The following is a 67,393-nucleotide window of genomic DNA, read 5'->3' as shown; positions in this document are numbered from 1 at the left end:
CCCCCCGGCCGGTCCCCGTCCTCCGCCGCCGGACCTCGTCCCCCTCTCTGAGTAGCGCAGCCTTTCCCGTTCTCGGGCGGATGGATGAGGCAGGGGAGAGGCAGCTCCGCGCAGCCCTGGGCAGCAGAGCTGCCCCGCTGTAGGGCGAGACCCCGCCCGCCCCGGCTGCACCTCCGACAGCCGCGGCATGGGCGCGGGGCCGCTTTCCCCTGGCAGGAGCCACAGGCCTCCCCTGCGGATTTACAAACCCAAAAGTAGTTATATGCACAAATACGTGAAGTTGTGCCTTACATTGAAGACTAATGAAGCTTTGTCCTCGTGCCGTACAACGTAACGCTGTGGAGGCAGTGATAGCCTGAACTTTCGGGCATAAACAAGGCCTTTGAGTGGTTGTCCCAGAAAGTCCAGCACTACTGTTAATTGAAAGAAACAAAAGCTTACAGTATGAGACCCTGAAGCAACTTCCAGCAACGTCTGGTATTTCATTATTCTTAAAAAACAACATGGGGGCCAGCAATCTGATTTGGGCATGTAAGCACTTTCAGGAAATAAAAGGAGTGTTCTCAAAAGTACTACTTTCCATCCTATTTATTCTTCCTAGAAAATCTATAGGAAAGCAAAGTTTCAAAATACAGTTTGGAAAGGAAACAGTATTTACAGGTCAACTTTAAAAGTATCTTAGAGTATTCTAGAATAGAGAATACTGATCTGCTCTTGACTGGTAATGCTAGTACAAGTTACTGAAAACAGTGATGGCTTGAGCTTCTGCACACAGCAAATGTAACAGAATATGTGGGCTCCACACTCGCAAAATCTGGTGTGGGCAGTATGACTAGCTGTGTGCAATTAGCAACCTAGTTGCTACTTGCAAGTTAACTAAGTCAATCCATCTGGTTTACAGAATTCAACATATACTATTTTCTCCACAACAATTAAAGCTTACATTTAAAGAAAACTGGAGTCCCTATTTAGTTCTGAGATTTGTCCAAAATTAGGAACTTGCTCACTCCAAGGAACCACTTTTACAATGTTTTGGTAGCACTTTCAGACTGTGGCACTAAGATCCATCACTTTCCTGGCTGTTTGTTTTTCTGGTGTAATGCAATCTAATTGAAATGGATGTAGCATTATATTTCCAGCTACAAAGGGTGGGTGAAGGTGTAAATGGCAACATTCTATCTCTGGTCTTTGCAGAAGATATTAATTTATTTTCTATAAAACTATTCTTGTTACTAATATCAGTAATCTGATACTGATATTTCATGGAAAGTATAAGCATTATTTCTTAGTATATGTGTAAAATTTCTAAGTGCTTCTTTCCTGCCTTATGAAGTATGAAAAGTGTGTAGTTACTTAATACTCTGTACATGAGTTATGGGCTTCTCTGGCTTGCCTCCTCCCTGTTTCAAAACACATTTTGTCATACATTTGTCTCACTCCAGGGAACAGTGACATTCCAAGTATTCTTCCATCTTAAAAGATATTTGATACCCTAATGAATGCAGAATGTCACAAGTTTGTTAATGCCACAAGTTTGGTTTTAAATGTCTTATAAAACCTCAAGACTTTTTAATATTTCTGAGTACTTTTAGAACAGTAGGTAATGGAAACATAGAATCATAGAATGGTTTAGATTGAAAAGGACCTTCAACTTCATTCAGTTTCCCTTCTCCCCGCCATGAGCAGGGACACCTTCCACTAGACCAGGTTTTACGCAGAGAGCCCCATCCAACCTGTCCTTGAACGCTTCCAAGGATGGTCCATCCACAACTTCTCTGGGCTATGTGTTCCAGTGTCTCACCACCCTCACAGTAAAAAATTTCTTCCTAATATCTTACCTAAACCTGCCATCCTTCAGCTTAAAGCCATTCCCTATTATCCTATCTCTATATCTACATGGTAAAAAGTCCCTCTCTGATTTTCTTGTAGGCCTCTTTAGGGACTGGAAGGTCTCCCTAGAGCCTGCTGTTCTCCAGGCTGAAGAATGCCAACATTCTCAGCCTGTCTTCATAGAAGAGCCCGCTCATGTTCCGGTCCCCTGATAGTATTAAATACTTAATGGTTAAAAACTATACATTGAAACTTGCTGAAAACATTCAAATTATGGAGTTACACTTGTACACATCTGAGAAAGTGCAAATACAGTTGTCTCCATTTTGCAGATATACACTCATTTGTTTGTTTGTTTGTTTGTTTTCTTCTTTGTTTTGTCCAGAAAAGATTACAGATGCAATCATACAGTGCTGAAGGCTACCAGAAATTAATGCAGGTCTGGTGTCCTTGTTACTTTAGAGTTTTGCTTTTTATAGGGTGAAATAGAGTATTTATTAACCCCTTCACTATCCCTTTAGAAAGCTAACCTGAGGTAAAATTTGATAAGCCACTAAACTTACCAAAACAAATCAACCAAAGTTGGAATTTTGGAGGAGGGTCTGCATGAAAATGATTTTTTATTTTTTTTTAAAAAATATAAGAGTACCTTCTATACACAACATTCCTGAGATAGTAGTCTATGATACTAGTGAAAGACTTTAACAGCATCTCCTTGTGTATTTCTGACATTTTTTTTTTCCTTTACTCTTTACAAAGTAAGGAGAGTTTTGGAGAACTTGGATTCAGAACACATCTCTATAAAATAGACTCCAGAATATACTGGGTTTATCTATCCTCAGATTTTAATACATCTTGTCTGGCATGCTTGAACAATGTACATTTGATGTGTTAATTGTATCTTACCTTTTCAGTAATTGTTTCTCTGATGTAGCTACACAAACAGGAGTGGCAGTGAGCTCTGCTAGCCTTTAATTGTAAAGTCTGAGTGACAGTACTTTTGCTTAATTTATACTTCTGGAGAACTCTTGTGGTCCTCAACAGGCAGTAAACCAGTACAATTGCAAATTAATGGCTTTCATAGCCCATAAAATTACTGTACAATACTATCTATTTGCATTTCTGTCTTTGATTTCTCTAACATTTTACTAAAGCCTTGTGTTAAATTATAATCCCTGAATGTTGCAGAATAGTTTAAAAACTTCTGTAGAAAAGTGAAAGTAAAGTGTAATAATCCAACTTCCTTAACAGTAATGCAGTGGTAAATGATGAGGCTGAAACCAAATCTTTCTTCCATTGATAGACTCCAATGCAAGCTGATTTCACCTGAGAAAAGGCATGCAAAACTAGTCAATGTGGTTTCTGTTTGAAATGAGCAAAGTTTTATAGTACAAGTCTTAAATGCAACTGGTTAGGTTGATTGCTTATTCAGCCCTAATTTCCAAATGGGGGGGTGGGGGAGGGGTAAAAAAAGTACCTAATGAGAGTAGAGGGAAAATTTCCTTGGTAATTGTTGTTTGGTTTTTTTTTAAAGGAGATTTATTATTACAGAACTCATGCAGAGTAAGAAAAATTTTGGACAGTTTCTTTGGACCATATTCAAAAAAGCATTTAGGCACCTGAATTGTGGTTTAGATAAAACATAAATTTTACCTTCAAGAGCACAAGCCACAAAACCCTGTAGATGTAGTCACCCAAGTCTGCCAGTGAATGTACTCAGTGTCCGTAGGCACTGGCAACAGGAGCTTGGTGTCTTCATTTCAGTAAAAAAATTACTGCTTGGCTTATGCCTGGTTTGGTTGGGGTCCAGGTGGTGGGTAATATGCCACCTAAGATCCATGGAAGGGTGAATCAGGGAAATGTGATTAAAGGTGTATCCAGTACAGAAAAGATCTGAGATCCATGGAAGGGTGAATCAGGGAAATGTGATTAAAGGTGTATCCAGTACAGAAAAGATCTGAAATCAGTACAGAGTACAAAAGTTACAGTGAGGACAAAAGCACGGAGAAACATGGTAGTAGTGATCACCAGGAATTAGAGTGTCATGATTGGAGAACTCAGAACCTAGAACAAGCTGTGTTCTGTGCCCTCCTAAACTCAAACCAATCTCTTTCCAAATCAGGCTGTGCCCAGTTAGTGCTGTCTGAGCTGGGACCGGGATTATCCTTTCTGTGCCAGCTCTCTGCAGCTTTGCAGAGGCACACTGAAGTAGTGCAGCAGAGTAGTGCTGGACAACTCAGCAGCCAGGGAACACGAGCTAGAACAGCTGGGAAGTCTTAGTTTCTGGTCCTGCTTCCCAAGAGTGTTCAGACATTTTAATCAATGGTTTTTCAGTGCACAATATTTGCTTCTGTTCCAGGGCAATAAACACTCCCTATAACAACTGAATGTCTGCACTTTTGGCATTTGGTCAGAGTCTTCTCATATTGCTCTCTCAGATTCCATGGTTGTTAAGTTCTGAAAGCAGAATGAGTATAGTTATGTATAAGTTTGACTTATATACATGCTTGTGTCTGAAAATTATACCTTAAACATATATTGTCCTTACAAAGTATCTTATTTATATGGTAAATAAGGAATAAGGGTTTGTCCCTATATTTTTATGTGGGTTTTTTGATGTTACACTTAGAGTACAATCCTACTTTAGCCACTATTTGCTGTATATAATTAAAAGTCTCCAGTTTCATAATGGTTAAGGAATTTGGGTATAGCACCATCCCATTATTTACTCCTATTTTTTTCTTTCTTTCTTTTTTCTTTCTGTCAGAGGTATGTATATGTTGCTTCTTATTTAAGGTGTGAGATATGGTTCTGCTATTATGTATACAACATCTGGCACAATCATGTTCAAGTTTGTAAAATAAGGCTTTTTTTATTTAAGTAGTAGTGTAAGTAACACATAACAGTAATCACCTTGGGTGCACTTAATTTAACTCGATTCATCACAAAAATTTTGTGTCTGCATTAAAAATAGTAGAAAAACAGTATTGTGGAGAAATTCATATGAAAAATTGCAGACCTGACTCTAGTTAGTATAAATCAATAAAATTGCTTGCCTCTGGATTTAGACAATATTAGTTTCTTTGTCTACAAATTTGGAATGACAAGGAGATTCTTCTTCCTACACCTTTTTCCAAGACTAAAATTTGTTAATTCAAAAGTTTTAAATTTTTTAGGAATTAATTAATTATTGAGGGGTTAAAACTCATTGTTTTTCATCTACAGTTCCAAAGATTTTTTTTTGTGTACAAATGTCTCTCAAAATGTATTCATGAATACAGTTATTTCTATACTTCGATATTGTCAGCTTTTCAGATGTTAGTCATTATTGAGACATTAGTGAATTGACAATCAATTTATTGCTTTTTTCTTGTAGGTCTAGAGGTTTGTGTGTCAAATCCTAAAAAGCTATGAAAATGACTTGTCAAAGGGTAGTTGTTTCTGTGCTATCTCAGCAGCTCAGAGTTAGACTTACTTTGTGGGGGGGAATTTGCAAACCAATATATCTAATTTTGTATTGTAATGAGATTGTGTTACAATTTATTTTAAGTCTGGTGCTGCATGGTCTTCTCTAAAATCAGATATCTTAGATTTTATGTCAACATATTGTAATGTATTTGAAAGACAGCTAAAATATAATTATCTTTCAATCAAATGCTGTTTTCCCACTGACAATAGCATGAAATGTATTAATGTAAATTTACTTCTGTATTGAAATTGTAGTAGATAAATGTTGAGCTGCTGTTGGAAGTCTCTTGCTGTGTACTGGGTTACTTTTTTGAAATATGCCTGTCCTCCTGGCTTGGAAGCAGGGCTGAGGTTAAACACAAATATCGTGTAAGCTGAATGTGGCTTAGGTGCCTGAGATGAGTACAGAGACATGTAATGGAGAACAAGGGACTCCAGTCCCAGTGGAGGTGATAAGTCAGAGAAGAGTGCGGGAGCACAGCAGCTTACCTTGGGGTGGAGAATGGAAGAGAACAGGGTTGTTTAGAAGGCGTGAAGTATAGGGAAGGCATTTAAATAAGGGAAGGCAGTAGTTTGGTTTATTCTGTTCATATTCTAGTGGCAATATTTTGTATTTTTCCTCACCAATAGATTTTCAATGAGTTTTGAAAAAAAAAAAATATATAAATCAGAGTATGGCAAGTTATTTTATCCTCAATTCCCATGGAAGGAAGATGCATGTTTACCAAGTCTGTGCAATTACCCTTAAATCTCCAGAATAACTTTTTTGAGTTCACAGGCCAACTTCAAACATGTCTAGTAAATCTGATAAATTCTTTTTCCTTTAGAAAATAGATGGCAGAGTATAGTAGAAAGCTTCTGTAAATGTTCCCTGGAAGGCCTGCAGACAAAGGAAAAGCTACGTAATTAAATTGCACACTATTAACCGCTGGAGAATGGAGAGCAGGGAAAGAGTAAACAATAAACCAGCCAGCCCTTATAAATGCCTATCATAAGAGAAGGCTTCAGTTGGAGTTTGCATTCTTAGGCACCAGAGTCAATCAACCATGCAAAACAAATCTTTAAGAGACCAAGCTTCATTAGTTCCAGTGCTCACTGAGTGATGTGACTTAATTGCAGCACTACCTAAAGCAGTGCTATGCAGCCCATAGTCTGTGGGTAATTGATGGTCAATAAAAATCAAAAATAAGCTCAAAAAGCAAGTCAAAACCAGACATTCCTGCACAGCCATATTCTCTCATATATATAAGCAGAAGGGGAGAATGAAAATTACCTTTATTTTTACTTGTCTCTAAAAGAAGGCCATTGTGAGTACTTTGGCACAGTAAGCACAAGATGGCTTTTGAATTTGTTTTGCTTCCAGAGGTTAAGTGCTCCTTCAGTTGAAAAGGTTGAGAAATGTAGTGGTCTATAGATTACAGTCAGAGAAACAAAGTCTTGGTTGCTGTAAGAAACCCTATGCCTTTTTTCCCTTATTGCCCTGTTCCAGAGTTTGAGCTGCAAATTGTTTATGTCTTTTGCTGAACCTTCTCTGAGCATTAATCAGAAAAACTAAGAAACCGAAATCTTCAAATTCATATCTTGTGAGACTTAGCCATAAGACATAGCCATCTTTCTCTTAACATTACAGTGGTTCATATAATGCTCATGCTTATTTAAGAGCTGAGAGCTCTCTCTCCCTTTGATATAGACTATGTGCTTATTGAATTTCTGTGGAGAACTCTTGCCGTGACTTTCTTTTATTCTAAGGAAAAACAAAGATCCTGAACTCAGCTTTCTCCTGACCTACCTCTCTGATCTTTCTTGGGTTCTTACCTGCAGGTCTTTTTTGTTTCTCAAGCCCTAGTACTCCTTTTGTTTCTGAAAATCCCCGCTTCTTTTCCTCAAGCCCTGAAAGTTTTTTGTCTCAGAAAATCGTCTCTTCTTTTTCTCAGCTGGACATAAGAATTAGACTACAGTACTACATGTATATTAGTAATAAAATAGACTTCTAAATCCATGCATATGTTTTGACAGCTTGGGAAAGTCCTTTTTTTGCCAAGTATTTACAGTACAGTATTGTTTGTTTCTTTATGAATAATCCCAATGTTTAATGCAGTTAAATGCATTTCAATTTTAGGACAATGCACCTCCTTGGTAGAACATGGCAATCTTGGTAAGCTATTCCTTCCACGTCTGTTTAAACTGGCAATGGGAATAAACTTGGAAATGTTTCTCTTTGTCACTTTTGATTTCCTTATTCTCTTGTAATGCAGCTATGACACATTGTATTAAAACAGATCATTATTAAAATTTCACTGGCAGTTTTTGCATGTTGTGTATTTTAAAATTACACTTAAAATTTATACTTATGTAAATGTAATTTGCTATTTAAGATCTTTTAGGCATAGATGGGAGTAATACTATTTTTAAACTGTTGTTTTTAAAACTTCATTTTTCTTATGACTTATACAGGAGAGTTTAAACCAATTAAATATTAATACAGAACATTTCAGTCTTTACTGTAGAAATCAGTGTACTGCTGCCCTTTAAAAGCCTTTAAAAATGCATTGCACTTTTTCTTCTACACCCTGCACATTCAGCTTAACATGTAAAATCTTTAGCACAAATCTGATGGAGTGATAAAAGACAAGTTTGAAGTACAGCTGCTTTTGTGCTCTTTTCTTTCTTCTGCCTTCAATTAGATGACATCTGTTGATTTGGTGGGCCAGTTTGTGACATGGTCACTGAAATATTGGCAATATCACAAGTAATGCAATTAATTCTGTATTTCCTGCTCAGCTGCTTGAGGTGTAGCAGAGGGAAATGAGCTTCTGCCATGAATAAAAAGCCCATGAATTTTAGTTCAGAAAGAACAGGGTTTTCCATAGTGATTTCTCTGTCTGATGTAAGACTTTGAAGAGGAGGCTTAGTTCTGAATTTCCACGTGCAGGTCAAGGTATGTTGAAGATATATGTGGGAGATATGCTCAGATAGACCATTTGTGTTTTTAAAGGATGAGTCCTATCTTGCACATCTCTCTCTGTGAACTGTAGGACTCTCCTTTAGCTTTCTACCAAGTACTGAATGAATTACAGAACTGACTGTGCACAAAGCACCTCCCTTACGAATATGGCTTCAGTATTCTGAAAATACTATTTTCAGAAAATAGTACTACATATCAGTTTTCTTACTTTCAGTGGACTGTAGGTGAGAGAAAAATAAAAGTGGAGTTGAAAAGAGAAAGGTAATGGAAGATGGATTTTTTTTGAATGACAGAAATCAGAATATTAATGTATTATAAACTGTTATTATTATAACCACTATTGTTATCATTGTCATTATTATTCCTGGTGACAATTTAGCTGTTCCTGAGGGAAAAACAATATGTAACACACAACAATGGAGTATACACCAACATAGTTCTTTTCCAGGTGTGTTATTTTCCTCTCTAGAATTTAAAGAAAATACTGATTTGGTATTCAGGAAGAAATTATTAACTAGATGGAATAGTATTTGCATGGAATTTTTTTAATTTAAAAACAGTTTTACCTTCAAAACATAAAAATTCTGGGACCCCAAAAACATGAGTCATTTTCATCCCTGTTTAAAAGAATAATTACCAGGAAAAAAGGTATATTGACTGATGCAATTCTTTTCACACAGTTGATTATTCTATTTAATAACAGCAGCACAATATTTAATATTCAGCACAATATTAAAAAATGGGTTTCCAGCAATATCCAGTGAAGTTTCTGGATGCTTACTTTAAGTAAAATAACAGTTTATTTGAAAGTGCTAAAACATTTTAACTTGTTCTGAATATTTATAATGTTATAAAAATGCAAGTTAGCAAGTTCCCTAATGATAAAGCTTTTATTATGAATTAAATTAAAACTACATTTAAGAGGAGAGAGTCCACTTGCCTTTCTCAAATAAAAGTGTTTTATTTTTTCTCCTCTTTCCCAAGATGTAGCACACTATGTTAAGGAGTATGCTGGTCTTGTCATATTGAGAAAAGTCACAGACCAATTTTTTCTGATTTTTCTTGGTATACAATTTTATTTTCTTATTTTATGAAAGAAAATGCAAATAAAATTAGTTAACAAAAAGCTAAAAAAAGTGGAACCCAATGAAATGGGAGGGATAAAATATTAATGCAGTAACAAAGTGAGAACTCAAATGAGTTTAGATACGTAATTTTTTTAATGGTAAATCACCTTGAATCTGATTAATTTTATACACTCCTGAGGGTTTGAAATCAGACACTGTTTGAAAGAGAAGTGGTAAAAAAAAACCAGAAGTGTATATATTTCTACATAAATAATATTCCTTTTGAGGCAGAGATAATTCAGAAATTATTCTGAAATAGTTCACTTATACCAAACAATTGTTTGGGCTTTCTGCAAAGATATGGCAATCTATCCTTGTTCCATTACATTACCCTCTGGGTAGCAGCTGAATTGGATATTTTTCATAAAAAAAAAAATGCATAAGAGTGATCCACATACTTAGCCTTTGCTGTTTCCAAGGTATTGCTTTTATTTTTCAGCAGCTGCGCCTGCTGCACTGTCAGTGGCCAAACAGCAAACACAAGGCTTGGACAAGAGCTAAGAACTTGTAATTGCATTTTCAGTCAATCTGAATTCCATTCTAATGGGAATGAGAAGGCATTTTCTTTCAAAAAGCAAAGCTTGAGCATACAGGTCCAGCATACATTTTATATACATGTTCATATATATATATATATATATATATATATATATTATATATAGATTCTAAAGTTTCACTGTCATTTTTAATATACTGAAATACCTGCAAACAAATAATTGGTAACAAAACTGAGTGGCAGCCAATGTGATTTTTTTTTTTTTTTTTAATTGCATTAAACATGCAACAAGACAAAGCTGGACAGGCTTCAATCAGAAGACTCAAGTCAAATGATCTTTGTGAAGAAGCTAAATTTTTTAATAATTAGATAGTGGAATTGACTCTTTGTCCCATGATGGTCAGTTATTAAAATCTCTTCTGACCTTTAGGATTGTCGGTATTTTGATTGTGAAAAGACTGTTTTCCTTTACTGCTGTCCTGAAATGTCTACTTGAGTTTAATATATTGTTTTTCTGTATGGTTAAATGCAAAATCTGCCATATAAATTTCTAACGTTGTTGTTTTTCTCTCATGATTGAAAACAAAACAAAACAAAACAAAACAAACCACCAACTTCTGAATCACTGTTAGGAGATTGTAGTACAAGTGCAAAGTGGATCAGGCAAAGTCAGTGTGTAGGGAATTTTCCTGCTGAGTTCAGTCCTTCACATATTGAGGAAAAGAATTGACTTAAACCTGGCCAGTAAACTGACTGTTTCTCTGATGTATGTATTCCATTCACGATGGCATGAAATGTCAACAATTTTAAGAAGATTTCTATAAGTAATCTTGTGTAGCATGTGCAGCAACAGTGTCTTGGGTTGTTTTTTCAACACTTTTTTAACCAAAAAATTAGTTTCTTACATTTTTTTCTCTTTCTGTGCTTTTGCCAGAGTACCTTTTCTCACTAATGCAGTTCCTTCTGACAAGGTAGTATAATTCCTGAGTATCTAGCTCTCAAAACCCAGCAAGGCTTTCAAAAGCCAGAAAGATTAATTAAGTTTAAATACATCAAGTATTACATCTTCCATAAGTTTCATACATTTCTAAGTTTACTTTTACCTAGTGCTCTCTTTGAGACAGAAGGGGCACAAATTAGGATAAATTTAATTTTCCATTGCTTTTCCACTTACAGCTTGGAAACAGGTCATTAACTTCATGTGGCTTGCAGCCTGAAAGAAAGTGGGAACACATTATTGTATTAGTGTGGCAAAAAACAACCCCAATGTATTTGTTCTTATTGATAATGATAACTCATGTCTTTGTGTAGGCCATGGATATCTGAATATCTTATGTAGGCAGGAGGTAAACAGTCTTTGCTATTGCTTTAAGAAGACAAATAATGTTTCACGTTTTGATTCATAACTTAAATTTCATCTTGACAGAAAATTGTATTTGCCACGGAACAAGGTATTTTCCAGCTTAGCAATAACTTTATTGATGTCTTGACTCATTTCTGAGATAAAAACCCTTCACTGTTATTTTTTTATCTTAAGACCATGCCTGACTGTGCCAAGCAAGAGTGCAACTGTATCCTGCACCATGAACGTAAATATGTACACATGACCATTTCAAACTGTCAAAACTTCTATTAAGTTGGTGGATCCTATTAACAGGGAACTGACAGATTATTTTTCCTGAATTTTGTTATTATTTATGTTAGGATTCATAAACTACTGTGTTAGAGATAGAGAGTCATTGGTCTGAGTGAGAGCATCATTTTTCTTAGCCAAGAACAAACTGCACCCAAACACATTTGGACAAAATATGACTTGGTCTGCACTATTCCTTATGTTGTAAAAATCATCCTATTGCGGTTAGCATTACCCTTGTATATGGTAGCAGATTCCTCCTGAAAACCAGCTTATTTTTTACTCAAATTCAGACACTTTACTTGAGATAAATACAGTATTGTCTTCAAGCAATACTACTACAGACACTTTAGAACTGATGTCACAGTACCATTAGATTAGGAAATATTAATTTTTCAGGTTTATGACAGGTTTTGGTATTGGTCTATATATTTCTGAATTTCTAATTCTGTAGAGACAGACGTTCTAACTGTTTTTTCTTTCAGTGGAAATAGATCGTTGTCCCCATTCTGGTTGCTGTGGGACTTTGCCAAAATATGTCAATTATTTGTTCTTTCTCTAACTTCAAATACTGTCTGAGTAATGATTTGACCTTGTTTACCAGCATCCTTGAGTAGGTGATAGAACTCTTTAGGGAGAATTAAAGTTCCAAAAGCTTTTATTTATTTTTCCTTCTGCTTATTTGTGTACATTGTAAGTGCACAAACTGAAATGTTTTGAGAGAGTTTTTAATAATCATCATTCTCATTAATGTGCCTGGTGCTGTGCCCAAAACTAATCTTAATTGGTGCACTTCAGAAGATGTGTACTAATTGGAAAGAGTCCAGAGCAAACAAACAGATTTTATCAGACATCTAGAAAATGTGATCTACAAGGAGAGGCTCAGCTTGTTTAGGTAGTTGAGCACAACGAGAGAAAAAACAGAGTCTGTTCATGGTAGTTATCTTTGATGATAATTTGACCTGCTCTCAGTGGGGGGTTGGACTATGCATTACTGGTAAGATTTGTTGAGAAACAAGTCTTTTAAAAAGAACCTTATGATGGAAATGCTGAGCTAAGACCTGGGAAATGTGCACTCAGTTCTTGCCTCTTCCCAAAGTGGCCTTGGGAAATCTCTCTGGTCTTTGATCCACCAGCACTAATGTGTTAATATTTTTCCACTCTGTTTTGTTTATAGGGCTTAAACCAATTAGGACTTTGGCACTGAAAATATAACTCTGTCATGCTTGCAGCATCTGAATCTAAAATTGCTCCAAACAAGCCTTGTTCTGCCTCTGACTCTTCAAAATATCTGACCTCACCTGTCATTTCACTTTAATATTTTCCAATTGGCTTGCAGGATTTCTGCCTGTCTTTTGCCTAGTATTGTCTCAGTCCGAACAAGTTAGTGAATAAGTTGCTTAAACTCACTTAAAAGCAGGAACTGGTGCAACTTCAAGTTGTTTCCTGTCATGCAGAGTCACTGTGTACATTTGCAAAAAAGTCTAGAGACCTAAACTGCGTTGGTATCAAGGCTCACTTTCATCTGGTTTCCAATGTCTGAGGTTTGCAAGTTCATGCCTCAAAGTTATGCTGGTTAGAGCATTTCATTGAGCTTGGGTTGTTCATCAGACAGCCGAAACCATTTCAGCTCTTTTGCTGTTGGCTATAGATAAATAAGTGGTTCTGGCAGCACAGACCAATCCCAAGATCTCCCTGCTGAGGGATTTAATTGATAAGTTAATGCAATTGTTGGCATCTACACCTGGGAGCAGCCTTCTGTTCCAGAATTGGATAGCCCACTTATGCTCCTGAGAGGTATAGTAGCTGTGCTCTGAGCCTAGCTTTTGCTGTTGATCAGTGATATGTCTCTTTGCTCAGATGAGTGCAGGATACATTTTGATTTGTTTAAGCTGTCCAGACAGTGCCTATTAATGTATTGGCACCCTGTGAAGTGTACCTGACAGTTTTTAGCTCTTAGTTTGTGTGCTCTGATAGTGGGTGAAGGGACTCATTATCTTGATTATGACCTATAGGCATTGTGATACAAATTAAAACATACCTACATACTTGCTTATCTCAACTATTTTGTAAGTGAAACAGAAGAGTAGAACGTATTTCAAAGTGTCTGCATTCCAATTGCTAGCACTTCATTTGAATACAAGTGAGTATTGTTTGGTAAATAAGTTTTGTCAGCAGCATTTCAGAGGCTCATTTTTTATGAGGAACTGGATTATAGCTTTTATTCCCTAAGAGCTCAAAGCAAAATAGGAGGAAAAAATCTTGCAATAGCGTAAACCTGAAAGAAGGTGGAGATCTGGATTGACTTTGTCCCCTATCATTCTGCTCAGACAGTTCATTCCCCATATTACCAATCTCAACATTTGAACAAAAGCAGCAGCCAGCTAAAGCTAATCTAGCCATGATTAAGGTAATGCTGATTAAGATTGTACATGTATCGATCCTGTACCTTTGTGGTTGCCACCACGACTTTAAACTCCTGTTCCCACCCTTTCCAGAGTGTACAGCCATAGTTAAAACTAATTGGAGTAAACTCTTCAGCGTTAGGGGTTTTGCTCAAAAACACTTTGGGATATTAAACTAAATCTGTGTATTTCACACTGAAAAAATGAGGCAGCTGCATGGTTCTGAGCTGCCATTAAAAAAAGACCTCTGTTACTTTTCATAAAATGGCAATTCACTGCCTGTACTGCCATAGAAAATAGATCGCCAGGTGATGTGTGCTGTGTAAGTCCCCTGTAGGAACAAATAATAAATGGAACTGGTGGAATAAATTATTCTATTCTTTGGGTGATATTTAAGAGCAATACAGAATTTCTCTTAGCAGTGATTTTCTTTTGGAGCTGAAAGTCCTGAGATTAATGCTGTATGTAGTCCTTATGAAGTTAGCAGACATATAAATATCCCACCCCTAAAAATGCATATGCCATCCATAAAGTAGCTCAGTGGATATAAAATACAGCAACTTGCATCCTAAGCCATAAGAAATAATTTTCTAGTTTCTTGATTTCCTGTTCCCTCTCCTGTTTTTCCTGCCAGGTCTCAAATCTACAAGAGAGTTAAGGGCTGTAGAGTTTACCGTATGTGAACTGTGGAGATTTTTAATAAATGGCTATGATCTGGTTTAGTAACTTCTTTTTTTTTTTTTTTTTAGTTAATTCCGAGAAATATGGCACTGCCCACTTTGAGAATAAGACTGCACATCTAGATGGAATGTTTGTTCAAGGTCTGGCCCACACTTCTCGAAGCCTTGTGCAATGAAACACTTGATTTGCAAGACACTCAGATAAAACAGCATGTAGGGCACATGGGATTAGAATGACTAGGAGTGATTGGAAAGGCTGGCATTTTGATTTGTGACTTAATACTTTTGGCAAGGGTTTGTTTTAATGCAAGACTTGGCTTGTGCTTTGGTGAGGGTAAAATCCTGAGAGATGAAATTACAAACTCTATCATTTGTCATGATTCAATAGCAAGGACTGATCTAAAAGCCATAAAAGAAAAAAGCTACAGCGCTATGATGGCATTCAGAGTGACAGTCTTGCTGCCATGGTGGAGGCTGTAAACTGTTACTGCAGGTTTTAAGAGAAAAATACTAAAGCTCACAACTTTAAATGACAGATTCTTTGCTTTGGAATGACAGAAATAAGACTTTGATATGGAAGTCGTGACATTATTTTAGGCAGTCAGTTTTAGTGGCACTTTAAAAGCAGTGGCTTTCCCTGGTTTCAGTGGCTTTCCTCACTTGGTTTCTGCATGCTTATTTGAACAAAATGAGGAGTGTACATGCAGCTGAATCCCATATTCTAAATTAAATAGGTCTGTTTAATTTTTCAGATGATCAAAACTGTGGATCTGAACTGAAGTGCACCCACTCAGAAGCTCTCTGTCGTAGACCATGAACACCAAAGAGGCAAGTGATGATAATAATGTTTGCAAAACTTCTCAGCTCTTGTTCTCCTCTTTGTCTCCTGCCAATGAGGAGTCATCAACATGAATTCATCTAAAGGTTCTAAGAAAGTGTTATTTTTTTCAGTCAGCTGCTCAGTCTGCTGTGACCTGTGCTGGGCACAGTGACCGTGCTGGTTACTACCTGGCACAATATTGGTCACAGCATCCTGGCTGCTGCAGGACGCTGGGCAGCACAATGCCACACTGAGCAGTTTGAAGGACAGATTCAGGTTTTTCATATAACCTTGTGCTAGTGCACAAATGCAGCAATTTACTCACCCAGAGGCTCTAACACTAGTCCCACTGAATTCAGTTGGAGCATTGTCATTTATTCCCATAGGACTATTACCTACAGTAGCTTCTGCTGTATGTAGTTGTATGCTTTTGTTAAGTCCTTTGTTTTATTTTGAAACATAGAACAATTTTATATATATTTTTGTATGTTTTGCAACATTTTGTTTAGACTAATTTGGATTTTTTTTTCAGTTTTTGTACATCCATGGAAGTCCTAATATTTGCTATAAATAAACTTCATTTGTTTTATTTTGTCTTCTTTGGCTTCTGCACATTTCCAACAGTGTTAGTACTCCCTCTTCATGTAACATATGATAGACAAAGCACTCTGAATTTGACTTTGTAACAGTTATGATGGTTCTATCCTGTCTTTTGGTAATATATATATACATATACTTCATGAAGCCATTTCTGTCAAAGGTCTGGTTGAAGGGGAAGATTTTTAAGAGCATGATTTCAGCCTTTTGAATTTTTTAATTTCCTTACTGAGGGCAGAGAATATGTGACCTCCATTTTTTTGTTTCTTGGTTTGTCTAGATAAGGGACAGCTTTTATCCTCAAATTCTGCCATTCTCAACTTGTTTGGGCTTTTTGGATAATAGAGTTTGTTTACAACGCTGGTATGGGGTTCAATTGAATTTGGCTGAAGCATTGTTGTAGATATATAAGAATGATGACCCTAAATTCATAGGTCTGATTGGCTTGTAATTATTTGAGTGCTTTCATTTACCTCTTGTGCTGTGTGGTTTAAATCAGTTTAGATGAAAATGTAAAAATAGTTTGCTGTATTTGGCTTTAATGTATTTATTACAGATCTTTCAAATATTTTAATTGTTTTTCACATTTTTGATGATAAAAACAGGTGTTGTGAAGGAACAACTTTTAAATTGTTCTAGACTGATTCATGCAATGATTTCTCTCTCAGTTTCCAGCAGGTATGTGACTCAGTAGAAAATTCTGTAGTTGATGCACATATGTAAGTGTGTGTGTGTGTGGGTACATGCACAGTTATACAGCAAAGCAGAAGTTTCAGAAAGCAACGTGACACAAAGAAAAAAGAGTATATACATTTTCAATATAATATTAATTACATAAGAATGTGAACTTTTTCTGGATTGGAAAAAAAAACCCAGCTATTATCTTATCAAGGACCTTGAAAGTTCTACCTGTTCCTTTTCAGTCAGTCTGATCTGCTGTTACATGTTACAAGCAGCAAGTTAAAACATGTAATTAACTTCAAGAGAATACATTTTTCTTAAGTAATGCTTAAAATAATTGTGGAATATGGATTCCAAATAGTCAAATATTTCTCACAGTGTGTCATCAATATAAATTTTTTTCCCTTTAAGAGCTTTGTCTTTTTATTTCTCGAAACACTTTTTTTTTTTTCTTTGTAATTTGGGAGACATTCCAACATATTGAATGACTTTCTGTTTGTTTGAGAAGACGTTTTGTATTATGTAAACTGTTTTAACTGCCTGGCAGATATTATTTCCATTTATCACTTATTTTTTCTATTATTTATATTGCATTATTTCTCCACATTCCTCAGTAAATCAATATAGCTGTCCAGCAAACCAATGGATTTTGTCTTATTTCTTGTTTAAACTGTTATGATAATATTCATCATAACAGCTTTATAAATCTGATGCAAATCCAAACACTGGCCAGCTATCTCTGGATTGTTTTTGGTGTTTCCTGAAAGTCATGCTGGAATTGACAGAACCAGAACAAGAGATTCAACTATTGCCAGCTGACTGAGTCTAGAGAAAGTCTTATGACCACATGCTGATATGATTCATCCTATAAATCTTCAGTACTTAACAAATGCACCTAGCGCAGTAATTCATGCAGGACAGAGGGACTGGGCATGGGAGCGCTTCCAACACCGCAGCCCGGCCCATCCACAATTCAGCTGCCCAGCTGTTTGTGAGCAGATGGCAAGCACATCAAGCCTGAGCTGCAGCTCAGGCAAAGATGGGAAAGAAAGATTCACATCTCTCAAAGCCCACCAGGAACTCATTCCTGGTCCTGCTCTCCATCTCTCATCAAAGATGCAGCCCAAGGGGCATAGTCATCATAATCATACTGAACAAATTTCTCTGGGTGGGCTTAGACCTTAAAGAGTGTGAACACAAGTTCTTTTTGAGAGGTGAAAGGGAGAATATGAAAAGTGGCTGCTTCTTGTTCCCCTATGTTATTGGTTGACATTACTATCAAGAAGTTAATGATGCCCTTGGTAGTGATTCTGTGATAGGAATTTCCACTATAAGGTCATGTTAGAGATGATATATAGCCTTTATATCCCCTTTATATTGGGTTCCTTCCAACTCAGAAAACTCTATTATTCTATTTTATATATCTAGATTTATAGATTTATAGATCTATAGATTTCTATTTGTATATACACCAGCATGAAGACTATTTTACTAACAAGGGAGAAATGTAAATTGTATTATTTATTGAAAAAGATAGATTTTGAAGAGTTAAAAGTCCTAGTTTGCTTGTCCTTGAATTGAATATTATTGAGGTCTATTACATCCTGTCCTCATTTGGCAAATATCTACACATTTGTTTTGAAAAAAGCATTAATCAAAACTGATGCTGTCCTTTCCATAATCTAAAGACTAGTTCTGCTGACAACACAGTCGTGAAAGCTGCAATTCCTGCTCACTTCTTTCTGATCCAACAGTATCCAGACTGTAGCAACAGCAGCTGCATATCTTCCCTGGCACAGAATGATTTAGGGTGGAGAGCAGATTCTTTCCCCTTCAAATCACTTCAGAAAATTCTTGGCAGAAAGTCAGCTCATTTGTTTTGTTTGAGTAAGGAGGCCTGATTTATCAGTACAGAAGAAGTATTCATGCACTGTGCTGAATTGTATGAATTTGTATGAAACTGTATGAATATGTATGAAGTTTCTGTGTCCCGGACTAGCTTGACTTTGCTATTCTTCTGCTCCCAGCATTTTTTAAAATGTAATTATAGAATTTCATGTAATTTTAATGCAAATATAGAAAATTGTACAAATTTGTGGCAATGTTTTCTATTGATTTCTCCATTGAAGTTAATGTAATAGTTTGTGATATAGTTTGTGATATAGGAAAGCATTGATCACAGATTAGACTGTAATTAGATTCTCTTTTTTTTGTTTCTTTTTATTTTTTCTGAGTTGCTAGATCTACTAAATACTGTACCTTGATATAGAAATAAGACTTGTATTCTGATCTAATACACTTACTAACTTTTAGTCAATTTTTTTAAATTCCTACTAAATTAATTCTTAATTAAATTATGAAAATAATTTTAAAGCAATAATATAAGGTTTTCTAGATTTCACAATAAAGCCAAGTATTAAAATCACCTCAATTCATTAAATAAGATGTTCTGGGATTTGGTCCTTTGGCATTATTTGTAGTTCAAGACGTGTGGTTTTATAAAAAAACTACAAAGTTTCTTACTTTTTCTGTATGAATGCATGTGCAAATTTACATATTATAGCGACAGCTTTATTATCTCTCAGTTTTTAAAATGTTGCCTGAATGTTTTCCATAATTCTGAGGTGTTGACATCAGATATGGGGTTTTTTTGTCTACTCAGCAGGAAATGGATTGCATTTCTGTATCATATTTACTGGAGCAACAGACAGCTGAAGAGTGAGATTTGCTGTTGTGCAGCCTGAAACTGAGAAGTCATGCAGAAAATCAAGGTATGACCTGTTTGAAAGATAAAAGGGCAAATTCTTTGAACAGAGTAGGAAGGCAGAATGTTGATAAAGCTTTCAAAATCCTCCCTTTTTCTTTGGCAGAATTAATCTTGTCCTGCTACAATCTGGCTTCAACTGTTCCCTCTATTTTTAGTTACTGATCCTAGCCAGGTCCTCAAATAGCTCAGAGCTGGTGTTGTTTGTGTCTGATGTAAAACTGATACAGACTTTGTTGGCATTTTCATTCATGTTTCATAATCTTCCCTAGTCCATACATAAAGACAATCCTTTGGTGTGCTGGGAGGGGATGTTTTTATCATTGTGGACTAGATCAGACCCCCATTGTTTGATACTTAGGGTGCTCCTCATTTGACCATAAAGGAGGAAACAAAAACATTTTAGTGGCACTGAAGTTACTTATTTACATTTAGCTGCAGAGAGAAGTCATGTTTAAGTTCTGGAAACTTCCCCTTCAGATTTGTTAAGGGAAATCTCAGAGTTTCTCTTATTTGTTCATTAAATCCTTCATGCAATCTGTATGCCATGAGAAAGACCCTGTGAGATCGAAGTAGTGGTTTAATTGGCCCTTTGAGAAAAACATTAATTAAAAAAACTCCAAACATTAAAGAGCTTTTCAAATGTCATTGATACAAATCTTGGTTCCACAAAAGAGAAAGACTATATATGTAAGACCTTGCAGGAGGTTTTTATTGATCAATTAAATTAAAATAGGCACGGTGGGGGACAAATCTACCAACAATTTTGTGACTAAACCCATTAGTATTTCCTTATGAAATACTCATGTCTCTAATTTTATTACTTTTTTCCTACACTGATGTATGTAAGGATGATCATTAATACAATTTAAAACACCTGATAAGAGTTAATTTTTGAAACAAGATTTTTCTTCTTTTCTATGAAATGATGCATCTTTTCAAGCATTATAGATTCTCAGATTTAGAAAATTGGAATGTAGTTGTTAATTTTGGTTCTGTGTCTCTGAGAAATGCATTCAGCAATCCATACAATATTCCTGCATTCTTGCTCCTTTAACTTCACATAGGCATAAAATACTCCAAAATGAAACTGGTTGTTGAATGCAAGCACATTCAGCTTTACCTGTAGAAAGGATGAAACAAGTGTTAAGATTAAATATCAAGGAAGGTGAATGGGATTTTTATATGGTAGCTTTTATGTTCAAGATTTCTTGAAGCTTTGCAAACATGATTATATTTAGCCATCTCTTGAGTATCAATGTAATTGAAATGTCATTTGTGGATTAATTTTGGTAATAGACTACAGCAATATTACAGGAAATAAAAGACAATGGTGAAATACCTTCTGTAGTAGATTACTCAGAAGAAATTTCATTAAGTGGTGTTTATGAGATGGCTTTTGGATAGGCTATCAGGATTGATAGTTCTGTAAAGAGTCTTCAGAAGAATGTTAAAGGATTAATTTTAAAAGGTAAACTTAAAAAGCTAAATTTTAAAAGGATTAACTTAAAAAGGTAAATCCTTCTATTTTGATTCAGCCAAATGTTGACAGCCATAGAAAATCCATGTTCTTGAATAGAAAGCAGTACAGTAGAATCAAAAGCCTAATATCTCATTCTTTTGTTTATTTTTATTCTGTGTAACATTCATTTTTGTATTTTAAGGTTAGAAGTTTTACCTCATGCTCAAAAAATGCATCTTCCAGTGTCTTCTCTCCAGTGCCACTCCCTACACCTTCAAACACAGCCTTGTATTCCTAAAAGCACAGAAAACCACTCCATGGAAATAAGGTACTTTTGCATTCTGTGCAGCACAGGCACCTTACATTAATCTATAAATTAATCTTCGTTAAGTAATCTTTCTGCATAGAAGACCTCCTGCATAGATTACAATTCTACATAAATCAAAAATTAAAAGCATGTAGTCAGCAAAAGAAAGAAAAATCACATTTTTTCTTGTAGTTCTTATCATCATTTCCAATAATTTAAAGTAATTTACTGAAGGCACTAAAAGAGACTTATTGTAGAATGACATGTAACCTTTCTCTCCTTTGGACAGAGAGCACTGACCTTCTTGTACAAATAGTATCCATCAGAGCCAGAGCTCTAAATGGAGCCAAAACGTTGAACTCTGATCATCACATGGCTGCTCCTTTTATTTCCTGGAGTCAGCTGGATTTGCTTTACCTGCATTAATATTGTATCCAAATCCATTAGTCTGATTTGTCATCCTGGAATATCCTGTGCAGATACACTTGACTTGATTTCTTAGGTGTTACGTTTCTGTGTAATTTCCTTCTCTGTGTTTTTGGTTTGTTTTTTCCTTGAAGGAGGAGCGTAGTAGAGGTCTACCACAATTGTTCCAAAATTCATCTAAATAACCCACCATCTCATGAATAGTCTTGTTCCATACCTCACTGACATGGTAAGTCATTATTAAAATGCTCTGCTACATAGGAGCAGATGTACAGCTCCACCACCTTTGTGGGTTTTCTTATGGAAAAAGTAATAGACCAGACATTTTTTGTGTACCTACTTAGAGGTAGATTAAATATTATAGTTAGACAGAGTACAACAGTTAATTCATAGACCAAGTGTTGCAGATTAACTAATGCTTAATGACAGCACTATTTGCATCAATATTAACATTTTCATCTACTTCATTGAATCATTAGTGATTTAGGGAAAACTTTTCAGAAGGGAAATCTTGTGGTATACTGGCAATAAAACAGGTTTAACTAATCTGTGACATGAATTGTTAGCTCAGTTTAAAAGTGTTGTATGGCTATGCTCCAAAATCTTGGAGGCAGCAGCAATGACGTGAAATTCAGTTTGGGAAGAGTTAATGGAGTAGGAAGAGTTTTATTTACTAGGTTGTGATTTGGTCTTACTTAAACATCGTTGTAAGAGGAACTTTGTACTGCACTAATATAATAACGTCTTATTTTAATCTTATCTCTTCATATCAAAAGTCTTTGATCCCATGCACATTTTTGTGAGAACTTCAGTACCTCGGCTGATTTTTTTTCTCTCTCAAAAATTCTTTTAACTTATGTGTATGCTCTTGAAAATTTCGCTGATGTCAGGAGATGTTAATTAAGTATTTGTATTTTGGCTTTTTTTTTTTTTTTGTTAATAAATTAGTTTACATACTGCATAATATTCTGCAACACACTTCACTTGCTCGTAGTCGTCTGCATTGGCCAACAGGTGCAAGCCCTCTGGATACAGTTTTCCACAGGTTGGATACAGCTTCTCTCGGTCATCTTTACTCAGCTCAGTGCCAAATGAATTAATGGTGATGATAAAGGCACGCCTGTCTGCCTCAAACTTAATATGCAAAACAAAGAATAAAGAGGTGTTATTAGACATCTCATTCTAAATTAAGGTGGGCATATTTGGTGGTTTTTTAGTAAGTCAGACTGTGGAAATATAATTTTTTTTTTAAAATGTCGACTTGAGAGCACTGGAAATGTACTTTACTTTTAAAACTGTAAATTCTTCTTTGCAAATATGCGTTAAACTTTAACTAGGAAATCAAACAAGATTTTGCAACCACAGCTTTTACTCTGTGATTTTTTTTCTAAAAGTATAATTTCTGCTGCTTCCTCATTTCCCTGCTTAGTTACCCAGATGTTGACAAGAAAAAATATCCTCACACCCTCACGTGTAAGATTATGAAATAATGATCTTATAAATAAAACTAAAAAAGGAAAGTACCAAGAATCAACACTACTGCTTGTAACTCAAAGTGGTGTTGATAGCAAAGGTTGAATGAAAATCCTAAAAAACAGTAGTTTCTCAATGCACATATTTAAAATTATGATTTGATAAGGAGAAGGGGGCTGTTTACTTGCCAAGTTTTAAGTGCTTCAAATAACAGCTAATTTTCAATATGTAGAATCAAAGGCTATATTTCTTCTGTCAGGTTTAGATGCCTGTAATATCTATATTTTCACTTCAGCAGCAGACTGAAAGGCAATCCAGTGTCAAGTTCTTGGGTTCTTATTTTGTACAAGGCAAAACTTCACTTACTATTCTTACAGTACAAATTAAAAATGCAGTAGCAAATAAAACCAATATTTTCTTCTGCCTTGAGATCTAAATTGACTATGGTTTTAATTCTTTCCTTTATTCCTTACTTTCATGTTTTAAGAACAGCAGAGCCCTTGCTAATTGCAGGGATTACACAGGGAAAATCTTCCCAAGTGAATTATACATAGTATATGCATGTTTTAGGGAGCTTACAAAATTTCTTATGCTGTGAATATTTGAGCTAGTTTAAGCAGAGAGGTGCTCTTTCCATTTGAATAACAAGACTGCATTTGCAGCAAAAATCTGCCACTTTAGCCATAAACACTTTTGTGTTTATGCACAATACCAGGAACTCGCTACCCACTGGCACTGACTTTGAAGTAAGGAAAGGGAGTAAACAGTAAAGGAGCAATGAGAAGAAAATAAGGGTGTTTGAAAATATTTCTAGCTAATGAATAACGGGGCCAAATTTCACCTCCCTTATTAATAAAAATTGGCCTATTAGACCTGAAACCATTTTATGACAAATTCTTTCTTTTTTTGACTTGGTAAAGTCATGTAGAATCTAGCTGTTAGATGTGTCATATTTTGTTGGTAGAAAACATTAGAGGCAGTTGCAACTAATGGTAGCAGGTGTGGGTTCTGCTTCTGGTGGCTTCCTATTTGAGAAAATTTGCAGGACAATTACCATTCATACAGACCTCTCAATTCATCAAATTATTGGCACATGAGGTTCTCTAGAGAGAGTAAGGCCATGAGGCAATTCCTTGGTGACAGCCCATCTGATTGCTGCAGGTAGAGGAGATGTCAGACCATTTCCTTAATGCATGTTTCCATGGGGGAGACTGCTGGTTCAGAATTTAGCATGGGGCCATGCCAACAGCTCAAGTTGCAGTGCAGGGCAGTCCTGCAGTCTCTTGCCAGATTCAGGGCTAAACATGCAGTGTTTGTTGTCCATGGTGGAAAAGAGATCATCAGTACTCTTGCTGTTTGGCACCACGCATGGTGGTCGAGGAGCTGGGGAGCTAAATACCTCAGCCTCATTCTGTAGGGTCAGGTTGGTAGGTTTTGTAGTAAGATTGCAAAATAAATAGCAAGTATTGTTTTGAACAATTAAATTTGTGGGGGTTTTTTGTTTCTTTTTTTTTTTTTTGGGAATCCAACCATTAGCAGTCTGTTCTATGTGTCTCTTCAGGTTAATACAATGTTATAGAAAAGGAAATCTTCTATAGAAAAGTTTATCCTCCTGCCCGATTGACATTACATAGGGATTTTAAAGAAGCTTATCATAGGCTAAATTGTTACCACTGATATAAGGGGAGTTTTACAACATGCTTAAACTAACATTAGTAACTAATCTGCTCTGAGCATGAATTTCTATTTAAAAATGAACTTTCTGAAAACTCTGAATCAACTATGGAAAATGTCTTTATCTCTGCCAGCCAATCTCTTGATTTTTATTTTTAAGGAAAGTCAAAATACTTAATTTCTATTCAATTTAACTTGATTAGGAGCATTTTGTTTAGAGCATAAATTGAAACACTGTGACCTGCTTAATTAAAATAGGAAATTGCAATCTCTTTTAGGACATTGTTTTGTAAAATGTAATTCAGACACATTCTTTCCTCAGGGATGAACTCCCAGTGTTATTATCTCATTTCCAAATGCAAACTTTTAGTATGATGTCATCAGACCTCAGTGAATTTTTTTTGGTTTCCAGGGTGTAGAATTGCTTATCCAGAAAAAAAAAAAAGACTCCTGGAAGCAAGTGGGTGGTCTGGCTGTCAGCCTCTGCAAAGAATTGTGATAGACTAAGTGAGAAAAAAAGAAAAGGAGACCTGAATGCTGAGAATTCAATTTTAGAAATTTCTGCATTTTTTATTAAAATAACAGAGACAAAAATATCATTTGTTAGATGCATGTATGCTTTGTTGGGAGGACATTAGGAACTTTGTATGCCATGGAAAAAATATTAAACTTTTCTGAGCTGAGACAAAAATATAGCACAGAATGTTCTACTTTTTATATGACACTACTTCCAAAGGTCACTCAACTCTAACCCTCAACCACTGATTTTAATAGGAGAATGAACAAACTTAACAGTGCCATGAAGCTTGAAGATTATTGATCAGTAAATAGATACAGTAGTGCCAGGCTTTAGCTATCCCAAACTCAGTAATCAACATTTTTGATTTGTTGTAGGTTTTTCCTGCATAATGTAGAGAAACATGAAAGGGCAAGAGTTTGAGATTAGTGAACCATTTATTCTGTTCTGCTCTCTGCTACTGAAAAATATTAACTGAGACTGGCTCCTCCCTAGTAATGGTCTAGCTGCTTCTCTAGTCAAAAGGTAAAAGTCACCCTTGAATTCACTATTCATTACATTTTAGAAAAACAGAGGAGAAGCAAACGTTTGATAGATACCTATGCAAATGGAGGGAGATTGAACAGGATAAACAAAGTGAGATAATGATGACAACATTGTGGAGTACTTTAATGTATAAAGACTGAATGTTTCTTACCTCAAGAATAGGTCTCATGATTTCTGCTGTAGTACCACCTTGTTTTTCACAAAACTTATAAAATGCCTCAAGGTAAGACTACATGAAAGGAAAAAAATATTTTAAATGCTGCTAAAGACCTGGACCAGGATTCCACATAGCCATGAACCTAATTTTTAAATGCTTCCATTAACTTTGTTAATTCCAACTATGAATTTAAATTTGTGTTTAATTACTTAGTTCAAATGAAAGTTGAAATATTCAAATGCAAATGTCTTGTTATTACAATTTGCAATCAAATGTTTTCAGAAATTGTAATAAGACAAATATTTTGTTTTACTTGCTCTCTAAAGAAGGAACTTTTTGAGCTCCATTGAGCTTCCACTGCATAATAAGCAGATGGCTGAAGGAAACTCTTCATTTATAGTGTGTGGAGGAGGGGATTTGGGCATATGCCACGGCTGTTGGGCCAGCAGGATGAGGATACACAAACTAATCCCTGCTGCTCTGCCCTAAACCCTGGATTAGGACAGAGCAGCAGACAAAGCTTCTGTAATACTGGTCTGCAGAGCCCTCTGGTCTATTAAGGATCCTGGCATCTGCACCCATTTCAAAACACCTGTGCAGGAAGGACACAAAATATCTCAGAGATGCTGTTCTCCCTGCCTCTCAATCTCCCAAAATACTGGAGTAGAGAACATTTATGTTAAAATGCATTTGCTACAACTTCACACAATCTTGTTAGGAGCTGTCATTAACTATGCAATTAAGTGAATTTTAAGTAGAGACATCTCACGGGGGATCTACTGCATAGAATTATGCATTAGGTTCTGTATAGTGCTATCTGATAGTAGAGCAGAAGCAATTGATCACATTGACAGCTGAAGTAAAGGAGAAATTATCTATTAATAATTTAATAGTGTTTGCAGAATGATCCCCATAATACTTAGATGAGAAAGAAGAAAAAAACTAATTTGATAAATGTTAATATTTGGTCATCCACATAGGATATAAAATCAAATATGTATCTTACCAAATTAGTAAAAGTGTCTAGTATAGTAGTACTGTGAAAGAATTAAAATACATGAAAAAATTACATAAGCATAATTGATGTTGTATTGAATGAGAGAATTAGTAAAAGTTTTAAGAATTAAAAATCAGCTTTGGAATTTATAAATATAATTTGTAAGACAAACAGAATTTTATTTCCTTTTCCCCTAGTGCAATCAGATCACTGTAAAAATACTTCCTGCAATCTGGGGAAGCCATTGTTAAAGGAAGATGATTAGGATTTTGAAGAGAATGTGCCAGGAGCTACTGTTAAGGGTTTGGAGTATGTATACTCTTTAAAGAGACCATTCTAGGAGTAATGACCTCGGTGCTAAGATTTGTAAAGTACTTTGAAAATGCAAGGCACATGTTAGATGCATATCCTTGCAGCACTGTGCTGTAACAATGATAAAAAATATTTTAAAAGGAAGAAAATTATACAAAATCCTTAAGCAAAAATCATGTTAGCTAAACTCAAAACCATTAGACCCTATAAAATCTCATCTTCCTTATATAAATAAAGATAAATGTTAGCCAAAAGCTTGCCTGGGCTCACTCAGGAGCTAAGAGTTCTCTGGCATTTGGTGGATAACTGAGTTATTCATAAACAAATCTGGATCTGGATATTAGCCTGACATCTAGAGCATTTTCATTAATGAGATATTCAATTAGTATTTGGATGCAGACCTAAAATTTGAAAACTCCCCTAACAGTGGAGTAGAAATGAAAGTAGCTGGGTTTCATTCCTGGGCTTGAAATCAACCAGATGACCTCAGACAGCTTGTTTTATCTCACCATACTTCTGTTTCCCCATCCATAAAACAGGGTTAATGATACTGACCTGCTTTGCTGAGACACTTGATAAACCCCAAATATTATCATTTTGTTGCAAAAACTTGCCTTGTACAGTTTGTTGCGCATTATTTCAATGTTCATCTCATCCAGGTCGTTTTCAGACAGGCAGTCTTGAAAAAAAGCAGCTGAAAGCAGAGTTTATAATATAGCAGTATAAATCTGTGTGCTGATAATATGCATCTCCTGTCTATTGCTCACCAGTGTGTGAACAAGGATCCGGGGGTTCTGTTGTACAAGAAAGGGTGATATAATAGAGAGGAAGAAAAATCCTCTTGCTTTTCCCCTTATCCTCCTATCCCCTGCTTTTTAATGAGAATCTGCAGTGAGGGGAATCAATCAGTGCTGCAGCCAGAGTCCATGTCTCCAGAGAGAATCAGAGGGGAATGCTAATGAAAGCCCTAATCTTCTCTGAAGTATACAGTTTGGTTATTATGGAGATTTTCTAGTGAGGGACACGAAAAATAATTTTTGTCTGAAATCATGCAGCTATTCTGAAATTGTCAAGGAGAATCCTCCTTCCTATTTTCCCTTTTTCTCTTTGTGTATGTAGTGTGGGAAAGGCAACAGGTTGCAGCTGATAAAGGGCACATGCTTTGACCTTGACCATCTGTGCTTATGGGTCCTCTGCCGAACTGACTAAAGAGCAAGCTTCGGAGCAGGGAGGCAGTGGATGAATTTCACTTGTGCAGCTGGACCATTTAAAACATGATATTCATAACCAACGTGTGCCTCTCACTGTCCCTGAGCTATCCCAGTGATGCAGAGCAGTACTTAAGTGACTGTTTTCCCAAGCAGTGGCAATGGAAGATGGTGTTTACAGAGAGGATGTGAGCCTGGCCATGTTTTGTGGCCTTGTCCCTTCTTACTTTTCCAGCATCCATATTTTTGAATGGAGAATATCAGAAAGTAGAGCCCTGAGAGTTCCCTTCAGTATCTCCTTATAGATTTATTGCTCACAAATTTGTCCTGTGACTTTAAATAATTGATTCTGCTCTCTTCTTTTACAAACTAATTTAGAAGGAAAAAAAAAAAAAAAAAAATCCAGAAATTTACTACAAGCTGTGTGAAAACAGTGGTTTAGTTTACCTTTTAAAATTAGTTTTCTGCTGGGATTTGTTCTTCTGAAGGATTTGGTGAGCAGCAGTTCATCACTCACTGTGAACAACCACTGCTCTCAGGAATCTGTAAACAGTGTCCATATCTCTCATCAGCTTCGTCCACTCCAGACTGCATCGTGGACTTTTTATTCTGTCTACACATGGCAGCACTGTTCATTTTAGCTGTCCTGCTGTGTCCCTTCTCTGATTCCACTGAACAGTGTGCCAGTGGCCAGGCACTGTTGGGAGTGTGCTGCAGGGTGGGCTCTGGGAGGGAGAGGCAGGACTGTGCTGTGCTGGACACAGCCAGCTCCAGCGGGGACCCACCACAGGGCACAGCCAAGCCCCTCAGTTGAACAGGTATGGCTGAAGGGGTGTACCTGAAAACCAAATTGCCACTTTTTACAGGGCATGTAACGCTAGGACAAGGGGTAATGGATTTAAACTGAAAGGGGGAAGTTTAGATTAGATATCAGGAAGAAATTCTTTACTGTGAGGGTGGTGAAGCACTCAAACAGGTTGCCCAGAGAAGTTGTGGATGCCCCGTCCCTGGAATTCTCCAAGGCTTGGTTGGATGGGGCTCTAAGCAACCTGGTCTAGTGAGAGGTGTCCTTGCCCATGGCAGAAGGGCTGGAACTAGATGATCTTTTAGCTCTCTTTCTACTCAAACCATTCTATGATTCTATGGTTCTAAACTCCCCCTGCTCCTTGTGACACATCCTGCCTGTCTGGAGGGATGCAGTGTGACCTGGGAGGGTAGCAGGGGGGCAAAGAAGAGGAGCCTGGCATGAAGGAGCAGAAAAGGCTGGAGGAAAAATATTTTCCCCAAGTGTCTAAATGTTTCATTGTTTTCTGTTTGTTTTTTTTATATCTGGATCAGTAATTAATTATGTCCTACATATATTAATCAGTAATAAATCAAGTTAATTTCCCTACAGATTTAGTCTGGTTTTGCCTGCAATGGTACTTTGTGGGTGACCTCAGCCGCAAGCTCCTTTTTCCACCTTTTTCTCCTCCTCATTGTGCTGAGAGTAAGGGTGAGCATGTGGCTGGGTGAGAATTTTTTTCCTGTCTGGGGCCAATGTACCAGACCTCCTTGAGAAGCAGAACCCAAAGCCTCTCACAGCACTGAAAATGAGAGCACATAATTGTTTCATATACGTTCAAATCCACCCAGTTCCATCTTATTCTCAGTGCCCTTCACAGCTGATTAGGTTTTGTTTGTGTTGGCTGCTGCATCACATTGAGCAGAGTTTCATCTTAATTTCATAATGTGACATTCCCATACTTTACTCTGCTTTGCTCTTAGATTTAGTTCTTCAAAATAGGATTTTTCTTTATATTTGAACCATGCCCAAATCTCAAGAGGGAATCTATGTTCTACCACAACATCTAATATTTATTAGTAGCTGTCTCCTTGATCCTTAGTGAAGATATATTTTTAATAAAATGTAGGTGTTGAAATAAAAATATAGCTTTTTTAAATCAGTAACTACTTTGAATATAAAAGATATACATTGCACTTCTTTTCTCTGTGTCAGCTACCCAAGGTGGATGTAGAAGTTATAAATAAATGTTAATAGACTATTTCCTGAACACCACTTGAGAAGTGCTTCATCCACTAGTCAAGATTTGTATTATCAAAACACAGCACATCCAGTGGGAAACATCCTGTTCTAAGGAATACAGGATTAGTAGTTTAAAAAAAAAAAAGAAATAATTTAGTATTTTTACCTAATGGTGTGTCAACCAAAATTGCATTGAAGAGTTCAGTGGGGTTTGAGGCAATGCTGACTGCTTCCATTTGCTCAAAACTCCCCAGTGGATGGCACTTGGGAACAAGTTCAGCTATGGCTCGCTGATGTAATGTGCCAGTTATTAAAAGAATGACATTGTCAATCATATAGCTGTATCTGTATTGGAAAGAAAAAGAAAAAATAAATTATTTTTACAATCAACTTTCACTTGAAAAAATAAAAACCCAAAATTTTTGAAAATTAGCCATAATACCAAAGTATTATCAGGAATGTATAATCATTCTGTATCAATAGCTCATCAAAAATCAACAGAAGTTTTTAAATAACAAGGAGATAACACAGCACTAGTTTTAAACCACATGACTGATTTAGGAAATGGACACTTTTGAAGAAGGTGGTACTGATGTTTGAGTATAATAAGCATAACAGCTGAGAGATGTAGATTCATTGTAACAAGTGACAATGAGTGGTATCCAAAGCAAACCACCTGAGCTATCAACTTTTCTAGTTTGGGATTTTTTATTTCATATAAAATACAACCTGGAAAAACAAGTACATGGGAATCTCTGCATTAAAACTGCAGAATTTATGCAGATGATCCAGTCTTAGGGTTTTCTTCTCACACGGCTTTAAACATCCTCCCATGAGGGAGCTAAGAACAGGCCCTTAGAGAGTTCTTCTCTACTACTTAAAGTTTCCTTTGAAGTAGAACTTTTCTATCAGCTTTGTACAAATTTTAGTGTCAAAGAGACTGATAAGGGTCTTGTCAGTGACTTGGAAGGGAACACTATTGCCTTGAATGCCAGTCTTGAGTTTGCATTGGTGACTAAGAACACAGCTAGAAACATAGATTAATATGTTCTCACTCAAAATCTGTGAAGAGGGCTTGAGGATTTGGTGGAATGTAGTTCAATGATCTGTGTGAAATATCTTTAACCAGTTATCCATTATTTAAAAAAAAAACCAACAGTGTGCAAAGGTTGTGCATGCACATCTATACATTTATGTCAGTGAGTGTGAGAAAAGAGCTGCCATAACTTTCATGCTTTCATTTTAATTTCCCTGAAACAAAATGTAAACTTATGCCTATGGGTCACAGGCATCCTAGGACAGCCTTTAAAGTCCTGTTAATATATTAACCTAAAAGTGGTCAGCTACATATGACCAGAAAAAAAAATGAGGATACTTTCTTTTTCACTGTTATAATAAAAATGTTCCTTGAAAGTTACTTGAACAGTTAATTGTTCTTGTTAAAATATATTTAAAGTATAAGATCAAGGGGAATAAATAGCTAGGTAAAATAGAATTCTGGTATTTTGCTAATCCATATTATACTCTTATAAAGCAGATCCCCATTTTTAAAGTTGTTTAAGCTATTAATTTGCAAGTTTAATCTATTTATGAGGGTATTGAGATCAGAGTTTTCATCTGGCATCGAACTGCAGCTGAACTTTCAAAAAAAACTACTTGGATCTAAGTACCTTGCAATATGCCATATAAAGCCTTCCTGGTTTGTATTTATTTGCTTCAAGTAGTATAAAAATTATGGTAGGTGTAGGATGTATTATGTTCCCCTTTTAAAAAAGGTCTAAAACTTGCCAAGTGCCTAGGAATTAAATCACTTCCTTGTACATCATTAAATCATTAATCTTGCATGAATCATCACCCCCCCAAATGTAGTTTTTCAAGTTCTCTGACTTAAACGGTGTTTGAAAATTTTAACCATTTTTAATTAATTAATCTCTACCACTTCTTCTGCCGTTGATCACATAAAAAATTCTCCTTGTGTTCTTTAAAATAATTAGTTGCAAAACAACAGCTTTTCATATACACATACAGTTTCAGAATTTATATTAGCAAGTAAAGTATGCAAATGTAGCAGTATAAAAGTAATTTTACAGGTTTTAAAACTGAATAGAAATTCCAGTATGTTGAATTTACACTATTTCAACTGCTTTTTCTACTACTGTGTGGTAAGCTATGTGGTAATATTACTTACGTGACAAAATTCAGAAAAGTGGCAAGTGGTTCAAAAGCATGGTTTCTAAAGTAATGAAATTCTGTGAGTAGTTTTGTTTTCAGTTTTTCATCAATGGTGGAAATTGTGAGAGGGCCAGTTTCATTAGCCAAGAAGTTGCCATAGTCTGTAGTCTGTAGATGTAACTTCAGATCTGGAATTGAATTCAGGAAAGACTATGAGAATAAATTTTCATATTGTCTGCAACCAAATTTTTTTAAAAAAAGTTAATTTCTAATACATTTTTATATTAAGCAACTGAATATATTGTATGGAAAAGTTTTTTGTGTAGATCTAATATAGTTTAAATGCAAAAGTGATGCACTGATTTGTACTGTCTTCTACCAGCAAGACTTTCTGCATGCTGTCGGAAAGAACAAATAATTGATGCAGAAGTTTTACCATCAGCATCCCAGGTAGACTGCTACTCACTACTGCCTCTAGTCCCTCCCTTATCAGGTTTGTTCAATGTTTCAGTTTCACTGATTTGTACCACTATAATACATCAGTTGTTTTGTCTGCTGCACTCTCGAGGACTGTTTTGCATTAATAGGAATCATCTCTTAACTTTGCTAAGATCTTAAATATTCCCATGAAACAACTAAATCTCAAGATTATAATCTTCTGTTATCAGGCTGCCTGATGAGAAGAAACCACATCTTGCCTGGCACACATTTTGGACTCCAAATGGATTCTGTAGTGGAGCACGTGAAAGGGGAGAGTTTACACTCTCTTAGCATTTCTGGTTTGGCTTTCTCTGATTTAGGACTGCTACTAGCAAATCCTAAGAAGCTGTTCCAGAAACTTGGGTCATTGTGACATTTCCTCAATCCTGGTGACTGGGGAAAATGAGTTGTTTCGACCACAAAGTTAAAATAAATTTTCACCATATCATAGAATTAATATGAAAAATTTTATCTGCTAGTCATCTTTTAGCAAGAGGCATAAGCAAGCATTTGAATCAGTTCTTGCTGTTCAAAGCAGTGTAATGTTTTCTTTTAGAAAAGGCCCCACTGCAATGCATAATTGTGTTCAAACGCTGTATTAAAATTATTGCAAATTATAGATTGGGATACTGTTATATGATTTGGGCATTTATTATAATTAGGTTTCTTTGTGAAATCTGAACTGATAATTAGGGAAAAGGACAGCAACACTCCCACTGACAGAAATAAGGGTGTACCTGTAAGGAAGTTAATTTGCAATTAGCAAGGTAAGCATTTATGTGTACAGCAGCTACTTTTGCCTATTTCCCCATGTATATACTTCCTCAGCATGCAAAAAGGCTGCCTACACTGAGACTTAAAGCAAGAGAACTGGTACATTATGAATCAGGCTCCTACATTTAGCACTGTAGCTTACTGAGATAAACTTCATAGAGTCTTCTATTCAAGTTGGCTGCCACTCAAGGTTGCTCAGAGTGCTGTCCAGTCTGGCCATGAATGTTTCCAACATCTCTAGGCAACCTCTTCCAGTGCTTCACCACCCTCTTTTTAAAAAAATTCTTCCTTATATTTAGTCTGGATCTATCCTCTTTTAGTTTGAAACCATTGCCCCTTGTCCTATTGTTACAGGCCCTATTAAAAGTTTGTCCCTATCTTTCTTGTAACCCACCTCAGGTATTGAAAGTTTGTAATAAAGTCTTCCTAGAACATTCTCCAGGCTCAACAGCCCCAACTGTTTTTCAGCTTTTCCTCATAGGAGAGATGTTCCAGCCCCAGCTGCAGATTGTCTCAGTGGCCCTACTCTGGAGTCACTCCAACAGGTCCATGTCCTTCCTGAGCTGGGGACCCTAGGGCTGGACACTAGTCCAGACAGGGTCTCACAAGGGCAGAGTAGAGGGGGAGAACCATTTCCCTCTTTAGATGATTTAGATGCAGCCAAAGACACTGTTGATTTTCTGGGCTGTCAGCTCATGTCTGAGTTTTCATCCAAGAGTAGTAGACATCCAAGTCCTTTTCCACAGGTCTGCTCTCAATTCCTTCCTGCCCCAGCCTGTGTTGATACCAGGGATTGCCCAACCCAGGTGTAGGACCTTACACTTGGCCTCACTGACTCTCATGAGACTCCCATGGGCTCACTCCTCCAGCTCTGCTAAATGACATCCTGTCCCTCAGTTGTGTCAGCTGCACCACTCTGTTTGGTGTCACCTGCAAACTTGTTGACGGTGCACTTGATCCCACTGTCTGTGTCTTTGAAGAAGATATCGAACAGTAAGGTTTGGTCAGCAGTCCCTAAGGACCCTTCAGGGGCACTGCTCATCACCAAGCTCCATCTGGATTTTGAAGCACTGCCTGCTACTCTCTGGATGCAACAACTCAGCCAGTTCCTTATCCACCAAATACAGTCTATTCATAAATTCCATATCAAATCACATAACACACTTAGAAAAAGTCACTGTTTCAGTACAGAATTCCACGTAGGAAGAGGAGAAAGAGAATCCAAATATGAAAAGAGAAACCCAATTGAAGAAAAAGGGAAAGGTAAGCAAGGTTAAGAGAGAAACAAAAATCCAGTTATACCCAGAATTAGTCTAACTATATAAGACCAAGTTTTTAAAAGATCACTAATATTTTGATTTTACACTTAAATTTCCTGTGAAAACTGTTAATTTCTATTTTTTTTTTGGTTGTTGTTGTTGCAAAGAGTACAAAAATACTTGGCATATGCTGAGATTAGATAATACTACTATATTAGATTCAGAAATGAATTCCTACTTTTCTTGATTCATCTTCAGGAGAACCACAGATATCTATCTTTAGTCATACTCTGTAAATGCCTTTCAAATCAGTAGTTTTCAGGGGCTAACTACTTAAAGAAGACTGTAAAACCCAAATATAAGCCCCAAGTACTGACCATTCTGAAGTGTGATTAACATCATCATAAGATGAACAGAAATAAAAACCTGCTGATCAAGAGTAGTTTCACAAGACTTTGTTACTGTTCCTCAATTCTCTGATTGATTGACTGAGTGATTTCGTAAACCATGACTTAATATAAGGCATGAAAAATATTAACTATGAGATACTGAATAGCCTTACCCATCTCCCAAAAGCCATGGAGGAAATGTTATACCCAGGAATGTTGGGTTTAGATACCTGTCAATTACACAGCCTGCTTTGTATTTCTTCAACTGAATAAATAAATGCCAGCATGCATACTGTATTGAAGAAAAAAAATTCAACTCTAACTTACGGTCTTGGCCAAAACAACCATCCACAAACTCCTACACCATATGATCAGTCATAAATGTCATAATCAGAGTTCACATCAAGACAGAGTTCAGTGCAGCTCAGACTGAACTGGTGGTCCTAAATTCCAGTCCTTTCTTTGCTGCTGGCATAAATAAGGCCTGGGAACTATCACAGTCAGACACTTGCACTAGTGACATGACTTGGTGACGCAGCAGGAGTAGATGGCTGAGCATTACAGGGGCCTCAGACATCCCTGTTTGCCAAAACTTTTTATTGATGGTAGCTCCCCTTTTTCTCAGGGTCTCTTGGAGACCTAGACAAGACTCTGACCTTTGTCCTAAAGATCCCTAGGAAAGAAAATTCCTGTATTTCAGCTGTCATCCATTCATTTTGATTGTCATCCATTTGCATTGTCTATTTTCATCTACAATTACATGCAGGAAAACAACTAATAGGAAAAGTATGACCTTAAATATTCATGAGTTTGCTCAAAACTGAACAGCAAACAAACACAATTAACTAAACTATGACTAAAATGAATTAATGCACAGAGGGAGACTAGTTTAAGATGAATGCAATCAAGACAGGAATGATCCTGATCAGAAAGAAAGAGTATTGTGAGAACTTTAACAAACTTAACTTTGTCTCTTGGCATCAGGTTCATGGTAACTTTTCTGACTCCTCACTTTGATAGCAGTAACCAATTAGCTGCAGTTTTCTCTCAGTTAACATTGTTATTTCAGCCACCATGTGCTGGCTCTAGTAAGTTAAATAAGCTTATTTCAGTGATTCTGTTGGGAGCAGAGTCGTGATGCTTGTCCTTCTGTGACCTAGCCTCCTTTTCTACAGAAAGTAGAAAGAGCAGAAGTCTTTCTTTCACACAAAAATGCAGGAGAAGAACAAAACACTGCATTTAGACACCTCCACACCCTCACACCCCCATATTCTACTGCAGAAACTGTCAGCAGTGTTGCTCTGGGAACCTCATTCCCTTGAAACAGATGATACCAAACCAGTACCATGCAGCCCATGGGGTAGCTCCATGGAAATCATAGTAGTTCAACCAAGCCAAAAAGGATGTCTAAATGAAGCTGAAAGTCTCTCCTCCTGTCTGTATGGCCCTGAATATGGAGGATACAGTGGTATCATTACTCTGCTAGCAGTCTTCTTTTTCTTCCTGTCTCTCTTTTACACTTACTCTCTGATTATCAAGCAGATGTAAAGCACTAATCTACAGTTTTTCTTGTGGTTCTTCAGTACTGACATTATGGTTTCCTCTCTAGAGATACCAAAACCACTTTGAAATTAAAAGATCTTTTAGTTTCTATTTATGGGTTTCTTTGAGTGGTTTTGATTTTTGTTTTCTGCTTGCTTGTTTTAGCATATTTATAGTGTTTTTAACTTAGGCCGTTTTTTGTGGTGTGGTGCTAAGCCACAGAATGCAGAACTGGGTAAATTTATTACCTTTTAATGTGAAGACATGATAGCACTACTGAGCAAACATCACAGTACTACAGCACAAATCCTCTTGCTGAATATTTCAAATCTAAATAAAAGACAATGTATGAGATTTATTTTAGAGGTCTGTGGGGTTTGTGGGTTTAGTGCACTGTACACTTGTGATGAAAGTTCAGTATTAGAGCATCCTACATGTGCAGAGAGATAAGTGCGTTTAGCATCATGTAGAAATCCATTATTTCTCATATTTTTATTATAAATAATATATTTGGTAGGTAAATGATGGGAATCTTAGCTGTCTATAATAAGTAGACAAAAGTTACAATGGTGAAAGAGATGTAGCTGAATAGAGAAAAAGGGAAAGTGATAGTGGGTAGCGGAGATGTGCTTGTAGGAGGGATGATGAAGGCTGTGACTTCTATTGATGAAATAATTTGCAATCTAAAGTTGAATGAACACTAAATAATTTAAGTTTCAAAAATAAAACTAATTGATATTCACATTATGAATTTTAACTAGGAATGCTTTTTATCTCTCTGTTGTTACCTGTCCATCTGCTGTATACTCTTAAAAGTATTGAAGGCTTATATATCTTAGAAATATTTGAAAATTACTTCATGGTGGTAAATAACTTTCTTGTAGCATGACTTAAAATTTAGGGGGTGTTTTAGGTATTCTAAACTTAATTTAATGAGCAAGTATTCTTTTGTGAAGGGTGCAAATAATCCCTTTTGCCTATATGTTTTTAACTCTGTATATTTTCTACTTATTCAGAAGCTACCAGGATGGTTTTTCCTTCATGAAGCTTTGGATGACATCATTTATTGAGTTCATCTGCAGGGAGAAGTGAAGTGACAACACAGTTCAATTATTCTACCAATGTGTCCTGTATGTCTTTTATAGATGTTTGAAGCTGTTACCTTTTTTCCAAAGTCATACTTATGCAGCAGGACTTTTTCACTTGAAAAATTAAATACAATATCCAGAGTTTCTGTAGAGTCTGTAAGTTGCACAGATCACAAATGCTGGAACAAATAGGGCAAAGAAACAGTTGATTTTGTCCAGATGACATAAGGAATAGATTTCAGTTCTCAGAGTGATTGTATACATCTATTCTGTGTGTCTGAAGTGCCACTGTATTAAATGGAGAGGTGATACAGCTCTCCAGGTTATCAGCAGCAGAAGCAGACACATGCATTTGGTCAGTTCAATAGTGTCTAAATTCCATTGCCTGTGTCTCTTCTTTAAACATAAGAGGAACTTTATCTTGTGGACAGGTAAATGTCTATGTGCATTTCTTTAACTGTAGTTGTTTTAATCTGAGAGATGAATGGCAAGCAATCTTCCTAGACTTATGTTATTATTTATATTAATAATTTGGACACCCTCAAAACTCTGTTGGATATGGGAATCATCATTCTTCACTTTTTCTTACCCCAAACCCATCACTGGTACAAATCAACCAAAGCTCAAAATAGAGTGAGCTTATTCCTTGCCCTCCTTCCTTTTCCAAATTAATCTAAAAGACTGCATGTTATAGAAATTGAGTGCATGATAGCTCAAAGCTCATAGCTTTCGTTTTACAGTCAGGAAAATGAACTTTAGGTTCCTTTAGAAAGGTGATTTCTTTCTTTTGCATTTTTTTCCTGCCAAGTGTTGAAAGGTATGTTACATGATTCTTTGGTACAAGTCTGTCTTCATCAGGCTGTGACCAGTCTCAGCCATGGAAAGCTGTTTTGGAAACTACTGTGTGTTCTCTTTATTACTGTGGCAAAGTCACCTTGAAAAGAGCTTTTCTTTTTTTTTTTTTTTCTATTTCTCTAAGTTTTATCTTTGTGGAGTCTAGTTTTCTGTTCCTGGTAAGCCGTCTCCACCGCTACCCTAAAACTCAGGAAGTAACAAATTAATAAAATAATATATTTTGTAGCCAAACTCAGAGCCAAATAGTAAGCTTTTAATAAGATTTTGGAAACTATCTTAAACAGCTGAAATGGTATGCAAGTTCCAAAGCTTAACTGTTCTATAGGATGGTTAAAATCTGTGAGAAGGTTGCTAATCTCCATAAGAACTCTGTGGATGAGATTTCTAAACCTTATTGGTAAACCAGAAAGTCCCATCATCTGTATTGCTTAGCAAATCACAGCCTGTACACAAATCACAGTCTACAGAAAGCTATTAACTTAAATATGAGAACAGTTCTTCAAAGGACATCAAGGTTATCTCTGGGTTTAAGACAAACTCTCAGTAGTAGTTCAGTCTTTTACCTTCCCTTCTGCAAACACCTCAGCAAGTGTTTCTTTCTAAATGAAATCAACCAGCAGACTTACCTTCCAGTGTCTCACACTGTGCTAAATTGACGTAGTCCGCACTTGTCAAGATCCCAGCTTTGAACCCTCGGACCAGACCCTCCAAGTAGCCATGGTCCGCATTGAAGTAAAATTCTGAGTATCCTGGCATGGAGAAAAAGATATTTAATCTCTCTTCTGGGTACTTGATGGCACTGAATATCTGCCACCAGCTGTTTTTCCCCTCTTTGGAAGGAGTGACAAATAGTCACGGAATTCCTGCCAGCCTATGATTGTGTTTTACCAACTGGTTTCTTCCTGTTTCTTGCTCCTACTGTAGTTCCAGTACAGTTGATGCTTACACAATTGCCAGCCAGTAAATCCAACTCCCTCCTGTCAAAGCCAGAAAATTAATCTATTATTGTTGGAAGAGAAGCCAAAAAGGAAGTAGAGGATTTAACCCCTACTTGCAAGGATGCTCTGTACTGCCTGGAGAATGAGAAAGCTTGAATAAAACTTTCATATTTCTTAACTGTATTATAAACAGGAAGTTATCTCAGAATGACTATAGAAAAAATATTTCTGTAGTAAAGTAGTAGTCTGTGGCAGAACACAGTCTGTTCAAGGAGCTTAGATGGTTTAGTAGTATCTCTGTATTGCTTTATTTTTTTAACATTTTTGCTTGCTGGAAATTTTCTGTTGCTCATCTCTATCAGTAAGTATGTACACAAACTAAAAGAGCCTTCTAACAATTAGTGTGAACATTAGTTAATGTGCAAACCTGATAGGTTTTTGAAGGGTTTGACTTTCACTGTCCTTGAAAGTCAGTATCCAGAACTTGCCTTGAAACCATAGTTTGTCCCAGTGTGCCACCCATACCTAAAAACACTCACATTTCTCAGAGCTTTGAACATGTTTGGTGTGTTGTGTGGCTGAAGGCGAGCACCATGGCTAGTCTATTGACCCTGGTGCTGAAATGTGCCTGCAGCAGGAGTTGTGAGTTGGCAGCTAGTGGGACAAGGCTGTGGCCTCTCCTGGGAGGGCAGAAGCTGATGTGACCTTGGTACTCACCAGATGATTCCTGTCTATACCATGCTGCTCCAGGCACAGCAAGGCTTGGAAGGCTGCACAATGAGGCACAAGATGCCTGCATATTTGCTGCCAAAACAGCCAACCCCTACCTCCTCTAGGAAGGTCACTAGCTGGCTGGTTTCTTGGCTGGCTGGCTGGGAGCCTCCCAAAGAAGTGGTCACAAGACATTGGGCAGATATGCTGAGCCAGGGGAGCAATACAACTGCACCTTGAGGGTCAAATCAAAATTGTTTCAGGCTGGATATTACCCCACCTGTAATGCATGGCAGGGGAAGTAATGACAGCATTTACACACTTTGAAAAATCACATGCTCAGACATGCAAACTAAATTTAGTTGAAGTTCAGTAGGAGTACTGAAGTTTGCTCCTCATACACTGGGTTTACAGTTTTAAGTCAGTCAGTTCTTAGCACTGCAGAGTTAACCCAGCTAAAGAAGAATGAGACAGATTAGGCCTATTAGACAATAGAAACAAAACATTTCCCTCCCCCACACAAACAATTTGGTTTTGTCTCCCAAGTCTGCATGCCAGCAGTGCTCAGAACCTCCTAATGCAAGAAATTTTCGGGGAATTTTGTCAATGATGTTTCAAAAGTCAGAGAGATATTTCAGGATACATGACCACCATCAGTGCTTCCTTACTGTCCATGTGACAACAACCACATTTTAACTTAGACCTACTTTTTGCTGTCATCTGCTTTGTTCCAGCGTGTTTTCCTAAACAACCTCTGTTTTTCGCCTTTTCCAAGAAAAGAAGTGGAGAGAGGTAATAATAATTGCTGTGTACACGAAGAGACAGCGTGAAGGTTTAACCTACAGCTCTCCAGAGCGTGTGTTGCATAAACAAGTAAGGTCTCACAGCAGCTGAGCCTCCCCCAGCTGCAATCACAGCGTGTCAGAATGTGGCACACATCCAGCTGGGGACAGCCCAAGGTTGTGCTCCCCATCAGCTTCCAAAGCTTCAGGCAGCAGAGCCAGTGCAGAAGTGGCTTTGCAATAAATCCTAAATTTAGTAAGGTCATGTAAATACTGCCTGGCAGGTGTAAATACCACCACTGGTGATCCTCCAGTGGGAAAGTACTTGTACCATGGATCTCTAAATATTGATGGGACCACCACTTGAAGTATAATCACTCAGCAAAGTGGCTTAATGAAATCAGTGTAATTTTGAATGATTTCAGGAAACTGGAAAATCAGGATAAAGTTTTGAGTGATGTTATCTGCTAAGGGATAAGGTGTCAGATAATTTGATCCAGATTGATAGACTGCATTTGGCAACATTAGAAAATCCTCAGTTCTCTGATTTTTTGTTGAAAGAAAAGCTGAGGAAAATAGACACCTTTAACAGCAATTTAAACAAATTAAAATTAAAATTAAAATTAAAATTAAAATTAAAATTAAAATTAAAATTAAAATTATGCATACAGTTAGTTAATGCACTAAAATTTTATGGAAATAAATATATATTCAATATCCATTGTTACAATCTATCAATATAATCTTATTTCTTATAATGAGTGGCTAGTACTATATGGGGGTTTTTTACACTTGTAGTGGGCACAGTTTTGTTAATTATTGGGTTTTATATCAATGATTTTAATTAATTTAATTTTTATTTCTGTAGTGCTGTGAATTTGCTTTAACAAATTAGCATGTGAGAAAACACAGCACTCTCACCTGTTAGGTTTGTGGGGTGCAAAGGTTGAGATAATTTTAAAAGAATCTTTTAGCAGTGAGCTAAACAAATATTGATAGTGTGCTTGGGAGGAGGAGTTATTTCAGGTTAAGCAACATTAACAACACACAACTCTTCAGATATAAGCGTTGAATTTAACCTTTGACACTGCAAGTTTTCAAGAGACCTTGAACCAAAATGCATCTATTACTTAACCACAAGAGGTCATCATAACACTGCGCTAAGCCACCTTATTCCAGTTTTTTTCATGTCCACTGAAAGAAACTTGGAAAGAAACATGAAAAAAAGGTATAAATTTTTTAATCTGTTTACAGCTATTCTAAAATTAACAAAAAATCTGACCTATATTTATTATTTACTCAGAAGTGACAAACGAAATCCTTCTGTGTTACCAATGTTTTGGCTGTACCCACAGATTTCTCTCTGAACTTCCTCTATTTTTTTTCTTTTTTTTTAACACATTACACAGCTCTTAGCCACGAGATTAACACTGAAGAACAAATGACAAAGAATCAGCAGAAAAGTGAGTAAGTGGTGTTATATAATTGGAATTTTGGCTAAATCACATGAATTCAAGGTTACTCTTTTTTCATTAGAAGTATGTAGAGATGCTATTTTTTTTCACATTGGAATCTCATTTAGAAGTCTATATTAGCCTTAGGCAGGCAGATCTCTGTTTAAATTTTACTTTAGCTTATGCAGAGACAAAATTCACTCTTGCTTCTGTAATTGTTTACAAGGGAATTAACATTACAGAGTTACAGATTCACTCTTACCAGAACACAGTATTGCTTCAATGTATGAGTGAAAAAGATTTCTTCATTTGTGTGTATATTGACTCTTCATTTGACTGTGGGAGACTTTTTACCTAATTTCCTATCCTATCAGTGGAAAATGCTCCTCCCCTACTTGTAAATCAAAAGTTTATGTTTAAAACATAACCTGTTTTTCCAAATGTTGCACATCCCTACCCCCCAAAAATGGATAATATTCTCAGATTAGTTAAGTAAAAATTATAAGATGTGCATTACTCAGATTAAAACTATTTTAATTTTTTTACACAACTTAATAGCATCTAAACAGATTTGGACACTTTTGGAATGCAGTGTTCCTAGAGGTTTTTTTGTTGCGTATATTTTTGCTGGCATTGATAGGCAATTAGATGAAAACTCCTTAACCTTTGTAAATTCTGTAATGTTCTAGTGTAAATTTCTGATGGGTGTGACCCCATTCCAAGATGTGACCAGTTGAAATACCTTATTTTCTGAAATAATAATAACAGGACAATTCTGACTGCCATGTGTAAACTGAGACTCAGCTTTTCTGAGGTGCTGAGTACCTGCGACTCTTGTAAAATGAATATCACAAATGATTGGATACTGCATGGACCCTAGCACTCCATGAGAGCTACAAGTATGCTGCTATGGGGGCAGAAGTGAAGCTCAGCCACAGAGAACACAATTACATTTATCCCAGTTTCTGAGCTTTGCTCAGCTGCTCTCACCCATGAAGAAACAGTCAAAATGCAGCTAAATTTTTGACTGCTTAGAAGTTAAAATGTATTAAATAAATAAAATATCACGTATTTCCATTAAATATATAAATATTGAGAATGACAGACTATACATGTACAGACACAATCCAGCAATCATGCTTTGTAGCTATTTTTAAATCACGAAAATGATGCATTCCCATGCAGATCATCTTGATAGCTAAGCCCTCTTATGCCAAAAAAAATGTTGTACCCAGCTGACACACCCAGTGTTAACCTGCACCCTGGACAATTTACTCTGTCTTCCATGAGAGAATTCACAGGAAATATGCAAGCTTAACTTTCCCTTCACCTGATTAAGTTTTGATTGAATTTACATAAAATTAATCTTTTACAACTGTTCCTTGTTAGAAGTGTTATTTTGATATTGGATTCACAGACATCCCTCACTGATGTTATGAAATATCAAAGAGCTCCCTCTTCCCCCTCCTTTGTTTTCAGAAGATAATCTAGCAGCTTTTTAGGTCAGCAAGCCTTTTGGTTTTTGGTCTTTGTTCAAGGAATTACATGCCAGTGTAATAAAAAGGTCTTTATCAGAGACTTAGAGTGGTAAGTCTGTGGAGAGAAGCCAGGACAAAATCATTATCAGTAGATATAAACCTAGAGAAAAACAGATTAGAGCAAACTAACACAGCTCTGGAATGCTTTCAGAAGTGAAGATGGAAATTTACAAAGTTTTTACACTCTCTTACAAAATTGGGCAACTTTGATCTGAATAATTTGTACTTTTGGACGCTGATATTCACGTGAACTCAGCAGCCTCCTGCTCAGACTCATGCTCTGGCTATTTCTACTGAGGATGGCAAGATTCAGATCCTGTGTTAACCTTGTCTTTCTCTGCACAGTTTCAGTACTTTGTTTCAGTTATCTTAAGTTTCCATCCCCTTTGAGAGATTTCATGCAGATGAGCACCCTTTACTCCTCTTCGTGGACCAGTTATTCATTAACTGCCACAAAATTCACAATCAGTAGGAAACAAGTTTAGATTTCTTCAGGGATCCTGAAGGTTTTATCCTTGACACAACCTGGAAACAAAGTAAGGATGATAAAACTTTGAGATAAAAAGTACAGACAAGTCAATATGAAGTGCAAGTGGTTCGTTAATTCCCCACATTTACAGCTCTCTGAGGATCACCACTCGAATCATCATCTTATTGATTTTGAACACAGATACAAATTCTGACAGCTTTATTTTTCTCAGATCAATAGGCAATTAATATTTTTGACCACCAATTTCATCTGCTTCAGAAAACAGCCAGAAGATGTACATGACTTTAAAATGAAGCATTCTGCTAGCATAACACTAACATGATTGTAGATTTTATCTCCTACATCCCATTCCTTGTAATCTTCATTACAATTCCATTTTTCACTTATGACTTCTGTCTTAAAAGGTTATGAATAAAGTCTTAAAACTGGAATGTACTGCAAAATCAGAACTCTGTTTCAACAGGGAGATGAATAGAATTTAAGTCCAGGATTAATATGTTTTATTTGGCCCCATGAATTGGATAGGTGCAAAAAGCATGTTGTTCAGCTTCAGACTTAAGCCTGATGTGTTACAGATTTTTTCACTAGGTGGAGCAATAGTATCTTTGTTACCATGCTATTCCTATTCTGAGCCCCTGTGCCAGGAGCTTGGGGTATGCAAAGATATTCTGAAACAAATCTATAAGTATTGTTAATGGAGAATTTAATTTGGGTATATATTTTTCCTCAACTTGAATTTTTTAAAATTTCCAAAAAGTGTTTTGCTAGCTCCGAAACCTCTTAAGAATTATTAAAATGTAGAATTATTAATTTTCCTTTTTTTTAGCCCAGATACATGAACATTTTACAGTTGATTGAAAAAGTAACACAGAAAACAGTCCAGATAACAATTTGATACTTTTGGTTGTTGTTTGCTTCATGCATGCAGTAAGAAAGAAAATCAAATTCTGGCTCAAAAGTTACATAAATATTTGGCAAATTCAAATTCTCAAAAATTTTGTATGAATGCACACTTTTGCGTTTGCTTCCTTACATTGTATGTTAAAATCTATTTTCAAGGCATAGTACTTTAAAATATAAATACACATTAAGAAATAAATTATGAAGACTTTCAATCACATTCTGGCTTCTTAAGATTATTCATTTAAGAAATATTGGTGGTAAGATTTAGAATTTTTCAAGACATGATATTTTCATTAGCGACCCTTGTCTTGACACCTACATGAGTAATGATTCTTTATCAAAAGATTAATCAATGTTTTCTATGGGATTATGTTTTCAGAAGAAAGTTTACATTATTTTACAATAAAATATCAAGGTGATAGATTCTAAATTACTATTCAATTACATCTATTTTACATTTTAATCCATACATTTTAGTTCATGGCTTGATTTGCTCCTATTATATTATACCAGTTCTTTGGCTTCAGACCAAGAATATAATACCTGAACACGTGTTATTCTGATGATTTGTGAAATGGCTGTTAGTAATGGCTCCAATTAATTTATGAAATTAAAGCAGTATATCAGATATTGATTCACATTGAGGAAGAAATAAAGTCTGATAATGTGTTTATTTATCTTATTTTCTCCACACTTAACAGAATCGAAATAGAGTTTAATTATATAAAAGGACTGGAAAATTAATAACCATCAGATACAGTAAAGACAGCTCAGGACTGCTGCTGGCAAGGCTGATAAAATAAAACCTAATTTTAGAGAGAAAACATATATAAATTATATTATCTTACATTGTTAAGAAGTGCCTTAATAACTATTTAAGCACTTTTGTTGACAGATTGCTCCTTCTATGGCACACTGGAACCTCATTCACAAATTAACCTCAGTCTTTAGTAAAATGGCAGAGTTGTTTTAAACATTAATTTTGATTTTTGTGTTTTAGATATAGATTTCTTTGAGCCCCTTTTTAATTTCTGGGTTAACAAACCCAGACACAAGCACTGCAGCACCATGGGTGACTGAGCTATCCAGAGCACAACATCATAAGGACTTAAACACTAGAAGAAATGCTATTCAGGATAATATTCAGGAATTCAAGTACTTAAGGTATTCAGGTATTCAAGCACTATTCAGTTAGATGAAATTCTTAATGTCACATTTTTCCACAAACCCAAATGAGTACCTGAATTGTTAAAAATGGTTATTTCAGAACAGTATTTTCATTTTTATTTTCTCTGTTAAAGAGTCAAAATTTTGGTCAAAAAACAAAAAATTAATAGTAGTAGTAATGTAAGTGCACTAAATAGTCTAACCCTGCCTCCTTTACCGAAAAGTAGGTGCTAAACCTTTTTTTAATGCCAGGGCCTGATTATTCATATGTAGGAGGGTCTATGGGACAGGTGGGATAGAAAATACAACAATTTTTTACCCTAACAATTGGGCAGTAGAATCTGATTTTGCATGAGCAAATACAAACTTGGATTTCTGTGCCTCTAATGCCAGGAATATCAAATGCCAAGCATCAAATTCACTGTCCAGAAGTTCTGCATCTCTGACTCTCCTAATCCCAGAACTGTTGTCCTGAAAGAGTTTCAGACCCAGTGCATAAGAAAACCTGATAACTTTTCACAGCCTTATGGAAAGGGTGAATGTCAGCAAACAGATCAGAGTTTGGTCTGACTTGAAGTAGAGAAACTCTGAAACTTATAAGTACTTGTCTCTTTCTCAAAACCATAACCTTCTTATTTAATTGAATAAATTAACTCATATTGGCACTACAGTAGTCACTAATAAATAGGTATGAAAGCCTTCAAATATTTTAAGAGTAAAAGATTTCTCCTAACTACAAATAACTAGCACACTTCTGCCTCATATAAAAGCTGATTCCTCAACCTCAGACTTTATAAAAATATATGATAATTGTATACAAGCACTCATAAATGACAGATGAAGATCTTGTTTGAAAATAGCACTGTGAAATCCTGGTTAACTCTATAATTTCCATAAGCTATATTTATTACCTTGACCAAATTGCATTTACAACTCCTTGCCTTTGATTTTATGAACAAGCCCAAAATACAGAGAAGGTTTAAGCTGGTACTGTACATACAGTAGTTTCACTATGATCAGTATATGTGTGAACAAATGATTAGATATGGAAAGAATTTCAAACACAGAGAAAATAATTTACCAGTAAAAAAAAAAATAGGTTGACCTTCTCACAATAAAAATTGCTTTAGCATATACTTCTCTACAACTTCTGCAACTGCAATTTTGGATAAGTCTACTGATTCCAAATGAGTCGTATAAAGTGCATCAATAAGAAATGAGCGTGACCAAAAGGTGCTGCTGGACTTAAAATTAAATTCATAGAAAATATGAAATTTTTCATCAAAGTTTGCTAAGTGGTGTATTAGTTTTGTCCATGGATTTTGCTTCTAGACTGTTGATTTAAGGAATTTAGTCAATAGTTTTATAATCATATATATTTTATAGTCATATAATTTTGAGGTAATATTCACAACACAATACTTCTCAATGTTTCAAAAATATTCAAGACTATAAAACAAGATACAATGCCAGAATTACCATAATTATTGTTTGAATTATTGTCATTTTTGCTTTATTTTGTAAAAGGTGTTGATGTTTTGTTTCTCTTCTCCTGCAAATCTTACAAATCTTCTTAACTACGTATTGCTTCAGTACTTCTCAGCTCATATTCTGTGGCAGACTTCTGTGGACCAACTTCCTTCTAAGTCATAATATTGTGCATTAGTGCCTGCAAAGATTCTGCAGAGCTGTCTTTCTGTTCCTGCAATGGTTATAACACCTCTGAGTGAGTTCATAATTGTTTACATTTTTAAAGATTCTTAAATAAGAGGGAATTTGTCCCACTCGGTTCAGCTTGCTTATTGTCTGCCCACAGCTGCCAGAGACATTAGTTCTGTTCCCTTTTAAGCAAGTTTCCATCAGCATAACTGTACAGATTGACCTCCCTGTCAGGACACTGATTTCTTAATTCAGACTCAGTTTGAAATACCCAACATTATTGAAATGTCAAAAGGCAAGTTGACAGAACATCCGTAACTCTAAAAATATTTCTTTGTGATTGCTCTAAAATTCTGAGTAGATTATGCTGCAAAGCTTAGATTTTAAAATCAGATTCATCAGCTCTTTCAAGAGGCAGACTCTAAAAATTATTCTTTTCTCCTGCAAGTTTTTATGAATGACAGCTCTCAAGAAATGCACAACTAAATTGTTCAGGAGAGCATGGCATTAGATAAAACAACACCTTTTCATAAGGAGAGTTTTAGCATAACTATATTTTGAATAAGTTACTTCATAATTTCATAATTTTGCTTTGAAATTAAAACAAAGAACTTATTTGTGTTAAAGATACAAAAAAGTATTTTGAGGAATCCCTTTGAAGTCAGTGGTTTAGTGCACTGTAACCTATCAATTATTTGAAACTGATTGATTGCACATTAAAATAGTGAATTTGTTGAACATATTTTTTTATTTATGAAACGATTTTAAATTGAGCTGTAGAATGTAAAGTTGAGTATTTAAAACTGAAAATTTAAAGGAGCTTCAAGTAGGAATTTTGGGGGCAGAAAGACATTGCTTTTTGATGTGCTCTTAAGAAAAAGAAAACATAGACTAAGCAGTTATTTCAGATGCCCTAATGAAGTGCAAAGAACCAAAGATTTGGGCTATATGAACTGGATAATGCAATAAATATTTTACAATTCTAATCTATATATAAACCAGATTTCAAAAATATTTATTAATTTTTCCATTCCACAAACTGAGTTTATCTGTAGGCATTGAGAGCTATAAGTGTTAAATATCTTTGAAAATTTGATGCATGGAGGATGCTTCCTAGGCTAAAGGATTCTGTAATATCACTCCCAAAAGACACTGGTGAGACCAGAGTCCTGATTTTCACTTGTCTCTGGAAAATGGGCCTCAGGGTGACTCAGAAGGAATGATCTTAAGTTAGTGGCCTTTTTCTGGAATTTTTTGCATATGCTTTTATGGTTATATCTGCCTTACCCACCAAACCAAAATACAAATTACTGAGTAAAACATAGAAAGACTGTATTCAGTTGTCAGCATATTTTGTCACTGAAGCTAATGCTAGTATTCTTGCCAGAAGTGCCACTGAGATAAACATCAAAAAATGAGATGAGAAGAAATGTTAATGGTCATATGAATGCTGTGTGTTTGAGAATTAGCTGACTCATTTCCTGAAAAGAGAATTCCTGTTACAATAGCAGCCCAGTCACTGTACAGAAGTCAAGCACACCCATGAGCTAATATCTGTGTGCAAACACACAAATAACATACTTACAGTACTTCAGTGGAGGCAATCTGTGCAAGTCCTGCAGGACTAGCTCAGAAGTAAGAAGGATTGATTTCTAGAGCCTTTGTTCTGTTCTTATTCTCCTAGCTCTGGAGTTGATGTCACATTCTCCCCTTCTCTTAAGAGGTAGAAAAATGTAGCATTCTGCTAGCAAAAATACCAGCAAGATTCTAAAGATTTTAATCTTTAGCTATTTTTATAAAAAAAAAATCTGATTTTTTTTTTTTTTTTGTTAAATATTTTAGCTTTTATAGGAAAGCCACTTTTCAAAGGGGATAAGTACAGTTTACTTGTGCAGAATTGTGTAGAATTAAAGAAAAATCACAGCTCAAGTATACCCAGCCTTCAGTGTGGTCTGCTTTTTTGCAGATTTTTTGAATCAACATATCTACTTTTTTTCCTTTTAGAAACCTGATTATTAGATCAACATTTTCTTTGGCCAGAGTATGGTTTTTGCATATGCTTTTTCAGAGGCTAAAATTGGGGCAAAATGCCTGTCTTATAAAATGAAATGTATTCAGGTCTTAAAACTGCTGGTTTTGCACTGTGCTCTGATTACCACAGGAATATCTGAAAAATGGAGAGTTCCCATTGATGCCCTTTTGGTACCTAGGAGTGCTTTTAGATTCCAATTTGTCTAATTAATGCTGGGTTTCCACAGCTGTGGTGTTTTGCTTTTTGGGGGGGTGGGGTGGGGGAAGGGTTGTTTTGTTTTGTTGGTTTTTGTTTGTTTGCTTTAAATAACACAAAATAAAGCATTCAAATCTTTTAGAATTACAGCTTTTAAAGGACAGCAAACATATTTAAATATCTAGACAGGGAAAGAGAGCAAGTTTAATTAATATCTGACTTAAACTAGATTTAAAGATGTGGCTTTAATGAATGCAGCTCAAACTCTGCTGTTGCCATTTGTTTCCTCATTGATTCTCCCCTTTTCTGATATGTTGAATATTTGACTTTTATGTTGATCAGTTTCTTAGGCCAAAATTGTGTTTACTTACTAGGGCAGAGACCTGAGACTTAATTCCACCATGTACACTTCATCCAGTTACATCATGGGTAAAGAATGCTGAAGAGAGAGTATTCCAAAACATTCTAGCTTGAGCAGTGTCAGAAAAATATTTGAAACAAATGCATGCTACAAAATTAACTAATTTATATTTAATTTTTTCACAACTCTACAGAATGTTTAAGAAGTACTCAAAAATTTTAAGATGGAGTATCAAATAAATCTATGTCTCCCGAATATTCCTTGCACACAACATTCCTTCCTCTGAAATGCAAAGAATCCCCTTTGATTAAATCACCATATTTATAATGTTAATTTATAATTATTAAATTATCTTAATTTGGTTTTCCATTTTTTGTTTAGTTAAGTCCTATTTGATAAAATACTTCCTGACAACACACCACCACATAGCTGCATCATCACAAAATTCCCTTCTGTAATGGTACAGCAGAGCTGAAAGGAACCCAGAAAGATCATCTGGAACTTTCCCTGTCTGTGGTACCTTCGTGTTTTCTTGTGGTTTGTGACTTCTGACAAACACTTGTCTGCTTTATTCCTAAAAATTTTATGAGTTTGCTGCTGTGTTTGATAGTTCATAGTGGAGCTGTCCATAGAAACTTTGTCTTAATACATGATATGGATTCAGTTTTTGCAATGTGAATTTATTGCTTATCTTATTTTGTACACACATGCATAAGGAATAGTACTATTAATATGATGCAATTATTTATATTTTATTGTAATACTTTTTTTTATTTCTTATCATTTCTTTTGTTCTTTGATTTCTTTCTAGTTGGTTCATATTTCATATTGTCATATTTCCCCTGAAGTGCAACAGAACTTCGGTAAATGCTTTGCCTGTTCAGATCCCTCTGCAGAGCCTCCCCCAGCCTCCAGCAGATCAACATTCCCAGCAGCTTAATGTCACCTGCAAACTGAATGAGAGGACACTCGATCCCCTCATCCAGATCATTGATAAAGGCATTAAACAGAACTGGCCCCAGCACTGAGCCCAGGGGAGCACCACCTGTGACTCGACACCAACTGGATTTAATTCCATTCACCCCAACTCCTTGGGCTCCTGACATCTGCATGGATGAGCTGAGGCCAGCAAAACGAGGTTCAACACAGCAAAGTGCTGCATCCAGCCCTGGGGCACAGCAAGTCTGTGCAGTGCTACAGGCTGGGAAAAAGGGACTGAAAAGCTGTGGGATGGGAAAGGACTGGGGGTGCTGATCCACAGCCAGCTGGACATGAGCCAGCAGTGCCCAGGTGGCCAAGAAAGCCAATGACATCCTGGCCTGGATATCAGCAATAGTGTGGCCAGTAGGAGCAGGGCAGGGATTGTCCCCCTACACTCGGCACTGGTGAGGCCAAACCTCAAATCCTGTGTTTGGTTTTTGGCCTCTCACTACAGGAATGACATTGAGTGCTGAAACAGGTCCAGAGAAAGGCACCAAAGCTGGTGAAAGCCCTGGAGCACAAGACTGATGGGAAGTGGCTGAGGAAGATGGGGGTGTTTAGCCTGGAGAAAACAAGTCTTGAAGGGATCTTATAATTCTATATAATTACCTAAAAGGAGGTTGTAGCAAGGCAGGGTCAGTTCTCTTCTTCCAAACAAGTGATAGGAGGAGAGGAAATGGTCCCAAGTTGCATCAAGGAAGGTTTAGATTGGATATTAGGAAAAATTTCTTCACCAAAAGGGTTTTGAAGCAGAACAGGTTGCCTAGGGAAGTGATGGAGCCACTGCCCTTGGTGATATTTGAAAGATTAGTAGATATGGCATTTAGAGACATAGTTCTGAATTAATAAATTCTAAGCATCTGATAAGACAGTTTTTATGGTGCTTTTATACAGTCTTCTTTTCTCAAGACATTTATTTTCTCAAGTCTTTGGAGAATATTCAGGCTGTAAAATCTGAACTTTGGCCAGTTACAATATTCACAAAGATACATTAATGTTATTTCTGCTTCTCCAGCCCAGAGCTGTGCTATAGTTTATGTGGGCATAAATAAGCTTAATTACCAAGTACCTTCAGTGGAGCACAAGCAGTTGGAGGGCTCCAGCTGCATCAAAACTCCACATCATCAAAGCTTCTTTGCTTTTAATACTTGATCTAAACACTTGTTCATCCTCTTTGTATTGTGTTGTGGATATGATTTAATGTCAGGTTTCCAGGCAAGTAAAAAGGTATCCAACATATCAGGACAGGTCTCAAAAACTGATTGCAAAATTTTTCCATGATTTGGACATTTGGGATTTTTTTTATAATCAATGATAGTCGGGGTGAGAAGCATGTAGAAATCTGTACAAGCATTTATGTGATTGTGCGTGCATGGTATGATTATTCTTTTCAGTAATGATTATGTTAACATTTACACTAAATTATACCCATTTAAAGTAAATTTCAATGATCATCTTAAGTCTTCTGCCTTCAGAATGTTTATTATTCTTTGGGATACCTATTTTCTGTTATTTAGACAAACAAATGACTGAAGTTTCAGTTTACTGAATGAGAGAAATGGATCCTGTTTTAGGCTGTTTACATCACAAAGTAAAAGGAAAAACTATTTGTTATAAGAACTGAAAATAAATCAAAACTAAATTAAAAAAATGATATACCTTGCTTCAGATTACAAGTTGCAGACAAACAGTCTGATGCTATCTCCTGTGGATGAGGGTATTAGAAATATATTCCATAGTTAGATTATGGCACAGTTGGAGGGCTAGGCAGAACATAGATCTCATTAAGTTACAGTATTCCTGGAGAGATAAAAATAATTCTCTGAAATGTTAACTTTCCATTCCCAGAAGCTGATTTAGACTGTTTTTCAGATTAATTCAAATGTAGTTCAAATTAGCCTCTTAACGATCTCCATGTAATTATGGTCCTAATCATTGTTCACACTCAATCATGCATTACAGTATAAGTTCATTAAAAATAAATAACTTTATTGCTTTAATTTATTTTAGTTACCAAACATGTTGATTCAAGACATTGCATCAACCCTTTTGATCCAATGTAAAACTTTTCTAGTGAAAAATCTCTTTCCATATTCTTCTTCTGGGAAATCCTGTGACTTGTGACTTGTCTTTAGAACTGTCATTCCAGGTTAACTTGGCACATAAACTTGGCTTCATTAACTCAAGCAAAAGAAAAATTTTGTTTTTTCTTGCTGTCAGACATAAGACTTAGTGGCAGAGATGGAGAAATATTAGGGTAATTTCCCTAAACATTTATACTTAGCCCTTAAATGGCAACTTTTGTTTTCAAAACTAGTAAATTAACTTCAGTTATTTCACACAGTGACACAATAAAGTAACTATTAATGACCCTTTTTTTACAATGAGTTAAAATACTTTGTAGGAAGCTAAAAGAGCTTGATGAGGCCACATGGGAATAATTATCATATTTGCTGTATATGTAAGTCTTCACACCTGTAACCAATTACTGTTTTTTAACACCATCACTGGAGACATGCATTAAAAACCTGAGTCATTTCCATCAAACAGTAAATTTTGAAAACATCTGAAAAACATGAGGATTGCAGTATTCTAATGTTTCTGGCTCTAATTAACTGTTTCAGGCAGATATGCCTGGGTTAATAATGTTTTCTGTTGAAATTTCACCTCTTTGCTTTACAGCAGCTGTAGAGAAACCAAAACCAATCTTCTAAGAGGTGCACAATAAAAGATGAGAAACAATGCTACAAATTACAAAAGAAATTTTGTCTGGATGTAAGGAGAAAAAAAAAGCCAACAATTTAGAAGTGTAACAAAAAGCACTTCACAAGGGACCTTGACTGCAGCTGCCCAGCTCTGGCTATGTTAGTTCAGTATGATCTGGAAAACAAAGAAGTACAGATGAACCCTCTTATGTAACTACTGCTTAGCTTCACACTTTCTGTAACATTTGGTGGCAGGAGACCAGAGGGTGACAGAGGCCCTGGGGACAATCAGTAATTGGTCTTAGCTAAGCAGGAAGTCAAAGGGATTTGCCTGGGGCTATGTGATTAGCAAGGCTATTGACAGCTTATGTTTGCAATCTAAGTTAGAAAGCAATAAATAATTAAGACAGTAGTCCCTACTGGGCGGGTAGAGGGAGACAGCAGGAAAGGATGTCCCAGCATGGCAAAGGTAGAGCCTGCAGGGGAAATTATGGTCAAACTACCAGCCGGGACCCCAACACTGTGTGGGCAGTGATTGCCTGTTCCCCTCCTTCATGACAGAGGTGTGTGCTGCTGGCCCAGAGGAACTGGGACCTCATTTGTGTGTGAGCGGTGAATGTGTGTGACAGAACAGGTATCTTGGAACAGAAATCATTGGTCAAATGCTACATCCCTCCTGTTAATAGTAACATCAGAAATACATGGTTTTGAGTTTATCCCACCAAAATGGTGTGTGACACTATCCTTGGACATCTTAAAAACTCGGCTGAAGCAACTTGATCTAATGCTAGAATTGGTTCTGCTTTAAGCAAGTTTTCAGAATAGTCTCCATGACTACCTTCAAACCTAAAGAATTCAGTGACATCATGACTGCAAGTTACAGCTAAAACTCCAAGGAACAATCATAGGGTTTTATTTATTAAGGTTTTATTTTTTTAATTATTTGACTTTGTTTATTATACAATTAACAAATGTCAAAATCCTGTGATATACAACTAAATGATCACTATGTATCTGTCATATCACTATGTCATATCACTATGCTGACTGTCATATCTTATGATGTACATGGTTAAAAGTATAAAAAAATTACTAGTTTCTGTAAGCGTTGAAATGTTCTTCACTGAGGATGATAATGAAATACTAAAATTAATATAATTTATATTAAACAATTTTAAGCTTCAAAAGAATATTTTTTAAAAATACCTTTAGTTTCGGGCTAGTAGATAAATAAGAATTGAAAAAGAAGTGCCAGTAAATGGCCAATTTCCTCTTCCAGACTAGTATGGCAATCAGTGCAAGTAAAAGCAGGACCAGAGATCAGTGTTTGAGTGCTTTTCAAGAGAATAGAGTACTGTAAATATTTTCCCACAATACCTTTGCCTTTTATAAAGTCTAAAGATTTGCTGCCTTACATGAGCAAGGTTGTTTACACAGCAACCTCTCTTAATTTTCTTCCTCTTTAATGTCTCAGATCAGCCACTCTGGGATCAGTCTCACTGGATGGAAGTGAGGGTGCAGATACTATGCAGGACATGGAGGGTGGATCCAGCACATCTTGTATGTGCCAGACAGCTGCACACACTTCCAGCAGAATCAGATATGTTCTCTGTGGGTCAGAGCTTATAAACAAATGACAGATGTTCAGTGAGTTCAGGGAAATCTGAGCCTGGGATGCAGAGCCACCACAGGCCTAAAGCTGTTCATCTAAGATTTTCAGCAAGTTTGTAGCACCATCAGAGAAACTGCTTCCATCTGTAGTGTCTGGCTTTCCCAACAAACAAAACCCTCTTTTTGTTATGCTTGGTCAAAATTTTCAGACAGAATAAAAAGGGAGCCAGCTGAAGAAATCTAGTTGCACAACCCTAATCTGCTTTTTTCACATTCTGGGAGTGAGTAAAGGTTCAGAGTTTGTATTCCCAATGAAAACTCAAACTCAACATTGTTCTTGGGACACACTGACCAAAGGAGTACTGGCCCAGGCACTATCATATGATCTGTACCAGAGCTTCCAATAATACATGAATTTTGCTGACTTTTGACATGGAGCTTGGATGAAGGCCTGTGCATCCCTAACACAACCTTTGAATTATTTCATCAATTAATTTTTCTGATTCTCTTTTTACAAATTTCAGCTTGGTTGGTGGATCATGTAAAGTGACTTTTCCAGAGGAGGGAACCCTAAAGATATGATGAAATGCCACAGTCATGCTGCTATGTGTTGTGCTTTGTTTTTCCTTCAGCTAAACTTGCTATTGTGCTCCTCACTTTGCTTCAGAAGTACTGGTAGTCCTCTTTGCTTTATTTATATGCAACACTGAGCTAAAAGACAGTACATGTCTGGTAAGAAAAAAGAACTAGAAAAGGAAAAATATGTGATTCCTGATCTTTTTTTGGTTATGGCTGATCAACATACAAACTAGAAAATGGGAGTAATATGGAGGATACAATTTTATTTTTAGGGCAATCTGTCTCCTTGTGAGGAGAAAGTCTGTAAGGCACTGTCCAGAAACTTGTCTGAATGATAATAAAAAATGATGTGAAAGATCATTTCTGCAGATCAGGATATAAACCAACAATGATCCTATGTTCTTTTAGTATCATGGTTTCCTAGGTCCAAAGCAGCTATGAATGACCTGTGACATTTTTTAGTAAGTGTTTTCCACATTGCACCTCCTGCAGTGACATTATGGTGAAAAGAAGAAGAAAAAAAAAGCCATATATCTGATTTAATAATATTTCTAAATAGCCTATGAACCACTTACAAGATAAATATAAAACCTTTAATGGAACCACATACATTTTAGAGGGACATGCTGACTGTCAGCATTTTGAAGTGTAACTGACAAAGTGACACTTTGAAGTGTCTTATTTTCAGATGTTTATCTTAACTTTGACTTTTCTATCACAAAGTATTGCTTTTAATATGTTTTGTTCACGTTTCTATGGCCTTTTTATAGTACCCAGTTATTTACTAAAAATGCTAGCTTCCCACACTCCCCTTCCCTACTGTTTAGGTTACAATAGGATTGTGTTTTGCATTAAGGATTCTTTTAAGGCAATTTTTCTAAAATCCCAGAAGATAAATTCGCTTCCACCACCATTCAGCCAAGAGAGTATGGATAACTAGGGCAAGTGACTGGTTAGGAAACAAGACTTGCCTTAGACCCTGTGCTTATTAATACTTAGCAAAGCAAAATGTCACGTAGCTGGTGAAAGTTTTCAAGTAAACAGACTGAGTCAATATTAAGTCTATTTTAAAAGTCTCTATTGTTGGGTTAGCTGTTTACAGCCTTTACAGCCAAATTAGCAATTTCTAGTCCCAATTATGCCCAAGTACTGACAATACTGCTGCCTGTGAGATAAAAGTGTCTTGTTATTAGAAGATCTATTCACTGTGAATGATTTAATTTTCTGCCCCTGAAATCATCTTAAATTAAGTCATTCATAAGAAAGTGACTGCAGACAGAGAGTTATTATTTGGACAAGCCTCTATGAATGAAATTTCAATAGCCAGACTCTCATTTGTCTGCCTAAAAATGTTGTTATATTTTAGGTTCATTTCATTTTGAAAAGTTTGATGGTAACAGAGAAGGACAGTCTTCACTGGAGCTTGTCTGGTGTAGGGGGGGTCCAATGTCCATCTCCTTCATCTACCCCAACAGAGAAAAATGTTAAAACCTACTGAACAATGGCAATATTGAGATTCCGTGCAAAGAAACTTTAAATAGGGCCTTCACAAAATTTTAATGACAGTGCCTCATGCCTGACCGGTGTTCAACTGCTTTTCAAGACCTTCACCCACATACATCTGATTTTGGTTCCTTCATGTTCCGTATCTATTGGGTCAAGAAAACCTTTAGGATGGGTGCAGATGTTTCTGCAGAGGCTGAACTCAGCTTTTCATGAATGAGCATCCCTGGAAGCAGAAAGGGTTCATTCAAAGAGAGTGTTCTAGGCTGTGCTTGAAGCAGTGGCAGCAGACTTTTATCTGGTGGTGAAAAACCATCTGCAAAGGGATAATTTTGGGAAAATAAAGCTGAGACTGGAACTGTGCAGGCAGTTCTGCTGACATATGTCAGCTTATCAGGGAACCTGGATTTTCTTCTTTTTTTTTCTTTTTTTTTTGTATAAAGCAACCATGCAAAGTTTTGAGTTACTGTTAGAACTAGAAACTAATAGCTGAAGGTTAATTCTTCCCAGATCTGCTACATGTGCTTGGTCTATTTGTGATGAAATACCATTTTTCTGCTAAAGGAGAAGAAGAAAAGATAACAAATGCCACGGAGCACTTTCAAATGTCATTTAGTAGAGAACATCAAGAAATGAGGGAATTATAACACACATTTCACATCTTATACAAAAAATATAGTTTGAAAAGCCTGGATAAAACTAATACTCATGGCACACATTATGTAGCAGCATATATTTCAGGAGAAGAGACACACATAGAACAGCAATAACCTTTGGCTGTTTTTAACATACTTGACCAGCTAGATATAGTAGAAATTATTAATAACAACACTTCAATGTCTAGGCATCTTCAAGCAATAGGCTTCTTTTTCTAAGCTTCTAGAAATCTGCAAAAGGGTAGATTGCTGCCTGAGTCAGAAGAGTAGGAAATTAGTGCTAACATTGCATAGTTTGCTGCTGAAATCAGAGGAAGGGGACAATGTCATTGGAAATTTGTCATCAGTTTGAGTTTTTGTTAAAACCTATGGCACTGAAATTTTTTTTTACCAATAATTCAATTAATTCAAAATATTCTGCCCAAGAAACAATGCTCTTTCTGCTTAATGCTGTTAGTAAATTTGTGTTTTATGGCATTATAGGATGTTGATGTTAAAGAACACATGGCTATGTTTATTCCATATTTGAGAGAGTCAATATGTATCTAGTTAATGGCAATGCCATATTACCTATGACTTCCTTTAAGAGGCATTTTGAATCTTTCAGGATTGTCTTTCTATTAATCTGTTTCTAGTAAACATTACTGAGATATCAGTTTGTTGGGTTTTTTAATTGAACAGAAGCTTGCAAACAAGTCATATATTGTTTAAAACAGAAAACAAGAGCATTCATTCTTAGCATGGCATCAGTTTAGGAAGTTTCATCAAGTTTCCTTCATTCATCTGCTCTGGCACTCCCAAGCAGATCCGAAGTGGGTATGTACGTGCTGCTCATCACACAGCGTGATGCAGTCGCCGTATCTGGGTCTCCGAGCCATGTGACTCCAGTGAGCACTGCACGGGTCACTTGATTTCTCTTTCACTAATAATCATAAAGAATGCCATAGGCACTTTAGATACAGACAGCAGAGAAACAGGGGCTTTTGAAGTATCCCTCTCAAATCTGAATGAAAATGTCTGCTAAATGAATTTAGCTATCTCAAATCTTGGCTTGGGTTTCCTGTGTTTTCCTAGTGGCATTCCTCCATGCTTCCAATAATATGGCAATTTCTATAGAATGTGTTTGTGTGTGCAGGCAGACAGCTCCTGATGACACTTCTCTTTTGTCCCTTCAGCACAAAGAGGGATGTATTACTCTACCGAATACAAAGGACTGGTTCTACTAAATCAGCTTGTGTGCTCATTAGTGGACATAGCAGTTTGCAAAATTTAATCAACAAAGATTCGTAATCACCTTTACTAAATAGTAACAATTCTTAATTTTCTTTATTATAATCCATTTTACATCTAACTGCTACAAATGCAGTTTATAGAATAGATGGTTTTCTTTGTGATTAACTTTAACATGAAGTGATAGTTCTTTTGAGTAACTTTTCAAAATAATTTCCTTGCACTTGGGTGCATATAGTTTTTTATCACAATTCTGGCATTTTTTTTTTACAAGCACAATACAGGGGTTTAGGGACATGAACATATACACATTTTTGATACATTATCTTCATTTAAGAATATTAATGCTTATATTAACAGCTGACATATTAAGTGTGAAGAGAAAGCAGACATAACAATAAATTAATTACAACATCTCCAGTCCAACTTGCTAATTTGTAAACTATTTAGGATTCATGACACACTGATTCCAGTTACTGCCTGATGTGCAAACTAAACTTTATAAAAGGACTCTTCTATGAAAAGTGAGATAAAACTACTAAGTATGTTGCTATGCAGAACACCAATGATCCCAGCTCTGTAAAAAACAAAGTACTTCAGATTTTTTAAATATTTGAAAAAAATCCAGATTGCAAGTGTTTAAACACTGCACCTGAGGCAAGGGTGCACTAGATAAGCAAGGCAGAGTATCAGCTTGGGATGGAGAAAAGTTGAAAACCTAAGTGTTGTTACACTACATTTTTAAATTAAAGATTTTTAAGTTTGTGAATTGCAAAGTCCTCAGGGAGAATTAGCACTCTGCACTGTACATATGCCATTTGGGGAAAAAAAATATTGCTTGGATCAGAACTGCAGCTTGTAAATAAGTTTTAGAATGGACAGACACACTGCAGAATACAAGCTCCTCACCAAGATGTTTGGCAGATTTCCCTGTACAGCATGGTGCTGCTGTGCTGTGAGTGCCTGGCTTTACAAAACGATGCCTACTTATGCACATATCTAATATTTATTTGTTTTCACTGCTGGTGTAGTTTAGAGTAAACAACTTTAAAACTGTGATGATTGGTGATAAAATTTTTGACTGACTTGAATATGTGATGTCTTTAATATATTCTGTTATCTGTCAGTCTTTTTTTGTCATTTAATACTCCATATTAAGCCATATTTCCTAAAATATTTTCCATTAGGATCATGATCATGCAGTTCCAAGTGAAAATAAATCACTTTCATTAGAACAAGGCCCCCAATGTAGGCAGTAGGTTTAGTAATTGTACCTAAGTGCACAATGGTACAATTTATGCCTCAAAGCAGAGGGCACAGATGTGCAGAATCACTGAAGCTTGCACCTGGACACTGTCAATTCCCAAATGTACATGAAAATCAAAGTCTGTAGCCAAATAATTTTGATTAAAAGTATTTTATCAAAATTCTTTCATCACCTGCATCATGTTTACATTAACTGTGATAAAAGACCTTCATTTGCAGAATAGGCTTTAGGGCATACTGATATTTCTGCAACAAAATAACTTGGCATAATCCCAGCTCCAGTTTCTTCCTGCTGACTATTTCCCATACTGCTCTGAACATAGTTTTTTCCATTCTGGAAACATTACTGCAACTTCCAGATTTTCTTCAGAAAATACTTTGTGGTTAAATTTGTATAAGAGTTGAAGACTTTGTCTGTGGCTTTTCCTTGGCCTGATAGGAAACATTGTTTTGCTATAGAAATATATTTTTACCGTAAGGATTTTCTGTGTGTTCATAATATTTTTATTGATTTATTCATTACTTGTTTTTCAGTAATTATTTGATTTTCTTTTAGAATATTGTATGTTCATACATGTTCAGCACCTGATTTAGTGTCCTTTTCATAGTAAAACAAATTAATTAGACATGAATTAAAAGTGAAATAAAATAAGGCTAGTGCTGAAAGTATTTTCAAACCTCAACTACAATGTATGAACACTTATTGTTCAAATTTGAGTATCTGGATTAACTGACAGAGCTGACAAGAATATGAATGAGCATCAAAGAGTATTTTTTAAGCCCAAATAAATGTAAATTTCTCCTGTTTAGATGCAAACTGACTAATGATTCCCAAAGCATTTTTGGGCTTTGGATCAGTGGTTTTATTTTATATTAGTAACTCTGGATTGGTAAATCTGTTTCTCCAGGATTTGCTGCTGTGGGAAGGGCAGCGTGAAGATCCTGGGGAATACTTTAAACCCAAATTTATTTAGTGAAACTAAAGCATAAAATACATGGGGAAGGAAAAAAAAAGACTGAGAACTTGTCTGAACCTTCCCTCCTGCACAAATCCAACCAGATACTTGTGGTTAGCATGAAATCGTGGAGTGTGCAGTGCCACTTCTCTTTTTTAACCGTTGGAAATTTTATGAGTTAAAATAAAATGCATTCCAAGTCTTGCTAATACATCTGCTACAAACAAATTTTATTCATTAAGTGTACATCTTCCAGTTCTGACTTCACACTGTTAAGCAAAGAATCACATAGGAGGGATCCAGTAAGATGGAGAGATGCAGGAATGTAGTTTTTCCTGTGGCTTTATTAACCATTAACAAAAAAAGGAAAAGATGAGCAAGTCATCAAAGTTTTAGCATGTAGAACTAATATTTTAATTTGTAATTTCTAATCATTGCAATGTACTTAATAAAGTAGCAAATTAAACATGCATTGCTTCCTGTGAGAATTATTTTGCACACATTATATGGAGTCCTTATAATGCAAATGAGAACATGTAGTCTGTGTTCCCATTTATTCAACAGAGAAAGAAATCACCTTATTTAACTATCCCAGGAATGTCCAATATGTCATATTAAGTACCTAAAATTTCACAATAACATATAATTACACTTCTCATTCGTAGGTAATAATACAGTCACTCACCAGAAGAAATTAAATTTTTAGAAATGTAAAAATTTTGCTGGATTATTTGAAAATGTACTCTTATTAAGGCCAGGACTCCATCAGAATTTTGGAAGAATTCACAGATAGTAGAAAGGGGATCATATCAGATTTTAACTTTTTAGGGAGAAAAAAATATGGGGAATCAAGTATAAGGAAAAGTATTTTATATATATGTATTTATAATATTGTGATTGTTTTGATATAATATATGAGTTACTACCCTTTCTTTATTGAAAAATTATGCCCAAATCACGAGTGCTACTTCATGAATGGCAAGTTAATGAAAATTCAGTTCCCTTAAGTCCCAAGTCCTGTTGATCCATCCCTGGAAGTGTTCAAGACCAGGTTGGATGGGGCTTAGAGGAATTTAGTCTAGTGGAAAATGTCCCTGCCACGGTGTGTGGAGGGGTGGAACAAGGTGATCTCTAAGGTCCCTTCCAACCCAACCATTCTGTGACTCTATTGCTTATGGAGGAGGATGCTGCCTGGGGGTGCTCATGCACAAATTCCCCTTTTCTGAGGGTGCTGCAGCACTTCTGCTGTCATGCTGCTAGCCCAGTGTCTGGCTGGAAAGGCAGCCAGCCTGTGTCTGTAAGGAGACAGACTGAGAGGACCTGGGGGGACCTCACTGGGGAAAGCTGCTCCTGCCTGGATGGGACTGCAGGAAGGGGAAGATGCAGGCTCCCATGAACATGACTCTCTGAAGCTCTGCATGTTTGCTCATATTTCAAACTTAGGTAGAATGCTTTTGCTTTGACTGAATGGTAGGGAAAATGGTAGAAAGATAACTAAATTACAGTATTTAATAATATTTTAATAATCATGGGCATTCTGCAGAATAGCTTTTGTCTAGATAATTTTTTTTCAAAGAAAATAATAATTCTGAACCAAATTTTTAACTCAGAGCTTTGTCTTTAATCATTAGCACACCATCTCAGTCACAGTATGAGCTTTTATCACAATGAAGTCATAAAAATCTTGGAGAAAAAAATTATTGGGTATCATTCATGATGGCAGTAGGTGGGATGAGCCAAGTTGCAGAATATCATGCTAAGGAGTTCTGTCCATGTTGGGCAACAACAGCAGTGGTGGTACTGGTGGCAATCATTTTTTGTTTTCTTTTTGTTTTCTTTTTGGGGTTTTTTTTTGGTTGTTTTTTAATTGCTGGTCTTGGGATTTTTATACCATTCATTTTCTTCATCACTGTAAAAACATACATCATTCTGATGGCATACTTCTGTAGTTCTATGCTTGTGCCCTATTAATGTAATAGTGCATTGCATGTACATTCTGCTGTTTATATCTCAGTCATGAGCTCCTGAACAAGCACAAGGAGAAATCAGAATGCCATGTGAAACATCTAACAAGGTGCTCAGAAAATTGGACTCTGCATTTGCTGCTGAAACAGGGGCTGTTCAGACCAGTCACAATAGCCCTGTTGTGCTCTGAAATTCTCTCACACTGTATTTCTATTTTGAATCAATAGCTGCCCTGTAGCCAGGGTTACTGTGACGCACCACCAAAGCCCATGGAGAAGCAGAAACTCATGGCTGAAGTTGGTTAGAAACTGGATAGATTTGTGGTCCATCACCTGCCATTTGATATGATCAACGTGATATGAGTGTCTGTAAAAAAAAAATAAATAAATAGGGATGAAAATGTGAGGTGTAAGATTTAGGCCTGGATAGGAGAGGATAGGACTAATCACATTTCTAGATTTGATTTGGTTTTTCTTTCAGAGTTTTCTTTGTTTCTACTCATATTTTTTCTGTGACATTCTCTTCTGCTCTTGGTCCTTTCTTCCTAGGAGGCTCCCAAAACTACCTGATGGTTTGCTGCTGTCAGTGTGCCTTTGCTGAACCTCTCAGGATATTGTGTCTCCTCTAGCAACAGAAACAAGAGTCTGTGTTCAGATTCACAGCTCCTTCTGGCTATCACTGTGATGTTTCACAACCTGTTTGACTGCCAGAGTTCCATGGTGGGCCCCTAAGCACTCCTATTGCTCTTCCAGTCTTAGGACCATGAGAACCAATGGTAATATTTTTGTTCTAAAAAGTTACCTACCACAAATTCCTGAAAACTTTTTATTTATGTTCCTGCCATCTCAGGAGATAGAGCTGCAGTTTTTAGTGTGACCACTGAAATATGTTCTCACCAGTGAACACGGACTCAATAAATACTGTATTCTTTTCATGCTGGGATGTTCAAAATAATCCTCAGTAACTTTTAAATGTGACATTTCAATTCAAGACCTATATTTTTTGGAAAGCAGAAGCAGATTTCTCTGGGGGTAGAGTGTTGCATGTTAGAAGAGTTTGGAAGAGATATTTTTTTATACTCACAGAACATGTGGTGCAAAACCATTCAGCAGCTTTCCAGAAATACAAAGATAATTTTTCTCCTTTTTCATCAGAGTTGTTGGGAGAACATCTTGTTCACTATGAGATCACCTCTGCAGTAATTTCATAACAATTTTTCCTAATCATTGTAGTTCTCTTTAACTTACCGTGTTCATTTACCTAATTTTTTACCTTTTTTTACCTGAGGATGAAGATGGAAGAATTATACAAAAAGATTATTCTTAGTTTTTTACTCCAATAGTGTGGAGGTGGAAAGCAGGGATATCTAAAATCTTTGTCTTTGAGCATGACTGAATGAAGATTGTCACTCAAACTGTTCTAAAGAATTGCTTTAATACAATTAAAGGTGTGAGTGTTAAAAATACCCAGTCTTTGGCCAGATAAATCTCTGACCTTGAAATCTAGTTCTCAGCTATAATAATTTCTTTTTGGCTTCTAAAAAATGCCAAGAAATAACATTAGTGACTTTAATCTGGGTTTTATTTCTCTTTTTTTTTTTTTCTGTTGGAAAGCAATGAGATTCTGTATCATGTGGGGAATAGCGTTGGGTTAATCTTTTGGGGTTTTTTGATGGTATGTCTTTTTTAAATTTAATATCTTCATTTTATTCAAGAAGTTAGACACATGGATGAGAAGCATGTGTCTTTATCTGAAGCCAGGAGAACAAAGTTACATCCAAAATCCTTCCAATAGCCTGTAGGATTCAAGCAGCAGTAAAACCTTTGGGTTATGAGAATAAAAAACCTGGCAAAGGATGATATGTTTTTGACCATGAGAAGGGAATGATAGTGGCATTAGTTCACATGTTCATTACATGTTTTTTAGAAATGCTTATCCGTAATTGTCCTGAGTTTTCAATACTATGTTCTATGTTATGTGTAATTTTGTTGGTCTACAGTGCTTGAAGACACATATTGAAATAGACCAGATATTATTCTTCCTTTGAATAAAGGGAGTATGTAGCCTTTCAAAGATTAATTTTGGTCTTTCACAAGCTAGGTCTGGAAATTAGCAGAAGGACAGTCATTAAACACACTGTTCTCCAAGGTCTAATAATATATTTTTGTTCCTGTCTGCTGTGACACAGTTGTTCCCAGCCCTAGAGCTGTGTGTTTCCAGAATAATCCACTGTGGTACTGTGGAAAGTCCAGTGAGTATTCTTTCCCTCAACAGTGAGGAAAGGCATTTGTAAACAAAAAGAAAGATTTTTTTTAAAAAAACACACCTCTCATTCTTCTTCATATTTCATGAACTTCTTTCCAAATCTTTCCCAGTCAGCATTTTCAGTGAATTCTCAAATCCAAACTGTGAAATGGAATAATAATAATAATAATAATAATAATAATAATAATAATAATAATAATAATAATAATAATAATAATAATAATAATGGAGTGCACTTCCAAATATCTTTTTTTTATATAAATACCTGCTTTTTAGTTTCATTTGTAGTCCACTTAGGAATTTTGACAAAATAATA

The 67,393-nt window shown here is 36.1% G+C and overlaps 1 protein-coding gene and 1 long non-coding RNA gene across 7 annotated transcripts; one reads left to right on the top strand and one right to left on the bottom strand.

Moving 5' to 3' along the window:
* The first annotated feature begins 8,791 nt into the window (after window positions 1–8,791).
* Window positions 8,792–38,444, top strand: LOC117243966. Of its 4 annotated transcripts, XR_004496159.1 has the most exons (6): window positions 8,792–14,745; window positions 15,357–19,473; window positions 21,131–21,256; window positions 21,796–21,890; window positions 33,126–33,236; window positions 33,412–35,932. It is a non-coding gene; the product is annotated as an uncharacterized LOC117243966 (long non-coding RNA). The 4 variants fall into 4 exon arrangements; XR_004496158.1 differs by having other exon boundaries at window positions 21,131–21,890; window positions 33,412–35,930; XR_004496161.1 differs by lacking the exons at window positions 33,126–33,236; window positions 33,412–35,932 and adding an exon at window positions 38,204–38,444 and having other exon boundaries at window positions 21,131–21,890.
* On the bottom strand, window positions 20,029–40,067 carry ATP6V0D2 (ATPase H+ transporting V0 subunit d2). Of its 3 annotated transcripts, XM_015616903.1 has the most exons (8): window positions 39,757–40,067; window positions 32,760–32,931; window positions 30,738–30,916; window positions 27,952–28,031; window positions 26,023–26,100; window positions 22,619–22,795; window positions 21,145–21,222; window positions 20,029–20,589 (listed from the first exon to the last, which is right to left on the bottom strand). In XM_015616903.1, exons 1-8 carry the CDS (start codon window positions 39,884–39,886, stop codon window positions 20,428–20,430), a joined length of 1,056 nt encoding a protein of 351 aa, XP_015472389.1. In that variant the 5' UTR covers window positions 39,887–40,067; the 3' UTR covers window positions 20,029–20,427. The 3 variants fall into 3 exon arrangements, with proteins under 3 accessions (XP_015472389.1, XP_015472402.1, XP_015472395.1); XM_015616916.1 differs by lacking the exon at window positions 22,619–22,795; XM_015616909.1 differs by lacking the exon at window positions 26,023–26,100.
* Window positions 40,068–67,393: the final 27,326 nt, after the last annotated feature.

The sequence above is a fragment of the Parus major genome, chromosome 2 (assembly GCF_001522545.3).
Source record: "Parus major isolate Abel chromosome 2, Parus_major1.1, whole genome shotgun sequence".
NCBI lineage: Eukaryota > Metazoa > Chordata > Aves > Passeriformes > Paridae > Parus > Parus major.
The sequence above is the reverse complement of the archived record's forward strand: the minus strand, read 5'-3'. Positions and strand labels throughout refer to the sequence as shown.

Bases quoted from the DNA above. Each gene is read 5' to 3' on its own strand.
- ATP6V0D2 (XM_015616903.1), bottom strand. From the start codon at position 39,886: ATGCCAGGATACTCAGAATTTTACTTCAATGCGGACCATGGCTACTTG. The intron at 30,917-32,759 runs GTAAGTAATATT...TTTCCAATACAG, and splicing joins ACTTTTCTGAATTTTGTCAC to ATACAGCTATATGATTGACA. The intron at 20,590-21,144 runs GTAAAACTTCTA...TCCTTTCTACAG, and splicing joins ATGCATTTTTTGAGCATGAG to GTAAAGCTGAATGTGCTTGC.